The sequence below is a fragment of the Capsella rubella genome, unplaced genomic scaffold, assembly GCF_000375325.1.
Source record: "Capsella rubella cultivar Monte Gargano unplaced genomic scaffold, Caprub1_0 scaffold_4, whole genome shotgun sequence".
In the NCBI taxonomy this organism is placed as follows: Eukaryota; Viridiplantae; Streptophyta; class Magnoliopsida; order Brassicales; family Brassicaceae; genus Capsella; species Capsella rubella.
The window spans coordinates 5,679,212-5,740,159 of record NW_006238920.1 but is presented as its reverse complement, the minus strand read 5'-3'; the positions used below and the strand labels follow the sequence as shown (position 1 = coordinate 5,740,159).

The window sequence follows — 60,948 nt, the reverse complement described above, 5'->3', positions numbered from 1 at the left end:
TGGAGCTACTAACAGAACCCACAACCAAACTATACATGCAGCATACAAACGCATAAAGGAACAAGAACGACGATAGAATCCGGAAACGGATCAACACAAACCCCAGCTAGACAGGCGATTCCAACTGCTACCTCCAACACACAACATTATCACTGGAAACAAACCAAGAAATCCCCAATCGAAGGTCACTAAAATTCAGACGACACTACTCACCAAATCCCAGCTACCGGCGAAGAAGAACGACTAGAAGAACGAGCTTACCAGAGGAGGAGACAACAAGAACCCAAGGCAACAAAATTCAGGAAAAACCACCTCGGCGACCCAACCAGAGCTGGATCTAATCAAGGGTAGAAGAACCATGTCTGGCACCGTCAAGGGAGGAAGAACAAAGCAAAGAACGCCGAGTCAACCTCACCTCACCGTGAAGACCAGTCTACTTCGCTAAGCAAACTTTGCTTTTCATCAAACAACCGAAAATAGTTGAAGCAAATACCAAATTCCAACAAGAGAAAGAAGATCAGCAAAGGTCCTCCCTCTCACAGTCACGGCGAAGAGCACCGCTAACTAGAGAGGGCGAACAGAGGTCTCTAGAGTTGAGCGGCGGCTAGGGCAATCTCTTCGAGAGAGAACAAAGGAGAGAGAGGTGAGGAACGTCTAATTGAAAAGAAATCTTTGCTATTTTTTTTAAGCGTAATGTAAATTATATTCAAAAGAAAAGAGTTACGGTGTGTTATAACAAGTGCTACGAATATTCGAAATTGTTGAGCTTTAACTTAAAATTTCAGGAAAAGACCAAAAGACTTCATGGACTTGTTCTTGTTTGCAGCCTTCTTTGGAATCCTGCATCATATATGTGATCTTTCATCCTTCGTATCATTTTGCATTGGTTTCGAACTTGTTGATCGATCCTCCGAATCAAATTGCCATATCATGGTTTGTGAATTGTCGGGCCGCCGGTATTAAAGATTCGATTCTTTTTATTAACCCTACCATGTGGAAGCATTTGTTTTCCAAACATTAAAAATGAAATTAAGGTGAGAAAATGAATTTCTTTTTTAGTAATTGACACATAAACTTTGCTGTTTATTCAAAACCAAAATACAAAAATCGTTTTCGAAAAACTAATTCGTTTACATTATATTAGAACAAGATATATAGTAGAGTTGAAACAAATGTGATTATATCTAAAATACCCTTAACCATCAGTGTTGGAAATGCCTTAGACATCAGTGTTGGAAATGCCTTTAGACATTAGTGTTGTCCCTAATTCCTAATCAATCGTCAAAAGATCAAACTGAGATGGTGGTATCCCCTACAACGATTTTAAAACATCCTCTAACTCCCCAATAACCTGAATTTTCACAACCGAAACCTCTCCAACAGACGTTAGCATAACAATTATCTCTCGATAGGCCTCATAACCTTTCTTAATCATCTTCTCTGCATGCATGGCCGAGATAACGAGACTCCCTGAAGTCCGTCGCACTCCCAGATAAACCAACCTCCCTTCTGGTCGCTCAAAAGAAATTCTCCATCAGTTAAAATCCAGATAGCTCTATATCGATCCAGCCAATCCATGCCCAGAATGAAATCGTACATCTCCATAGGGTTAATAACAAGTTTATGGCATAGACTCCCTAGACATATGAAAAATCCACACCCCTAAATCACCCAAGAACCGCTAGCAACTTGCCTTCCGCAACCATAACGGCTCGCAACTACTCAATGGGATCCTCATAGATATTGTTGCTCTCAGCATCACTTCAGGATGATGAAGGAAAATCAACTTTTAGATGTTTTCTCAAGATGCAATATATCGACTGTACCAACAATACGCAGCAAGCCTAACATGCTTCTAATCCAAGGTTCCTAAACAATAAATAAAGCATTAAACAACACTCAACGACTCTAGATCATTGTCATCGTCGTTGCCAAGATTCCACGATCATACTTTATATTTACGTGCACTACAACGAAAAGAGATGCGTGAGTATTATCACAAATACTTAGTAAGACAATTCAACCATCTATTGGACTATACAAACAACCGATAAGACAAGTTCAAACAACAATCACAAGCACAAGAAGCAAGCTAGGCAACAAAGGAATACAATTTGAGCCTACATCATGCTGGTATCGGTCGACACAACCATTCGACATCACCAACGTGTTTTGGTGGCTAACATCACCTTCACCTGGTCTCAAACGACACCCATCGCATACGTACGCGATCAAACTCCTGGTGTCGAACAAAATCTACTTGGTGTTGATCAACACCGACACCCTCAGAGTACATCTTTCGATCTCTCTTCGACGGATCCACCAACTCTAGGCGATTTCCGCACAACCTCAAGCACAACCAAGAAAGGCCATCAACCACTCACAACACACATAAAGCAAAGCAATCAATCACAATCACATAAACTCACTAAAACACACATCTAATCGCTTAAATAACCATGATCATGCACTCACCTCTTATTTGGATTGATAAGAATAAAAGAAACAACAAAAACACAAGAATACAGTAGCTTCTACACACCAACAGCCACAGATCTCAGCCTCTCCTTGCTTGCAATACCAGAATACACCCCTTTCTACACCTTTGACTCTTACATAAGCCTCTCCGTTGCACTTTGGATCAAACTTAAGTCAACATAACTGACTTGATCCAAAGTGCAAAGGAGAGGCTTGTGTAGGAGTCAAAGACGCAGATAGTTGCGGTTACACTTTTTTCCTTTTGTAATTATTATTAAATGGTATTAACCGCAACTATCCGCATTTAATGTACATTAGACTATGTGAAACAGAACTGAAATATGCCGAACCGAACCGAAATTCGAGGAGCCGACACCAAACCATAATTGACTTAAAACCAAATGAATCTTATACTCATCATCTAAAAGTATCTAAAGCCACATAGTACCAAACCAAAACCGAATCAAAAACAGAACGGATATCTAAAATATTTGAAATACAATATTAAACCTAAAATATATTAGCTAAAAGGGGGAATTTCAAAAAATACCCCATTTTCAAACTTTATCAAAAACCCACTAAAAATGTTGAAATTTATCCAAATATGTGTGTAAGCTTATAAATATATACACAAATTACCTTTATATGTGTATAAAACTTTATATACCTTTCATAAATAGCGTAAAAATAAATTATAAAAATCTTATAAAAACCTTATAAAAACCGTATAAAACCTTTTAAAAACCTTTTAAAAACCTTATAAAACTTATAAAACGATTTAAAACTATTTAAAACATTTTAAAATATTTGTATCGAATCTCCCAGTAGTAGTTCTTATATAGAAGTACCTTATAAAATATATAAAACTTTATAATTTTTTATATTTAAAAAGGGGTATTTTTGAAAATAGATAGATAAAAGGGGTATTTTTAAAAAGGGTACACCAAAAGGGGTATTTCTCAAAAATTCTCTAGTTAAAATTTAGACCAAAAAACCAAAAATCCAAAATACCTAAATTATACTCGAATTGAAACCGAACAAGAAAGTATCCAAAATTACTCGATAAACACAAAAAATATCCAAAAATACCTGAAATATCACACAATATCCAAACTTTTTGGTTATAACCAAAACCAAAAATTACCCAAAAATAATTTTTGTTTTAGATTGGTTTCTTGTTCAAGAACCAAAATCAAACTAAAACCAAAAAGAACCAAACCGAAATTCCAAAAATCAAAAACAAGTGGGATAATAATCTCAAAAATCCGACTGATTCCATACCAAAACTACCGAACTAAAACTGAACCAAACCGAACCGAACCGAACGCCAGGACAGTACATTACCGATAAAAAGATTGAGAGACTGAGGCTTTATAACTCTAGACCCCTTCCGTCTTTAAACATGTTACCAACAAGAAAAGTTACGAACAAAGAGACAATTCCTTACCGCCAAACCCATTAATACAAAACAAGAGGCATATCTCACAGATATGAGTATTATGAATATTATAGGCTTCTCAAAATCAAGAAGAAGCTCGATTCTTCTCGAAAAATTCATTAAATGCAGAGACAATCTCTCAAAACCATCACCAAGACTCTGGCCAGATGATCCCAAACCTCGTACCACAAATCTCGACGACGTGGTTGATATTAATCATCATCCAATACTCCAAAAGCTTGAATCTTTAAGATCTGTGAATGAATTTGATCAAGTTTATCCTCAGATTCTAGTCTCTGGACTACTTCAGAACTCTCTTGTTTCAGGACGAGTGATTAAAAAGCTCTGTACTTGTTTCGGTTCGGTTTCAACAGCTGTTTTAGTTTTTGATTCTGTCATTGAACCTGATGCGTTTCTTGGTAACACTATTTTGAGATGTTTCGTTGATTTAAAACAACCCTTTGGTGCGTTGAGGTTTTACTACGACAAAATTGTTGGTAGATCTGTGTTGTGTAATCATTATACGTTTCCGTTAATGGTAAAGGTGTGTGAGGAAGCTGGGTTGGTGAAAGATGCGGAAAAGGTTCATGCTTTGGTTTTGAAGTACGGGTTTGGTTTGGATTTGTTTGTTAGGAACTCGTTGATTCATATGTACTTGGTTTGTGGACGAGTTTGTGATGCGGAGAAGGTGTTTGATGGTGGGTTTATGGTTGATTTGGTTAGTTGGAATTTGATGATTGATGGGTATGTGAAGAATGGGAGAATGGATTTTGCACGTGAGGTGTTCGATGAAATGCCTGAAAGAGATGTTTTTAGTTGGAACACTATGCTTTGTGGTTATGTGAGGGTTAAGGATATGGAAGAGGCGCGGTGTTTGTTTGAGAATATGCCTGCTCCGGATGCTGTTTCTTGGAACTGTATGATTGACGGTTACGCGGCAGTGGGAGATGTTAAAATGGCGAGGGAGTTTTTCGATAGAATGCCACGAAGAAATGTTGTTTCTTGGAATACTGTATTGGCTCTCTATGTTAGGATGAAGGATTATACAGAATGTATAAGACTTTATGAAGTAATGATTGATAAAGGAGATGGTTTGAAGCCGAACAAAGCGTCTATTATGAGCGTATTGACGGCTTGTGGATATTTAGGCCGGATTGAGTTAGGTAAGCAGATCCATTCATATGTAAGAAGCAGTAAGATTAGACCTGATATGCTTCTCTCAACTGCTCTACTTACAATGTATGCTAAATGTGGTGAAATGGATATGGCTAGAGAGGTCTTTGATGGGATGAAAGAGAGAAGCATTGTTTCGTGGAACTCTATGATCATTGGATATGGCACGCAAGGGAATGGAGAAAAAGCTATAGAGATGCTTATCGATTTGGAAAAGCATGGAAACGTGTTCCCAAACGGTGCTACTCTAGTTTGTGTTTTGTCTGCCTGTGCGAATGCAGGGATGGTTCTAGAAGGTTGGTGGGCCTATGATCGGCTAACCCGAATCTATAACGTTGAGCCTAAACTAGAGCACCATGGCTGCTTGGTTACTCTCCTCGGCCAAGCAGGTTTGACTAAAAACTCAGAAGAACTTAAAGAAAACTCCACGTTTGTTCTCTCTTCTCGTTGGACACTCTCGAATCCTAACATTGGTGAAATCTTGGCGAAACGGCTCATGAGATTGCAGCCAAATGACATAGCGCCATATGTGTTACTATCATATATATACGCTGTTGATGGAAAGTGGGAAGAAGTGGAGAAAGTGAGGAAGATGATCGATGAGAAAAAGCTATGTATAGCAGCAAGTAACTCAACTTGCATGACCAGTGTTATATACTCTATGTTGTGTGAGATAGGCTCTGAACTGAAGATTATGAAGTAAGGCCGATGGTAATGTTTTATTTTCAGAGTTCAAGTCGCATTGATAAGCTTGTATCATACCACTTCAAAATGGTCAATTCCATTATTGATTTGTATAGAATCCAAGTTCCATAAGAACATACACACATTAGAAGAGAGTAGAATTATATGCTGCATCACGTTACCTAGTTTAAGTTATGTAATGCTTAGAATAAAGAAAACATCATGAACAATAATATAAAGACTAAGGAGTTAAAAGCTACTCCGTGATCTTTACAAGTGGCACCACCATTTTTCTTATCTTTCTCTGAGTCTGACCCTGCAGTTGATGAATCTTCACTTCCGGCTGGAGAGATCGTCGGAAACCCAAAAACTATTAACCACAAGTAAAGGACAGTTATTTTATAAATACATAATACAATTTTCAAAATTTATTAAATAACAATCAATTCCAAAGACTTTTATAAATACATATTAAATTATTTTCTTTGGTTAATTCTGTGATAATTTCAGTAATTTTAGTTAGATTAGGGTAATTTGGTTAATACGATTCCTCGGTTAACTTGGTTATTAACAAAAACTGGTTTATTTTGTAAAACCGGTATAATTCAATTATTAAAAAAAATCTGTTAAAGATGACCAAAAAAAAAATCTGTTAACCGAGAACCAAACCAACTAACCGAACTAACTTTCACAGAGGCCTCGAATGACTTCAGATTTTGAACTAGTTTTTAGTTTTTGATTTTGCAGAAACTAGTTAGTAAGCCATTCATGATTTTAATAAAAATAGATTTTCTACAAAGTAGGAAAACCAGAATTTTAGAGATTTTGCTTATTTAGTCATAGAAACGAAAAACCAAATTTTATGGATTCCAAAAAACTTTACGTGAGATTTTTATTAAAAACATTTTCATCCCAAAAAAAAACAAAAAATTAACTTTTTAAATACCTTAAAAACGTTTTTTGATAAATACGTATATTTAAAATATAAAAACTAAACAAATTACCCATTTTGTAAAATTAAAATCTATACCAAAAATCAGAAACTAAAAAAATCAAAAACCAAAAACTAAAAATCATTTAGAAATTGCAAAACATTCATGGCCAGATTGTCGATCGTTTGATTGACTAATAACCGAAACCAAAAAAAAAATCTCGGTTCGGTTTATTATCCAAGCTATCTACTTTTACAGTTTCATTCTTTTATTGTAGAGAGTTATATTATTTTATTTTGTTCGGAAAAAAAAAACGAAAAGTAAATTATTTTTTGTTACTTTATTTAGAGATATTTCCTTTTATATATAGTTAGAGTTAAATTAAAGCAATGTCACTGATCGATCATAATTACTAATAAAGTGAATTTAGTGAGAAGTCCCCGCTAAACCGTTAGATTGGATTTGATCGAATCGAACGGTCGTAATTACATAGAAAAAGTAGGTATACGGAATGAGTTAACGTACCAGAACACAAACTAGGAGCTTTCACACCGCAGATTGTTGTGAGTTGTTCAGCTCTTTGCTTATCAAGCTTAACACCAAAACGCGGCGAAGCACCACCGCCGAGAAGATTACAAACACACTCCGGCGAGCTTTGAACCATACCAGCAAGCTCAGGGCAACAAGAAGGTTCAGGTTTGATCTCATTACTTCCCATTTTAACGTACGAGAAGCAGTCAGATACGTTTAGCATAGATACTAAACAGTTCGCCGGAGATGAAGGTCCATCGGCGGCGGTGGGTTCTGGTGCTGGTGGAGTTTGACCGGAGCAGAGAGTGACGAGGAGGAGGAGGAGGAAGACGGCGGTGGTAGTGTTGGCGGTGAGCATCTGGTGGGATGTGATTGGATCTGAGATTTTTTCGAATTGGGAATTAATTGAAGTGAAGTTGAAAGTGTAAAGTGAAGTTAAGAGTGTCTTTATTTATGTTCTGTCTTTGTCTCTTTGTAAATGGAGTGTATATAAAATATTAACTTCAATGGTTAGAAGTTAAACAGTTAAATCCAAAATAGGTTATGTTAATCGAAATCAAGTTAAACCATACGATTTTAACATAAACCGAAAACCTCAAAAAATAGTGGTGTTGATCGACATCTTCTTGGTATGGATAGATATCTAACTTATTTTGGATTTGGATGTTATACTTTATGTGAACATTATTTTATTGTCAACCGAAACAAAAGTGAAATAAATAGTTATAGGTTATTGAATCTCTTATATAAAAAAGACGGGAAAACGATTTATTTCCCCCTAGAACTAACGTATCAATCCAGATATAACCCAAACTTTGACTCCGATGTAGATATAAAATATTCTAGAAATATAGTCTTATTAAAAAAATTTTATCTACATATAATATGAACAATTTACCATTCGTTACGCTTGATTTAGAATTCTTTGCACCTACAAAATATTTCAAAACTGAATCATAATGAGCTCATAAATATGTTTAGCGATAAAATAACTAAAATAATTTGTACCTTAATCACTCATTTTCATAACTGGGACATCACAATCTTGAGGAAAAGAAATAAATTCTTCATTTTCTCCCATATGAGCACTTCGACACCTTCTTGGCTCTCCCTAGAGGAGAGTATATTTCCGACAGTGTCATAGTTTTATTGTTTTTTTGTCGACAAAAAAAAAAAAATCTTCAAAGTCAACCATTATAAAACCTTTATGACTTTATAACCTCACACCAGGTATGAACCTCTCCATATGAGTGCCACACATCATTACATACACACAATTGTGAAATTTTTACTTAAAAAAAAATTGATGTCATTTTGTGAAACGTTCAATTGCCCTACATTCTTTTCATCTTCTACGGTTTGCCAAAACCAAACCGCATAAACCAAGAAACAAAAATCATACTGAAAAGACCTAATAAAGAAATAATTCGCCAATTAATGATCTCATACTCACTAACTAGCATACCAGAACAAGTTGGACCAAATAAAACTAACTAACTAGATTAAATCAATTAAACCAGATTGAGTCAACTAAACCTTAAAAATAAGCGGAAGAACAATCAGATATACCAATTCAATAAACCAAAGTCAAAGAACCAACAATTATCCAAAGATAGCATAATCATCCTAACATGCTTCTAAATTCCAAAGCCTAACAAACTAACAATGTCTTAGAACAATCGCAACATCCAGTGAGTGCCTAGATCATTCTTCTCTCTTCGCCCTAATTCGACAGTCACACTTTGCTTTTACCTACATCATAAACAAAAGATGCATAAGTATTGTCAGAAATACTTAGAGAGACACTCATCCCATCAACTGGGCTATACAAACAAGCGGTATCAATCACAATCAGGTAAATCAAACAACACAATGTCAAACAATAGCAAACTCAACTGATGCTGAGGACTGGTGTCGATCGATTCCTTCCTGGTGTCGGTCGACACTTGCACCCGAACCTCCGAAATGACGAGTAGTTTATCGACACCCACCATTAGTGTCGATTGTCACTCGCGGCCATTCTCACGACACATTTCACTGGTGTCGATCGACACCCACCACTGATGTTGATTAATCACCGATGCTCTGGGATCGCTCCAGTCGCTTTTCCTTGTTGGATCTCCACTGTTAAGCACTCTAGAGACGATGAAGACTCTCCAAAGGGTTGTACAAAGACATCAAGACATATAAACAATCACACAAGCAAAAGAATCAATCAAAGAATCTTGAAATCACCCAAAAAATGATCAAACCGCTAAGAGAAGCCATAGTCATGCACTCACCTCTTGTTTGGAAAGAACAGTGAAGAAAAAAAGAAGAATAGAGGAAGAATAAGATCCTCCTAACACTAACAGTAACAAATCTTTTCTTAAATAGGCTAGATCCCTCAAGAAAAATCACGCAAACTCTCTAGCCAAAAGACTCACATAGACTTTCAAGAACTTCTAGGAACTTTTCCCTCTTCAGGAAAAAGACAAAAGCGGCTGGTAAATACACTAGGGGTCGAGTTTTTCCTTTTAAAACGAGCCCTAGGGTTCAACCGACCTAAACCCAATCAATTCCGTAGTCAAAAACAAACCAATCAAACCGAAAACTAATAGTGTCGAGCGACACCCTTCACTGGTGTCAATCGACACCCTTACCAGACTGGTTCATGGATTTTACACATACATAACAGCCTGAAATTTTATGTTGTCAAGCGACATCCACCATTGTCCATTGGTGTCGATCGAGACCCATACCAAAATCCCAAATTTGTTTCACAAGTGTTACAATTAGTGGTGGGCAAAATACCCGTACCCGAAACCCGAACCCGACCCAATGTAAACAATTTGGGTTGGGTATATTTCATACCAAATATCCGGTTGGATGTTTATAATAAATAAATTGGGTACCCGAACCCGATCGGGTATATCCGAACACCCAAATAAATACCCGTAACCATCCAAGGTTATATAATCTTCGTTAGGATCTTTGTACAATATCGACTCTTGCCTTTCTTCTAAGGCAATTTGCTTAGTTTAGTGACTATATGATATGATTCTAACTTTGAATTTGGTGTTATTTGATGTTTCAGGAACTCAAGAACTTATCGGTTTTATGAACTTGTTGTTTTTGTGTTTGGATTTTTTTTTTTTTATTAATTCAATTTAGTTTGGTAATGTTAGCTTATTTTATATTGATGATTACAATCAGTTTATTTTAGCTTGGTACTTTTGTTACAATCATTTTTAACGACTTTAAATTGATTTCAATTTTTTATTTTCAGTTCGGATTGATTTCGGGTTTTTTACCTTTGGTTCGGATTTAAAAATTACAAATCCTATCGAACTCGAAAAATATTTTGAGGTTTTGGGTATAACCCGAAAACACCCAAACCCGATGGATGTTTACCCGAACCCGACCCAAAATTTAAATACACCCGATTAGGTGTTATTTTTCTATACCTGAAGACCCGAAAAACCCGAAAACCCGAAAACCCGACCCGAACCCGAATAGGTACCCGAACGCCCACCCCTAACTAACAATTATCCTTCAAATGAGAATGCTACCCTCATACTTTTCATCTTGCTATAACACCGCTTATTTAATTTACCTTTTTCTATCTATTTTTCTAAAATACTTAGAATATGCATCACATTTTATCATAAGTCTTAAATATAGTTTGAATTCATAACTTTCACATGATCAAACCTTAAATTCTTTTGAAGGTAAAAAATTGTCCATTTTCCATCATGAGAGGTAATTCCATCATGAGATGCAAATGCATTTCCGGTGTATATTAACATATTTAATAACGTAATTGCTTTACATTTTGGTTTAGGGACCACAATCACATGTTGATTATGAAATTATCCTTGTTCAACAATTTTCGGTTGGTAACAACAATGTATAATGTAAAGTAATTGTCTGCTTTTGTGTTTTGAAATTACAACTTTATTTTTTGTTACGTTCATCCTTAAATATATATTTTTGAATACTTAAAATACTTCTCGAACACAACAAATATATAATTTAATCAACTTTTATTTCTTCTGCATTTGATATAGTTTGGTCAATACATATACTAGACTCATAAATCATCAAAGGCCACAATTTCCACCTGGTCCTCCAAAACTAAAGGATACTCCAGTGCGCTTGGAATATCCCCAATACGATACTCTATAACATTGGTAAGAATCGGCGTAACGTCTTGTTTTCTTGTCTTCAATATCAATAATATCATAGTTTGAATTCATAACTCTAACAAACAAAAAATGTGAACTTTTTTGAAAGTCAAAAACTGGAAAATGACCATTTCCCATTGGAGGACTAATTCCATCGGGGGATGTAAATGTATTTCCTCCAAAGCGTATCAAAGTAGCTCCTTCTTTTAAATGTGTAAATAACTCTTTGGGCCAATATCCAACTACTTCATCAAATACTTTTAATGCCCAATTTCCGGAGAAGCCATCCTAATAAATATTAAAACATTAATGTTTATAACATGATAAAATGAAAAAAATGATATTTCATAAATTAAATCAAATGCTTTTAATCCAATTTTGAGTATTAAAAGATAATAATTAAAGAGAAAATATTTATGAATTTAAAAAGATAATATATGAAAATAAATCAAAAAGATAATAAAATATAACAATATAAATAAAAAATTAACAAAATAAATTTATAAACCTCCCGCGCGGAGCGCGGATCAACTGCTAGTTGTATATAAAGTAGAGAAATTTTAACCTGGAAAACTTTAGGTTGAACATAAACACTTCTTTTACCACCATAAATAGAGGATGTACCAAATGTTGTTCCGAGGTAAAGATCTCGACTAACAAGTACAAAGCCAGGACATTTTGTATCATAGCATCCAGTTTTTTTATAGCCATCTGTCTAATAAATCAAAATATAAAATAAAATGTAAACATTTATGCAAGAAAAATGGTAAAAGCAAACCACTGGTGTGACTTTAGTTATGTTTATAAGAAAATACAGAAACATATTTAAGAAAATAATTCATTTACTCACAGTCCAATATATTGTAAATCGCGCTAAACTATCACCATATAATCTTGGATGCACCTGTACAAAATTCAAAATTGATGAAAAAATTTATTTAAAAAATAAACTTACTCAAACTTTGGTTCTCCAAAATCTGATTATGAATTTACTAACACTAGATCAAAATAACTTAGTTATATTTTTTTATTTGTGAATAATTATTTTACTGTTTAAACGATCTTTTACTTGCTAATAAATATATTTATATACTTTTATTGCATAAATGTATTATATTTATATTTTCAGTTATATTTCCTGTGATAAATAGTATGACCTTGTATAAAGAAAACATTTTCTTTTATAAGTTTAATAACAACTTACCGTCCAACCAACTTGTATGCTATTGAGTTCACCGCGAGGTCCATTCTCTAACCAAATTTGACTTTTGCTGTATTGGTTATTTTGTACATTTACATCATGAATACTTATATCAGCTTCTGCTCCTCGATAGATAGTCCCATCCAATGCGGTCTCAATTGTTGCAAACTGTATATAACCATATATAAAGAAGTTGCTAGTTTTAATAAATTGTGTATATATTTTAATCACAACACTAGAAAGAAGAAGAAAAAAATGTGTGCAAATAATCATTATTTGTGCTATTAATAAGATGAAATGTTATTATACAAGATGATATAAATATTTTAATAAAAACATGATAGGAGAAAAAGATTTACATGTTGGCCAGGATACTCGATCGTGTCGAGATGAAAAACGCTCTCAGTTCCATTTCTTTGCTTTAAAATTGGTACCATTCCTTTTGGACAACTTTGATTATTCATTTTATATTTATCTTTTCTTCTATGGCGTTCATTTGAAATGAAACTTTCCTACAACATAACACACAAATAACAAGATTAAGTTGAAAAAATTAAATTATAACATGAAATATGTTGTTCAATATTAAGTTACTTTCCATTGATTAAGGACATTGTAAGTCACATTTATTCATATATGATTGAAAAAATTTAACTGTCAAACCTGAATTTTGTGGTGTTTCAACATTGGATGTTGGAAAGCCGGTTGTTTGTATATATCAACACAATCAAAATCCTAGAAAATCGACTAAATTTTTACTTTCTGTAAATTGAAAATATTATTTTTTAAGAATGGACAAACAAGATAAATGTTATAGAATCTTACATCCATGATTCCATCGGCCCCCAACGTTAGAAGCAGAGAACAAGAAAGAATGAGCACTAGATGATGTAAATCCATTGTTAAATTTTTATATTTCTCTCTGTATTTCTTGTTATATGTACTAATTTGAGTCAATGACTAATAAATTTGTTGTTACTCATAACACCTCACCTCTTTTTAACTTACCAAAAGTGTCATATACAGAAAATAAGTATTCAAAGAAAAATATTGTTTGGTCAACAATAACAGATTTGTTGCTAATCATACCACTTTTACCTTTTATAAATGAGTGATTGACAGAATAACATACTTTGCTGAAGATTGTTTGCCAAAAACACACTTAGAAGGTTTGGTATACTTTCCCACTTACTTTTGGGGTAGGTGTCATTTAGGTTGACAAAAATGCCCCTTGCTTGTGTTTGAAAGAAGGATTTGGTTCAACAAATTATAACAGTTGGATGTCAAGTAATTGTATTGAAAAGTGTGGTTGAGATTGAAAACAATATTTTATTAACTTTGGTGTTTTTAGGTTTTTGGTGTTTCGGTTTGGGCTGAAATATTACATTTAGTTGTGTGCTATAAATAGTTTTGAAAATTGTGTGGCTGAGATGTTTTGGGGGAAAAGAATCCAATGGATAAAATAAATTTGCATAAATTATTAATTTTTATGTAATCGATTTCTCTTCTTCTGTCGTTTCTTTCTTCTTGTTTTACTCTTTTTTTTTGTTCTCATCTTAGAGTGTCATTTTATATATTTGTTAACAAAAATTAACTCTTTATTTTTATATAATAAGTTATGATTATATTTTCCTTACATTTTAAGACGCATATTGCTATAGTTTAGGTAAATTTTTATATTATACACTATCCATATGTAGTTAAACATTTATTCATTGATACATGGATGGTCAATTGGACTATAATTTATAGATATTTACTAGGTTTAATCATATAAAAACATATCAAAACCTATTTAATCAAAAAATTTGTGTTTAGATAAATAAGTCATAAACCTTAAACTTTCTACGTTAAACTTTAAAGTCTAGTCCCTAAATCCTATATCCTAAACCCTAAATCATATACCCTAAAATCTAAACCCTAAACCAAAACCCAAAACTCTAACCATAAATACTAAACTCTAAACATAAAACATGAATCTCAAACCTTAATCCTTATCCAATTTAATTTAACTCTAAAACCAAAAGCATAAACTATACACTACATTCTAACTTCCAGATATTTTAACGAACATTCAAGCATATCTACACTAATGTAATCACATGGATATATATGTTAAGCTATAAATGAATAGTTTATAATATTTTATTTCATCTAATATATATCAATATGCATATTAAAATGTAAAGAAAAAATAATCATAATTTATTATGTGTAATTAAATATATTATTTTTAATACCTATCTTAAATGATAATAACAAAAGAAAAAAAAAGGGTGAGAGAGAGGGTGATGACATAAATAAAATTAGTTTTACTTTTCTAATAACAATGCAAAAAAAGAAAGCGTTAAAGAATGAGAAGGGAAGTAAAGAAGAAGATTGATTGAAGTTAGAGGAGTGTTTTGTCATTTCAAGTGGTAAAAGTATAGAGATAGTAGAAAGTAGGTTTTTGTGTAATGAAATGTTGAGAAAGTAGGTTATAGTGCAATTGTTTCTTTATAAATTTACCAAAGGTGTCAAACGAAAAAATTAAATTTTTTTAAAACAATAGATTTGTAATGCTCTGACCGTCATCAATCTAGTGGACCCCACTTTCACCCCAGCACATAGGCCCACCTTTCTTAATAGGCCTCACGTCTTCTCATTAAGCCCATGAGCTCATTAATATTCGACGGCATGTTTGCTATGTTCGGGAAAGACTTGTGTACATACCCTTTAAACTACCATATGATATTTTCCTGTGTTTTGGCCTTACTCACACAATTCCGAGAACCTTTGACTACTCCAACTTAAACACGCTTAACTGTGGAGTTCTCTCAAGATCATTGACCACGAAGATAAAAGCACTTTGGTGACATAAGTGACCAAATTAATTCATTTAAACCTCTCCACAAATTAGGGTCTCACATTATCAGGACAACCAGCCCAGTCATTATTCGTAGATACCATTATTAATAAGAATATATTGATTTAAAATATAAAAAGGTGGAAGGCCCATTATTCAAAGCAGCCCAAATTATCACCACAAGTACACAAATATTGCTGGAAATGACTTTAGCTGACATGCTCCTGCTTTTTTGCTTAGTTTAACAAACTACATATGCTATAAACCTATATATTTCTATCACTTTTACAAAGAAAGTCTAAACTAAAGTATTATATATCATGCAAAAAAAATAAAACATGTGTTAAAGTTTCTAAACATTTATAAAAAGATTTTGTGCAAATAAACCCTCCAAGTCACTGTTTCTGAACATTTATAAAAAAGTTTTACCGTTTTTAAACCCTAAAATACAAGTCAACCCTGGAAAATTAAAATAAATACTCAATTTATAGCCCGTTTTTACTAAATTTATAAAGAATGTTCTTTCCTTTAATATAATATCTCTAAAATTAATAAAAAATTATTGGATAAATATGAAAAAGAAAATCATATAGAATAAAGAAGATTTTGTCAATACTTAAAACTATAGTTCTCTTTTCATATTTGTTTGACTTTATTTTTATTTTTTAATTATCATATAACACATAAATTTAAGGGAGACAATTTATTTCTCCTGAGAACTAACATATCAATCTAGATAGAGCTCGGACTTTTACCCCGATGTAGATATCCCCGAATAAAAAGTTCGAATCCTATTTCCCCACCAAAATAAAAGTTTGAAACCTACTTCCCCCGAAACTAAAGTTCAAGATCTTATTATCCCCAGCTCTTGGTTTCCATTGGTTTATTGTTTACTTAACAAAACAAAACTTGTTTTAACTCGATTAAGTTTCAAAATTCTCAAAATTCCCATTAGATTTCATCTCCAAATCCCCATATTCCTTACTTTGGATTAAACAATTGTGATGATTTCTGACAGAAATTTTACGATTTTCGAAGCTTAATCGGGTTTAGGTTCTTCATTAGATGGTTAAATAAATAGTAAACCAAGAAAAACCCAGAATTAGGGAGAATTAGATCTCGAATTTTGGTTTCTGGAGAATTATGTTTAGAACTTTTATTTCGGGAAGAAATAGGATTCAAACTTTTCTTTCGGGGATATCTACATCAAGGTCAAAATTTGGGCTCTATTTGGATTGATACGCTAGTTCTTAGGGGGAAATAGATATAGGGGGAAACAGATCGTTTTCCCCATAAATTTAATAAAAGATTTATTTTGTTCTGCATAGTTTGTGATATAGATTTTTAAACGCGTACATATAACATTCAATTAATATAAAACATGTGTGTTTAACTTCTTAAATCGGCCAAAATGTTTAGTGAAGGAATCATAGTCTTATAATAACACGGACGGGTTATATGACGGGACGGGTTAATTAATCTCAGACTTCCATATGAGTAAACTACGACCTCTCTTAGATATACGGTTTATGCCGGACATGTACGAAGTTGGACTAATTTTTTATTTTACTATTTTTTAACAACACTAATATAGAGCATATATGATCATATGTGATATAATAAGGATTAATATTATGCAATATTAAATCAACTCTAACAAAATTTATAAATTTAAAAGATATGAATTCTAAAAAACCTAGTAATTTTGAAATGTATAAACGAATGTTAAGAAAAAAAATACGTTAACTTAACATATATGAAGACTGAGATATCCCTATATTAGTAAAGAGAAGTACAAAAACACTTCTTGGATAGGGTTTTGATAACAAATTAATCCGAAATTTCGAAATTGGATTTTACTAGATGGTTAGTCGGAGTAGAGTGGATATATCCGGATATAATTAAAAAAGTCTTAAAAAGGCCTTATCAACGCCTCTTATAACAAGAACAAACGAGAAGCCTATTGTTTGGGAACAAATTGTGTGTTTATCAATATTATCCTGTAATTTACGTGAAAGATATGCGCATGTTACAATATTGGCAAAAAGATCGATTAGTTTACAATATATTCAAATATTCTCCTCTTACCTTAATACGTTTTTTTTTTCTATTTCTAATTCTCCAATAAATTGTTACGACTTAGAATCACAATCATATAATATCTAACCTAAACATTACACGTTTACCACATCTAAATATAATAGCTTCTTCTATAGGAAGAATCATACCTCTACCATTTTCTTCAACTGTCGCATCATGCTTAATTTCTAAAGAATGGCTTCCAATTCTTCACTCCCAGTATTGGCTTCCAGTTATGCAATTTCAGACTTGGATTCAATCAAACCATTCAAAACCAGTGGGAGAGTGCAAGTCAAAATTTTCCATACTTGGAAGCAATAAACCAAATATGCAGCAGAGACTCTAAATGATTCTAACTGATTCATCTGTAAGGTTTAAAAAAATTTCCATTAGCAATATTAAAGTAACCTTCTAATAACCCTGTCGATCTTGATTCTTTTGTAGGGAACCTTGATTCATGCCACTATTAGAAATGTTATATATGTGGCCATTCAAATCATGAACTTTTCGTTAACTTAGTTTTTTTAAACATCATCTTTCGTTGACCAAGCCGAAATGAACATCATATCCTTAAATCTGTTAACAGAGCAGCTAGCCATCGTTAATCATATTTGTTTGTGAGAAACAACGTCGTTTAATGCTAAAACGATATCTCAAAATCGTGATCTAACGCCATAATCCAGAAATCAAATCCCTAATTTTTCACTTTGTTTTAGCCTTAAACGATATTATCTTTTACTAATAGAGGTGGATTAGTAATGGCAAAATGTTTGTTAGTTGTTTTGTAACAAATTTTTGGAAATGATGTTCATTTTGGCTTAGTCAAAGAAAGATGATGTTTTAAACTAAGTCTACGAAAAGTTTATGTTTTGAATGGCCATATAGAAAGTTTGTGATTTAAATGGCCAAAATTTGAAAGTTCGTGAGTTAAATAACATTTTTTCCGAATCTTAAAATACATTTGTATCACTTAGTAAATTAAACCACGTTAAAAATAGTCAGAAATCTTTCCCCCGCGCTGTAACGCGGATCCTAATATCTATATTAATATTTTTGAAGTACCTTTTGGATTCTACACTTTTAGTTATACTAATTTAAATTTTTATTTGCAAGTTAATCCCTAACATATTGCCAAAAAAAAAAATCCCTAAAATATCTTTTTTTTTTTTAATTTTGTCAATCGATGAGTATCTTTTATGGTAAGATTTATTTACAGAATAATCACATTAATTATCTGGTTTTAACAATTAACCATAGAATGCTAATAATCAAATTATGTGAAATTAATTTCCTAGTAAAAATGGTTAAAATAATTTTGAATTCTGAATTGTAATTGGAAATTCTAGATAATATTTTCACCCTCATAAACACAATAACATCTTATTAATATTAGCATAACATATTAGTTAATTACCCAAGAAAAATTAATGATTTAATTGGTGACTGAAAATAAAGTTGGTATATGGTTTAATTCGAGTTTTAACAACTTTAGAATATTATGAACATTTATTAATAAGAAACAAAAAAATACTTTGACAAGGACAAGTGGGCTAGTGGTTCTCACCTCTGTTGCCTTCTCACCAGATCCGGGTTCGAGTCCGGGCCTTCTCAAAGAGAGACATATAATTTGTAATGATGACAAAAAAAAAATATCACACATACCTACACGGGTTTGGATTAGTATTAGTATTAGTATTAGTGCTACAAAAGTATTTCATCATTTTATTATTTTGTTAACACAATCGATGAAATTGGTTAAATAATAATCATCACAGTATATTGCGAGTAAAATCCTAAAATTACAATAATCGAAATACAATTATACAATATTGAACCCTAAATAATATAAAAAAAAATTTCAAGTTATAAATATTTTAGTTTTGAAAAAATAGTCCCACGGTATACCGCATGTTAAAATCTAGTAAAAATAAATAATTAGGGGCACTTTCAATTTTCAAAATTTTGTTTACAATTTTTTTTTTTGATTAGTGGCAGACTGAGATGGGCCTCTAAGGCCAGCTTGGATTTCACACTAGTAAGGGGCGTAGCAGAAAAGGCTTTGGACTGTTATAGTTTTGAATAAACCGTCGATTTCCCGAAATAGGGTTCCGATCATCTTCTCCAAATGGCCGATGTGACTCTTCCTCCGTCTGATTCCGTCGATAACAGCCTCCCTGAGAAATCGATCTCTTCTTCACCACCTCCTCCACCGCCTTCTTCTTCTCTTCCGCAGCCGGAGCAAGAACAGGAACAGGAACAGCCTCCGCAACGCCGTGAGAGAGATTCACGTGAGCGACGTGACGACAGAGACCTCGAACGCCGTGACCGTGACCGTTCGCCTCTCCCACCGCCTCGTAGGGATGACAAGAGACGTCCTAGTTTGAGTCCTCCGCCACCGTATAGAGATAGACGCTACTCTCCTCCTCCCCAGCGTCGTTCGCCTCCTCATAAACGTTATCGGAGGGACGATAATGGCTTTGATTCTCGCCGTGGTGGTAACCGTGGTGGCTATGGGCCTCCGGATAGAAGGTAATCTTTATTTCCTCTGCTCAGTGAAATTTTCGGATCTTCTTTGCTGTACTACATTGCTCATACTTCAATCTGAATTATATCAAATTCAAAGTCATATGGGAACTGTGTTATGCTACAAGGATATAAGTTGCATTGTTGCTTAGCTGAGTATAGAAATGTGCATCACTTATAGTTCTATTGTATCAGTGATTGTTATATCCTAATGTTTACTCAATTCTTCATTTGCATGTTAGATTTGGATATGACTATGGTGGAGGATATGACCGTGAAATGGGTGGGAGGCCTAATTATGGCGATGAAAGGCCTCATGGGCGCTCCATGGGTCGCTTTCAGGGTGAGAGATCTCTTTCTAATATATTTTTAAGTTGAGGGAACCTGTATTACACGTTTGCACTTGTGAGACATGTTTAAGAGGACTATCATTGGGTGTTCCTAATAATTGGGACTTTTGGTTCATCTGATTAGTATGATTCATAGTCATAACTTTGTATTTTTTTCTCTATATGCTGTGTATTGGAGACAGTTTGAGTAGTAATTCACAATTCTATTGGTCAACTGGCTATCTATTTTAGAAGAGAGATATCAGTATCGACCTTTTAGTGTGTATTACTTTTGGCAGACTGGGAGGGAGGACGTGGAGGTTATGGTGATGCTCCCAACAGTGGAAATACTCAAAGGTTAAGGTCCCTAAATATTTGCTCATTTTTCCTCTGTTGTCATAGGTTTGTTCTCTTTGTCCAATGGTGTGCTTACTTTTGGCAGTGGATATTTAGTCTAGAAAATGTATACGAGGAGTTATGAAATGTCTATCTCCTGTTCTTACATGCGTTCTTCCTTGTAGCTCATGAAAGCTTGAGTTAAGGTTTGAGAGACACTATTGATCACTACTAGAAAATCATTTCTGAAACATGTGATGTTAAAGTCATCGTCTCTATTCTGTTATTCCTGTTGAGTACAAGATAATGCCAATATTTGGTGCAAGTGTAAAACTTTTATCTCTTTTACGTTTAAGAATGTGGCACACAACTAGTGCTGGTTGTAGAATCCCTTCTGTTGCATTTAATAATAATTACTGTTGTAATTCCTTAATCCAGGGATGGATTGATGTCATACAAACAATTTATCCAGGAGTTGGAAGATGATATCTTGCCATCAGAAGCAGAACGGAGGTATCGTTATAACTGCAACTTAGTCTTGGTGCTTAATCAGTTGTCGTCTAGAGCTGCTGGGGTAATTACTTTTGTCCTGATGCAGATATCAAGAATATAAGTCAGAGTATATTACAACACAAAAACGCGTCTTTTTTAACGCTCACAAAGAGGAAGATTGGTGAAGTCCACTATCTGTTTACATCTCTTACACCATTTTGGGATATTCTGCAAGCTAATTATTAACATGCTAATGCATTTTATGCATCCAGGTTGAAGAACAAGTATCATCCAACAAACTTACTCTCTGTCATAGAAGGGTGAGTTCATGAGCATTTCCCTCAGTATGATTGCTGTTATATTGATACTATATACTGATTTCTTTTACTTGTACTTCAAAAAAATGTCACTGACTGTTTATATTTCTTTCTTATTTTCAGGAGAAATGAACTTGCACGGAAGGTGGCGAAGGATTTCTTACTTGATTTACAGAGCGGGGCTATAGATTTGTAAGATCACTTCATTGGCCATTACTATAGTCACAAGTCACCATTCTGTCATCTCTTAAAGTTCAGTTTCCCTCGATCTGTTCCAGAGGTCCTGCAGTGACAGCAGTGGATAAATCCAGCAGGGCCAGTGAGCCAAATTCTGAGGATGAAGCAGCTGGAGGTGGCAAAAGAAAAAGACATGGTAGGTGGGAAGGTAAAGAGACTGAACTTCTTTCAGCGGCACCACAAGCCCCCAGTTTCACTTCTGATCCAAAGAGAATCCTAACTGACATTGAACAAGCACAAGCACTTGTGCGTAAGCTAGACTCTGAGAAACGAATTGAGGAAAACCTTTTATCAGGTTCAGAAACTGAAAAATCAGGTAGAGAAAAGTTACACAGTGGTTCGACCGGTCCAGTTATAATCATTAGGGGGTTGACATCTGTGAAAGGGCTCGAGGGTGTTGAATTGCTCGACACACTTGTCACATATCTCTGGCGTGTTCATGGTGTGGACTATTACGGAAAGGTTGAAACAACTGAAGCTAAGGGTTTGCGGCATGTGAGAGCTGAAGGTAAAAGTTCTGATGCAAAAGGAGATGAGAATGAAAGTAAATTTGACTCACATTGGCAAGAGAGGTTGAAAGGTCAAGATCCCTTGGAAGTGATGGCTGCGAAAGAGAAGATAGATGCTGCTGCTACTGAAGCTTTAGATCCACATGTCCGAAAAATTAGAGATGAGAAGTATGGTTGGAAATATGGTTGTGGAGCGAAGGGCTGCACGAAGCTGTTTCATGCTGCTGAATTTGTGTACAAGCATCTCAAGCTGAAACACACTGAGCTTGTCACAGAGCTGACTATCAAAGTGCGGGAAGAACTGTATTTTCAGAACTATATGAAGTATGTATGGTTTCTCTCTTGGACTCCTCTACTGTCATATATGGTGAGATCCTAATGATAAAATCATGTGCCATTTGCAGTGATCCTAATGCTCCAGGAGGACAACCAGCCATGCAGCAATCTGGCCCGGTACAAGAATTTTTTTATTATATCACTTAAAGGAATGTTAAATAGTCTGTACTAGTTTTGGGTTTTGCATGTATTAAGCTTTGTTTTGAGTTTTACTTACATGTGTGATATATACTTTTGACAGAGGGATAGACCTATGAGACGTAAACCAAGCATGGAGAACAGATTGAGGGATGATCGTGGTGGACGCAGAGAGCGTGATGGACGTGCTAATGGAGATGACAGAAATGATCGGTCGGAGGATCAAGTGAGAGGCGAAGGTGATGGTCCTGATGGTGGAAATCCTGGGGACGTTGGGTACGATGCATTTGGTGGACAAGGTGGTGTTCATGTTCCTCCCTTCTCATCGGATATAAACCCACCACCAATGCTGATGCCTGTTCCTGGTGCCGGGTAGGTTTTTAAGAAAAGACTACACTACTCTCTCTCTCTCTCTCTCTCTCTCATGTTCCTGTCTTCATATTAAAGAGTTGAGATATCTAAATATTGATTTTGTGGGCAGGCCACTTGGACCATTTGTACCAGCACCACCTGAGTTTGCAATGCAGATGTTCCCAAGTGGACCAAATCCTACTTTCGAAGGTAGCGGCAGAGGTGGACCTGCCCCTTTTCTTTTGTCTCCGGCCTTTAGACAAGATCCTAGACGGTTACGCAGGTAACATGTTTCATTTCTACATGCTCTGAGCAAATCATAACACATTGCTTTCAGTTTCATCATACGAACAACAAGAGTGCAGTGTCATTAAGAAACTAATATATGAGAAAATGGTGCAGCTACCAAGACCTAGATGCTCCAGAAGAAGAGGTAACCGTTATTGATTACAGGAGCTTATAGACAAGAGACGGCGACTAGAGATATGCTGAGTCTACGCCCACCCACGCGGCCGGGTTGGGTCAAAAGGCGAGCCAGCAGGTTCAGCCACTTTGGTGATGTATTGAGTTCTTTGCTCCTAATTTTACCACTCACTGAAAAGCGTAACACACGCACTCTATATAAAATGGTGAAGTTACGTTGGACATTATATAAGATCTATATAAAAATGAATATGTGCATGAACAAATTTAAAAATACGTTCTTACGTTTAAGCCATTAGAAGAACAAATATAATAATTGTTTAACAAAAAAAAAAAAGAACAAATATAATGTAGAAATTATATAAATATTGACGTTTTGTATTTGTTTGTTTTGTGGGTTAATAGAGCTAGAGACTGCGTATTAAAATCAAGAGATGTCTTGTGTTTGTTGTATAGGCTCGATTCAGTCTCTATATTTTGTCAACTTCAAAACCGAAACCTCGATGAATGGTCCATATAATCGGACCTTAGTTTACAACCAAAACTAGTCAATTTAAAAGTTAGGTAATCTATATACTACACTATTTTATTATTTAAAATTAAATTAAAATTAAAAATATTATTATAACTTATAAGAAAATAATTTCCAAATCTCTTTTTTGAAAAAATAAGAGACATTATTATCATTTGGAAAGAGATTTTATTTGTTTTGAAGTATCAAATAAACGTGTGTATATATATCTTAAAATTCGCTATTAAACGTTAATTATAAAAATCTAGTAATGTCAAACTGGCAATCACCAAAACATTTGAAAGCTATTTGGACCTAATCACCATTATTCATAATATTTCTAAAATATTAAAAAAAATCTTAATTTAGAAATTATCTTCTAAAACATGATTATTTCTTAACTTTCAATTTAGCAATTTAGCAATTATTATTCATGATTATTTATTAGATTATTCATGTTAAAAATCATTCTTAATTTAGCAATTATTCTTGATTATTTAATTCTTAATTGCTAAAAATTTTAATTTAGCAATTATTCATAATGTTATTTCTTAACTTTCCATTTTTCAAAAAATTATTCTCAGACTATGAAAACTAATTAATTATTATTTAATTTTTACTGCAATCATCATAATTGCGGAAGATCAAGACTATGCGATGCTTGTGCCTAGTACACAAGTTAAGCTGAAATTAATTATTATTTAATATGATGGTAAAGTTCTTTCAAATTAACATCAATCTAAAATATGATGTTAACTAAAAATATAGTCATTTGTTAATAAGTTCATATAAACAACGCAAATAAACATAAAGAATTTAAATAAATTATAGTATCGTTGAGGAAAACATTAAAAATCTTTCAAATACGAATTATAAAAAACTACATATTTACAAAAAAAAAAAAGAGAATTTGTTAGAAATACCCCTTTTCACTAACCATTTTTAAAAAATACCCCCTTTATTGGCCATTTTTAATTCTACCCTCATTTATATTTTTATTCCCGTTTTATCCTCGAAAAGCTAATTGATTTGTCATGTGTTTGTAGCCGTCACAATAGAGGATGGTCATCTTCACCTTCGTTCTCAGCTCTGGGGCCATGGCGGCCATGGTAAGGAGTCGTATATTCAAGCTTCGCCGTCGTCGTCATGCTTCTATGTTCTCTCCTTCTCTGTTGTTCTTTTGTCTCCGATCTTGTCGCTGCCGGCGTCAATTCAAGAGGAGATCTCAACGTCGTTGTCGTTCTTCGACTTCAGACCTTTGTCGTGGCTGAAATCAGAGGTTTACGAGGCAGATCTCTCTCTCTCTCTCTCTCTCTCAGATTCTAGTCTTCTCCTTCTTGAACATGGTTTCTCAGATTTGAAGAGACAAAATCATAATTTGAAATTAGCATTGCTGTTCAAAATGGAGATAACTTTACAACTCTTTGCTCACTTTCCTAGTATTGGGGTTTTTGAATTTGGCAAAAACTAGATTTTGATGAATTGGTTACAAATTATGTATTGATGTCTGCAATTTTTGTATTTAGATGATTAGAGGATGGTATTTTAATAGGAATTGTTGGATATGAATATGAAATAGATGGTGAAGATGTTTGTTTCTTGTGTGTGTAGGATGAGTGAATTTGATATCTATAGATTTGGTGTTGTTATGTTGGTTTTGTTGTCTAGAAGAGCTGCTATGTTTAATGGACTATATGAGACTCATAGATCATGTATTTGAGGTAATGAACTAGATGAGACCAGTTTTGGTCTCTCTCTCCTAGCTTTGGTTAATTTTTTCTTTAATTGCAGGTGTTGCTACATGTGCATCGTACCCTCTTGACTGCAAAAACTGAAGCTTTGAATCAAGCGATGTCGCAGGATTAGCTATAACTATAATCACTCGTGGATCAGTCCTAACGATGCTGGAGATTTGAGAATCTTTGAACCCATAACTTCTAAGAAACTTGAGAACAGAAGGTGCAGCTTATCACCAAGCTAATGGAGGTTAGTCTGAAACAAATGCGCAAACCTCTTTTCTGTCACATTTTGGGTCAGTTTGAATGATTAGGTTAACTGGTCTAGTTGTTGTTCTGTTTTTTCTGGTTCTGTATTGTCGATTTTGTTTGGCCGTGATATTATTGATTGTAACAGGTAAGAGCTGCAGCCTGCAGTCACGAGTGATGAAAAATGTAGCAATCTCTCATTTCATCTACTTCTCCTTCTCTTCATCAAAGAGAGTGGTTCCCTCATTTCTTCTAGTCTCTGCAGTCTTTGTATAATTCTAAAAGTACTGAAACAAGCAAGAAGTATGAAGGACAAGTTTGAGAAGTACTGGGATGAATTGATCAATATAAATCCAGTTGATAGAAACAGTTGAGCGACAGAGTTTAGGATCAGCTTATGATGTTTTGTCATGGTAGAAGCATAATAGTCTGAACTATGTTTAGGAACCTTATAAAATATGTTTTTTTAGACATACCGTTTATGCAAATTGTTGTTTGTTAACGAGAAGCATATATTCATCAATATATGGATTTTGCTACTTTTTAAAACCTTTATAAAAGTCTTATAAACTCTTTATAAAAGCCTTATAAAACGTTATAAAAGCCTTATAAAATCTTTAAAAAACCTTCTAAAACCTTATAAAAGCCTTGTAAGACTTTTTAAATAGTTTTAAAGCCTCAATATCCATTTAAACACCTTTTAAATACTTTTGAAAATTTTTTAAAACCTTATAAAAGCCTTATAAAATATTTATAAAAGCCTTTTAAAATCTTAGTAAACCTTTTTAATAGTTTTTAAAACCTTAATACATTTAAACACCTTATAAAACCTTGTAAAAACCTTTTAAATATGCTGTAAAACATTTTAAATATATTGTAAAACCTTTTCAAAACCTTTTAAATAAGTTTCAAAATCTTTTAAAACCCTTTAACAAAACCTTATAAAAGCCTTATAAAATATTTATAAAAGCCTTGTAAAAGCTTATAAAAGTCTTGTAATACTTTTTACATAGTTTTAATTTAAAACCTTAATATCCATTTAAACACCTTATAAAATTTTGTAAAACCTTTTAAATACTTTACAAATTTTTGTAAAACCTTTTAAATACTTTACAAATTTTTTTAAAAACCTTATAAAAGCCTTAGAAGATATTTATAAAACCCTTGTAAAATCTTATAAAATATTTATAAAAGCCTTGTAAAATCTTATAAAAGCTTTGTAAAAGTTTTAAAAGAACCTTAATATATTTAAACACCTTATAAAACCTTTAAAAAACCTTTTAAATACGTTGTAAAACCTTTTAAAAACCTTATAAAATATTTATAAAAACCTTGTAAAACCTTATAAATTTTATATAAAAGCCTTGTAAAACCTTATAAAAGTCTTGTAAAACTTTTTAAACTTTTAAAATCTTAATATATATATATATATATATATTAAAACACCTTATAAAATCTTTGAAATGTTTTGGAAAGGTTTTAAAAATGTTTTAAAAGGTTTTATAAAGTTGTGACGATAATGCAAGGTTCTTATGCACAACTATTTTGTAACCATTTAAATTACATATGAAAGAAGACTTTGTTTGACAAAACAAAAGAAGACAACTCCATCACTGGCTAAAAATATACAAGAAATAACTAAAATATACAAAAAATAACTATGTAGTATCGTTGATCTCTACAACATGAACAATATAATATACATATTTACTACATAAGCATGTATTATTTTCTAGAAAGTCAACATCTTCTCCGAATTAAAGCTCACCACTGTCCTCGACCATGAGATCAGATTTGGTCATCTTCTCCGCAAGGCTTTCCTGTTTTTCCATTTTTGGTTTGTTGATAGGCGCAGGCATGAATCTCATGTAGTAGAATGGTTCTGGGCCAGTGACACAACTCCCGCTTGTACTCATTGAGTCTTCTTCGCTTGTACTCATGGACTTGTTGGTGTCATCCTAAGGAAGATCTGCCGTGAAATGAAAGGCTGATTTTTTTTTCCATGGTTGTTCTGGGGTCGATGGTCTTTGTTTTTGCTTGTTCAGTTTCCGTCTGCAAAATCACATATGTGGGAATGACAGAGACCGAGACCGAGAGAGCCTAGCTCAATTGTATAAATAAAACCAGACAAGGAAGGGAGACTCACATGATGAGGTGGTGTTGTGTACAACCTCTGCTCTAAAGTCTTGGCATCCCATATTATGGACTGCACGATATTGTGATCCAAACCATTAACATTGATTGACAATGAACAAGTACGAACTGAAGCATATGAAACCACATTACATCTCTTCATAAAACTCAACCGTAAAATCTAGAGAAGATTCAGCTTCATCACAAATCTCTCAATCTTCAACCAAATGACCAGAACAAATACTTCACACAGTCGAAACCCAACCACAAAACAACCTAAGACTACAATAAAGCTAAACATTACCGACAAAAAATTGAGAAAACTTACAAACACGCCGACGTCAAGAACGTAAACAATAAAACAAGGAAGGAATGGAAAAATCACCTTTCTCATCTCAGTTCACAAGGTACATACATTTATGGAGAGGGCGTTGAGCAGCGACGAACAACGAGATCGCATCAATGGTGAAATACGAACGGGATGTTACTGAAGAACCGAAGACAACGAGATCGACGACGGCTGATCGACGATTTAACACGGCGATGAGAGACGAGAACACGGCATTGAAGACGAGATCGCCGGTGATGAAAACGAAATCGCCATTAGAGATAGGAGAGAGAGATCGGAGAAGAGAGAATGAATTTTTCTAGGTTAAAAGAATTAAGGGCAGTATTGTCTTTTTCCATCAAAACAAGGGTATCTTAAAAATGTTCTTCATATCGGGGCATTTCTAAAAAAAAGTGATCTCCAAAAGGGGTATTTTTAAAATTGTCCCTAAAAAAAATTATTATATTACGAATTATATTAAACTTTTGTTATCTTTAATTTAAGTTAAAATATGATTTTCAAAAATATTTTATTCACCCTTATGATTTATACAATGAATTGCTCAATGGCATAATACATTCATATATAAATTAAAAATTAAACAAATATAACATATTATAAAATTAAAATCATGAATAAAAATATTTATTTATTTAACTCAAAATCTATTTTATTTGTAAAATGTAAATCCTAATTCTCTTTTACGAACCCAAACTGATAAATAACTTTGTTTAATTGTAAAACCTAAATCTCACACCTCTTTTATCAACCCAAATCGATAAATAATCTCGTTCAATTTTTTTACTTTTTAATCTATCAAAAATACCCTTTTTCAGTACCACTTTTTAAAAATACCCCTACTTCAAAGTTTATCAAAAAACCACTAAAAAGGTTAAAATTTATGGGAAACTATAATGCAGGGGTGCAGATAAAAAAAAAGTTCAATATCCATCCTCAATAATTTGTTATTTAACTCTTCTTTTTGCATACGTTTTTGTCCCTAGGTCTATGGTATCTAAGAGAAAATAGAATGCAGGGGTTCTGTCCCTAGGTCTAGGTCTATGGTATCTAAGGAAAACTATATTTACATACTTGTATAAAATATTTATACTACCAGTTTATATAAATACTCAATTTAACGGATAATATGTAATTTACGCGATAACATATTATTTAACATGTTTAAAAAAAAATTATCGAATGCTTTTAATCACTGATGAACAGTGTTATCAAATTCATGAAAATATATATATCGGTTTGAGTTTATAAAACAGTGGTTAGGCTTTAGATTTTATAAAAAAACAAAAATGTATTTTTATTTGTGTTTATAAAATAGTGGTTGGGGTTTAGATTTTGTAATAAAACGACATTATATTTTGGTTTGGGTTGACAAAATAGTTGTAAGGGTTTAGTTTTTGTAAATTAAACGAAATTATATTTTGGTTTGGGTTGACAAAATAGTGGTTAGGGTTTAGATTTTATATTAAAATCAAATTATATTTCAGTTTGGGTTGACAAAATAGTGATTAGGGTTTAGATTTTGTAATTAAACAAAATTATATTTTGCTCTGGGTTGATAAAATAGTGGCTAGGGTTTAGAGTTTATAATTAGTCGAAATTATATTTTGGTTTGGGTTGATAAAATAGTGGTTAGGGTTAGATTTTGTAATTAAACGAAATTATATTTTGCTTTGGGTTGATAAAATAGTGGTTAGGGTTTAGAGTTTATAATTAGTCGAAATGATATTTTCGTTTGGGTTGATAAAATAGTGGTTAGGGTTAGATTTTGTAATTAAACGAAATTATATTTTGCTTTGGGTTGATAAAATAGTGGTTAGGGTTTAGAGTTTATAATTAGTCGAAATGATATTTTCGTTTGAGTTGATAAAATAGTGGTTATGTTATTACTAATCAACATATAACCCATTCGTTATCCGATAACATCCACACATGATAATATCCGATAACATCCACACATGATGCTTCGTTATCACCATATTTTTGATAACAACCTAGTCATCTGATAACAATCCGGTAACAATCTATATATGCAATCTAGTTATCCGATAACAATATATATACTGCATTATCATTTCGTTGACATAAATCACTTTTTCCCAAGTTAGTGCAGAGAATTGCACCGAAAATAAACATTAAATGCTCTAAGAACCAAAAAAAGATAATTATTATTATTTTAAATTGATATAAGGACACCTACGTAACTTCTCCCCTCTCTCATTGAAAAAACTAATTTTTAACTTATCAACTCTTTCTTTTTAGTTTTTGGTTTATTTGGGCACTTATTTTTAACAAGCCCAAAATTTATCCAAAATATGTGTGTAAACATATAAATATACACACAAATTACATTTATATATGTATAAATTTTTATATATCTTTCATAAATATCTATTTTATCTAAATATTAACAAAATTAGAATCGACACGTGTGAACATCTTATCTTTATAATTGACACATGTCACGATCTTAATAATGGCTGACCTTGAAAACCAAAGTTTATATAATCAAATTGCATGATCATTCATCGGCGACATTTATACAAGTATGAATATGTTACACATTCTTTTTTTTTTCTTTTTTTTTTACACATTCTACTTTTGGTATTAAGCATCAATTTCAAAATTTTCTCAATTTCCTTTTTTCTTAATATCTACGTAATTAAGTAATTATACTCATGGATACATGTATAACTACAGTCTACAGTATAACGTATAAACCAGTGAAAACATGCAATTTCGTTATACTGAAGATATATTTTTCTTTTTGTATATATTTTTCTTTATATGTCAGGTCTAATAACAATTTATTTTATTTTATATTGCTTTTTTGGATAAAAATTCTAAAATAAATAAATAATAAAGTAAAAATCTCATAAAATCACCAATCATTAATAATAAGTTAAACATCCTAAAAAAACACAAAAAAAAATATATGATCCTGGCTTAATGGTTGAGTGTTTGCTAATAGTACGCAAAAGTCATGAGTTCGACCAATTGTAAACACCGTTAGTAGTTTTTAATTTTAATGAAACGACGTAATTTTGAAAAATAACAAACCAACGTCTTTTTCGTTAAAAAAGAAACTCTAACAGAAACTTAACCGTATTAACGACATGTCCGAATAGTCAAATCCATGAAACTTCACCATTTTATCTGAAAGTCAAATTTTTCTTTGCTCCAAATTAAAAAATTCGTGTTCTTCTCAACATATTTCCCAAATCTAAATGCCACCAAATTTTGTTAAATACAATATTGTAATTTTATTCATTTTATTTTTATATTTTGTTTGTTTTTATGCTCCCCGGACGTCGTTTCTCAGGTGTTAGGGTTTGTTTTTATTTTACCTTTCCCGTCAAAAACGACGTCGTTGGAGTTTCAATGTCTTCTTCTTCTTCCTCTCAAACGAAGCACAAGCTCCGAGTTTAGTTTTCAATCCTCCGGTCGAATCTGAACAAAGCAGCTTCTCAATTTTCCCAAATTGTTGTAACCCTTCTTCCAATTTCACGACTTTGATTCTTCCAGGTTCGTCGCAACACTCACGTAAGCTGCTCCTTCCCTTATGTCTTTGCTTTCTCCTCTTTCTGGGTTTCTCTGTATCACAATCGGAGAGTGATGATAGATGCAGAGTCCTCCTTCTCTATATGTAGTCGATGTTGGAAAAATTAAGTCTTTTAAAGATTTACAAACACTAATGGTACTTTTTGTTTGATGCAGTGTTGTAGACTTGTGAAGATGAGAATGTGAAATTGGAACTTATTTAGGAAGTGCTTAGTTAGTGAGTGAGACTATGGATATTCATTTGGTTGAAGAGGGTTTGTCAATGGGGAATCATGGGATGGGAGATGATGTAGATGCTGAACCTAGTGATTGTAGTGGAACGAATAACATCGAGAATTCGTTGGGAGTTCAAGATGAGATTGGTATTGCAGAGCCATGTGTTGGTATGGAGTTTAGTTCAGAGAAAGAAGCTAAATCTTTCTATGACGAGTATTCGAGGCAGCTTGGTTTTACTTCCAAGTCACTTCCGAGAACTGATGGGTCTGTTAGTGTTCGGGAGTTCGTATGTAGTAGCAAAAGGTCTAAGAGAAGGCTTGCGGAGAGCTGTGATGCAATGGTTAGGATAGAAATGAGAGGTCAGGAGAAATGGGTTGTGACGAAGTTTGTTAAAGAGCATACTCATGGATTGGCTAGTCCTAATACGCTTCATTGTCTTCGGCCTCGTAGGCATTTTGCTAATTCGGAAAAATCTAGTTATCAAGAAGGGGTAAATGTGCCTAGTGGTATGATGTATGTTTCTATGGATGGAAATCGCGTTCCCTTAGAATCTAATAGCAGAAGTTCTAGAAGTGCGTCTAAGGATTCAAATAGAGGCGTAGGAACAGTAAATTATGGATCTATGGCTACAAACACAAAGAGAACAATTGGACGGGATGCACATAATCTGTTGGAGTATTTTAAGAGGATGCAGGCAGAGAATCCTGGCTTTTTCTATGCAATTCAGCTTGATGAAGATAATCAGATGACAAATGTATTTTGGGCTGATTCAAGATCTAGGTTTGCTTATTCTCATTTTGGTGACACAGTCACCTTAGATACAAGATACAGGTGCAATCAGTTTCGGGTTCCTTTTGCTCCGTTTACTGGGGTAAATCATCATGGTCAGACTATCATATTTGGCTGTGCACTGATTTTGGACGAGTCTGATACTTCATTTATCTGGCTATTTAAGACTTTTCTAACAGCAATGAGAGAACAACCCCCCGTCTCTTTGGTAACTGATCAAGATAGAGCCATACAGATTGCTGTTGCTCAGGTATTTCCAGGTGCTCGTCACTGTATAAATAAGTGGGATGTGCTAAGAGAAGGTCAGGAAAAGCTGGCTCATGTGTGTCTTGCGTATCCCAGTTTTCAGGTGGAGCTATATAATTGTATCAATTTCACTGAAACGATTGAGGAGTTTGAATCGTCCTGGACTTCCATCATTGAAAAGTATGACCTAGGAAGACATGAATGGCTTAATTCTTTATATAATGCTCGAGCTCAGTGGGTACCTGTTTATTTCCGGGATTCTTTTTTTGCTGCAGTATTTCCTAGCCAAGGTTATTCGGGTTCCTTTTTTGATGGATATGTGAATCAGCAGACAACCCTTCCGATGTTCTTTAGGCTGTACGAAAGGGCTATGGAGAGCTGGTTTGAGCTGGAGGGTGAAGCAGATCTTGACACTGTCAACACTCCTCCAGTCTTGAAGACGCCATCACCCATGGAGAATCAGGCTGCAAATCTTTTCACAAGGAAGATTTTTGAAAAGTTCCAGGAAGAGTTGGTTGAAACATTTGCTCACACTGCAAATAGAATAGAAGATGATGGTACTACCAGCACATTTAGGGTTGCAAAATTTGAAAATGACAACAAAGCTTATATAGTAACGTTTTGCTACCCTGAAATGAGAGCAAACTGTAGCTGTCAAATGTTTGAGCACTGTGGAATACTCTGCCGACATGTTTTGACAGTGTTTACTGTAACAAATATACTTACTTTGCCACCACACTATATTTTGAGACGGTGGACAAGAAATGCCAAGAGCATGGTAGAGTTGGATGAGCATATCAATGAGAATGGGCATGATAGCATGATACACCGCTATAATCATTTATGTCGTGAGGCCATCAAGTACGCTGAGGAAGGGGCAGTTACAGCTGAAGCTTATAATGTTGCTTTAGGGGCACTTAGAGAAGGTGGGAAGAAGGTTTCAGTTGTCAGAAAAAATATAGCTAGAGCTGTACCTCCTAGCGCACATGGTGGTGGTAACAAGACCTCGCTATCAGCTGCTGACACAACCCCTTTGTTGTGGCCGCGCCAGGATGAAATGATACGCAGATTTAACCTTAACGATGGTGGGGCCAGAGCTCAATCTGTTGCTGATCTGAATCTACCGCGTATGGCACCAGTGTCGCTTCACCGAGACGATGGTGCTCCTGAGAATATGGTACCCAGAGTGAACCTTTCACAGACTTACTTTCAGCTTATTGGTGTTGGGTGGTAATTTGACTTGCTTTGTCTTACAGGTAGCTCTTCCTTGTCTTAAGTCAATGACTTGGGTGATGGAGAGTAAAAATACAATGCCGGGTGGTAGAGTTGCTGTTATCAATTTAAAGGTGTGCATTTCATAAACCAGTTACTTTTTTCTGTATAGTGTTTGCTGTAAATTTTGCTGAAAGTTGGTCTGATGGGATGATTCATCTAAAAGAGATTAGAATAGATATTTCTAAGCATACTGATGCCGAAAATTTGAACAATTGACAATAACCTTTGTGGCAAAATGTTGCTGCTTCCTGCAAAAATGTAGTTGACCGGTTTAGTGAGGATTCTTTTTCATGATGTTTTCAGTTGCACGATTACAGAAAGTTTCCTTCAGCGGATATGGAGGTCAAATTTCAGCTTTCTAGCGTCACACTTGAACCCATGCTAAGGTCCATGGCTTACATTAGCGAGCAACTCTCGTCTCCAGCCAATAGAGTAGCTGTCATCAATTTGAAGGTATGTTTTTTACACGCTAGGCTTGTAGCTTCTCATGTAGTCTCTTTTTGACGAGAAAAAAGTCTTTATGATTTATTGATTGTCTTTGGTTTGTTCTGACATAGATGCCAGATACCATCAGTGCAGGAAAATTCTGTGTTGTTTGACTTGTTTGTCTCCACATTAGTTGCAGAATATGGATTTTCTTTCATTGCTGCTGTACTTTTTGCATTATTCAGACCAGCGTCACTACTTGAATACTGAAATTTCAATTCTGCCTATGTACCAAAGGTTCTTTTGAAACCCACTTGGATTTAGTCTGAAAATAATTGGAGAAGTTTGTTTCACCACTTCATAGGAATCATTTCCATGAGAGGAACTAAATAAGCTGCAGTACCGTCTTCTTCCATGATGCATTATTTTATAGGAGAACCACTTATAAAATAGCAGAAAGATTTGCTCATTTTACATGTGGCTCTCTCTGGTCTTTACCGCGGTCAATGTCTTACTCCATATTAGTGACTCTTAATTGAAACTACAAAGTGTTAACTGTGTGAAAACATTATGTTGTCCTTACCCCAGCTTCAAGATACTGAGACAACAACAGGAGAATCAGAGGTCAAATTTCAAGTGTCCCGTGATACGCTAGGTGCCATGTTGAGATCAATGGCCTATATCCGTGAGCAGCTTTCTATCGTTGTAGGCGCTCTCCCTTTCAATTCTTTTTTTCTTTTCCTCTATATAGTTTCTGAATTATATTAGTTGGTCTGCTATAACTGTTCTTGAACTAGTACCTGGTTTGTGTACCGCCTTATTAATTATCTAAATGGTATCTTGCATTTGCAGGGAGAGTTACAGACAGAACCTCAAGCAAAGAAGCAACGCAAGTAATGTCCACAGAGCAACCACCAGATAAGAAAAAACTTCAGGAACATGCTTGTTAATCTCATTAGGGCTCGTCTGTATTATCTATGTGATTGATGTTAGAAATATGATACAATGTCTCATGTGTAATATATGTATAAGTGTCGTGTCCCTCTCTTAGCAAGTGTGTAGAAGTTCGCATTGAGCCATGCCTTGAAGTGTATATATCCCTTTTTATACATTGAACTCGTGATTCCAGCCATGCTTGAGCAGTTACGCAATAAACCAGCTTTGAAGAAAGCATAGACTACGTTTGACAAACAATATAGATGAAACGCACTGATTACTGAATACAAGAAATTCTCATGCACATTCATTTATGTGATCGTCCAAACAGAGTTAGTAAGCACATGAAAAGCAATAAGGAAATATATGGGGTGCGTGTTTTTTACGCTTTAGTGAGGTGAAAATTGGGAGGAACAAAAATAAATACATCACAATAGGATTCATGTAAATGCCACAATCTGCTATTACTGATTTCATTTAACCGAATGGGTAAAACTTAGCATCGGCTCTAGCTAGCTCTCCCTATCTAGCACTCTCTTGTCTACAAGCTCCTGTAATCGATAACAGTCACCTCTTCCTCTGGAGCATCTAGGTCTTGGTAGCTGCACCATTTTTTTCATTAATTTGTTTATTAAGAGACAACGCACTCTTGTTCTTATGATTGAATCATGTTTTGCTGTAAAGATGAAAGTATAGAGTGAGCCGCGTTACCTGCGTAGCCGTCTAGGGTCCTGTCGGAAGGCCGGAGATAAGAGAAAAGGAGCTGGTCCACCTCTGCCGCTACCTTCAAAAGGAGGGTTTGGTCCACTTGGGTCCCTGAACATCTGCATTGCAACTTCAGGTGGTGCTGGTACAAACGGTCCCAGTGGCCTGCCCATATCATCATTTAGCGCAGTTAGAATCACTGAATAGATACAGTAACCATTTTACACTGGAAACAAGATCATGGTGGAGTGAATAATCTTTAACTTACCCGGCACCGGGAACAGGCATCAGCATTGGTGGTGGGTTTATATCCGATAAGAAGGGAGGAACATGAACACCCCCTTGTCCACCAAATGCATCGTACCCAACTTCCCCAGGATTTCCACCATCAGGACCATCACCTTCACCTCTCTGTCGATCATCGGACCGATCATTTCTGTCATTTCCATTGGCACGTCCATCACGCTCTCTACGTCCACCTCGGTCATCCCTCAGTCTGTTCTCCATACCTGGTTTACGTCTCATAGGTCTATCTCTCTGTCAAAATTTTATTTTACCCCCGTAAGTAAACCTCAAAACAAAGCTAAACCAGTAAAAACCCAAAGATACAGACTACTAAACATTCCATTAGCAATAGAAACGGATCATGTACCGGACCAGATTGCTGGGTAGCTGGTTGTCCTCCTGGTGCATTAGGATCACTGCACATAGCACATAAAAAAATTTCACTACGAACCTGACAGAAACGACAGTAGAGGAAATCAAACAAAAAAATCTTACATACTTCATATAGTTCTGAAAATACAGTTCTTCCCGAACTTTTGTAGTCAGCTCAGTAACAAGCTCAGTGTGTTTCAGCTTGAGATGTTTGTACACAAATTCAGCAGCATGAAACAGCTTCGTGCAGCCCTTGGCTCCACAACCATATTTCCAACCATACTTCTCATCTCTAATCTTTCGGACATGTGGATCTAAAGCTTCAGTAGCAGCAGCATCTATCTTCTCTTTCGCTGCCATCACTTCCAAGGGATCTTGACCTTTCAACCTCTCCTGCCAATGTGAGTCAAATTTACTCTCACTCTCATCTCCTTTTGCATCAGAACCTTTACCTTCAGCTCTCACATGCCGCAAACCCTTAGCTTCATTTGTTTCAACCAGTCCGTAATAGTCCACACCATGAACACGCCAGAGATATGTGACAAGTGTGTCAAGCAATTCAACACCCTCAAGGCCTTTCACAGACGTCAACCCCCTAATGATTATAACTGGACCGGTCGAACCACTGTGTAATTTATCTCTACCTGATTTTTCAGTTTCTGAACCTGATAAAAGGTTTTCCTCAATTCGTTTCTCAGAGTCTAGCTTACGCACAAGTGCTTGCGCTTGTTCAATGTCAGTTAGGATTCTCTTTGGATCAGAAGTGAAACTTGGTGCTTTCGGTGCAGCTGAAAAGTCAGCCTCGTTAGCCCTATCATGTCTTTTTCTCTTACCACCAGCTGCTTCATCATCGGAATTTTGCTCAGTGGCCTGGCCAGATTTATTCAATGCTGTCACTGCAGGACCTCTGGAACGGATCAAGGGAAACTGAGCTTTAGAGATGACAGAATGGTGATCAGGATCATAAATGTGGTGTACATGCAAAGGAATTTAGCTTACAAATCCAGTGCCCCGCCCTGCAAATCAAGTAAGAAATCCTTCGCTACCTTCCGTGCAAGGTCATTCCTCCTGAAAAGAAAAACCACAAATGTATATAATACATATTTTTCAATGTATACTATTATTAAAACACCTTCCAGGCACTAAAAACGAAGTGAACTGCTGCAAATGGCTCTTGAACTAACCTTTCTATGACAGAGAGTAAGTTGGTTGGATGATACTTATTTTTCAACCTGGACGTGTAACATAGATACACATGTTAATAGTTTAGCTTGCAAAATATACCCGAAGAATGTAATAGATTGAAATTGATAGTGGAAATCACCATTCTTCCTCTTTGTGGGTGTTAAAAAAGGCACGCTTTTGTGTTGTGATATACTCTGACTTGTATTCTTGATATCTGCATCAGGAATAAAGCTTTACACCTGCAGCTTTACAATACAACTGTTTAACCAACAAGAACAAGTTGCAGATATAACAACACCTGCGTTCAGCTTCAGATGGCAATATATCATCTTCCAACTCCTGGATAAATTGCTTGTATGACATCAAGCCATCCCTGGATAAACGAAATACAACGGTATGTATTGTTAAATGCAACAACAAGGGAGTCTACAAACAGCAGTAGTTGTGAGCCATTATCTTAAACATTAAAAAGATCAGATTTTAACAATTGGGACCAAAAATAATGGCGTTATCTAGTATTGGATAGACTCAACATCAGTACATCACATTGTTGAGAAATTATTTTAATTAATTGTGTCTGATCAATAGTGTCTCTCAAACAATTACTCTAACTTTCCAGGAGCTATAAGAAAGCAAGCATGTATGTCTCATCGAAGAAAGAACATTCTAAAAGGGTCAAAGAACCTTTGAGTATTTCCACTGTTGGAAGCATCACCATAACCTCCACGTCCTCCCTCCCAGTCTGCCAAAAGAAATACACATTAAAAAGGTAGATAACAATATCTCTCTCTTAAAACAGATTGCTTGTTTACAAATAGAATTGTGAATAAGTTAACTCAAACTGTATCCAATCCACAGCATATAGAGAGAAAGATATGAAGCTATGACTATGAACTGTGCTAGTCAAATGAACCAGAAATCTTCAAAAGAACTACTAATGACAGTCATCTTAAACAAGTCTCAGAAGTGCAAAAGTGGTAAAACAGGTTCCCTTAAAAATATCTAAGGAAGAGATGTCTCACCCTGAAAACGACCCATAAAGCGGCCATGAGGCCTTTCATCGCCATAGTTAGGCCTCCCACCCATTTCACGGTCATATCCTCCACCATAGTCATATCCAAATCTAACATGCAAAGGAAGAATTGAGTAAACATTAGGATACAACAATCAGTGATACAAGAGGATAATGAACTATAAGTGATGCACTTTTCTATTCTCAGCTAAGCAACATTACAACTTATATTATCCTTGTAGCAAAACACAGTTCCCATATGACTTTGAATTATAGTTCAATCGGTAACAAATTAACTTCGATGCAATTCCAAATGAAGTGTGAGCAATGTGTCACAGCAAAGAAGATCCAGGGATAAGAGATAAAGATTACCTTCTATCGGGAGGGCCATAGCCACCACGAGGACTGCCACGGCGAGCATCATAGCCATTATCATCCCTCCGATAACGCTTATGAGGAGGAGAGCGGCGCATGGGAGGAGAGTGCCGTCTATCTCTGTACGGTGGCGGAGGACTCATGCTAGGTCGTCTCTTGTAATCCCTACGAGGCGGTGGGAGAGGCGAACGGTCACGGTCACGGCGATTAGGCGGACGTTCGAGGTCTTTGTCGTCACGACGCTCTCGTGAATCTCTCTCCCGGCGTTGTGGAGGCTGCTGCTGTTCATGTTCCTGCTCTTGTTGCGGCAGAGAGGAAGAAGGCGGTGGTGGAGGTGGTGAGGAAGAGGTCGATTTCTCAGGGAGGCGGTTATCGACGGAATCAGACGGAGGAAGAGTCACATCGGCCATTACGATCGGAACCCTAAATCGGAGAATCTACGATTCACTCAAAGCTTCTCTCTCTCTTCCTTTACGAGGTCTGCTGCTGTTACAGTGTTATTCAATTTGGCCTTACTCAAAGGCCCATCTTCGTCTTCATGAAAATTAAGGGTTTTTACTTTTTTAAATTAATTTACCAATATTTTCTCACCGGGCCGGCCGGTTCGACCGGTTAATCCATGACATGAACATTTGTAAGTTTAATTCTACTAACCGATAATCTAAAAACCAATAACACTCGCCATTAACTCGTAACCTGGTGAATTGGTTTAACCGGCTAGGTTACAGTTTACTGAAAATTATTTGAATTTTGGGACTAAAGTACTGTATAGAGTTTTAGTTATTTTTGGAAGATATAATTTTTTATTTTTATTAAACGACACACAATCTCGATTAGAATTAGTTGTTGTGAATTCATGTTCTTTTGGTTTTATTTAGATTTCTTTTAATTTACTTTATATTATTGTTAATTTTTATATTTTATTAAATTTGATATGATTATTTATATATGTATAAAACTGTATAATCTAAATAAATTCAATGATAAATTTTAATTGATTTCTTGATTTAATTTTTGTTACACCCTTGTTATTCTTCCAATTGTTTTTGCAAATTTTATCAACCATTTCGAAGAAAGTTCTTCAAACAGTTCCACAAATTCAGCCAATAAGAATTTAAATGGCTACAGTAGTTGAGGCAGACAAATCTGTTTGTAAACTGGACCATTTATATCTACTATAAATTATAATTCATAGTAATACGAGAGAATTATGTATAGAAGACATATTATGTAAACCAACTACATAACATTTTTACATAGAAATAAATTTAGTTCAAGAAAATTTCTTATTAGTCGTAACTCAACATTATTAAGAACCTTAGGGGAAAAAATGGTTTAGGGCTTTTTACTAGAACTTATGTTTTGGATTTTTCATCAAATATATACTAAATTTTTTAAATATTTTGGACTTTAATTTATATCCCAAAATAAATTGGGGGCCTTATTTTAAATATTCTTTTTTTTAAAAGACATTTTTGTAAGATTTTCTTAAACAAATGTTGATGAACCTTAGGTCTAAATGTGTTTACTTTATTCATTTGGGCTAACCTTGTGTTTAGACTTGATTACTATTCATCCAAAATTAGAGTGATCTAGTTTACTAAAAGCACTTTCATCGGAAACTCTAGTTTAGAAATACATACTTAAACTAATATTAAAAAGATGAAAATATAGAAAATAAATCGATAAAAAAATTAAGAAACGGTTCTTCAAAAACCTTTTAGTCTCTAGTTTATATATTCTCATAACATGCGTCATCATATAATTAATTAATATTATGGGAATAGAATATTTGTATTTCTCACGTGTATAAGAAGACCAATCGCCTAACATATAGATGGGCAAACTATGCATCTACTCTATCTTTTGATTTTCATCGGTTTGAGGTGGATTCTAGTAATGTTGTTTTACTTTTGACGGAGGATACTCGTGGAACTGTTTTCACGCCATGCTTGTATTTGTTTTATGATTAAGTTTTTGAAGGGGGTTTTTTTCTCTCTTTCCATAACAAGAAAAATAAAAACATAACTAATTAATAATTTTCAATAAAATAAATTTAAAATAAATAATAATAATAATAATATATTGGAAACTTTGAACGTCTCTTACCGATGAAGATGTTTTAATGCTATAGTCCACTTTATCCATATACAAAATATGTAATTCAAAACATAAATGTCAAATAGACTTTTTTTATTTTAAGAAACAAAAAACTATTTCTATTCCCCAAATGTGAGTTTTAAAAATAATCTAATGGATTCTCTTTCTCTTATACCATTTTATATATTAATAAAATGTGAGTTGACATTATAACAAAACTGTTTTATAAAGTCATTGACTAAAAACCATAGATTAAGGATGTTAGTTACTTGGTTATATTAAACTAATTAGCAAAAAAAAAAACACAAAGACATGTTAAAGAAAAGTGTAAGAAAAAGTGACCAAGAGAGAATAACAAGGGTAAGAAGAAAAAAGTTACCGTTTTTGTACTCATCCGTCAAAGTCGATCTTTACAAGCAAGCAAATGCTTTATTGCATGTTGTTGTATTTTGTTGTTAGTCAGTCACACACACACACACAAACGCCTTTTTCTCCTCCCGCATAAGATTCCTCATCTCTCTCTCTCTGCCCATCTGATTCGCTGCTGACTCACACACCTCTCTCTCTCTTCACCTCCTGTAGCAAGAAGCAGAGACGTTTCGTTTTGTTTTTTGTTTGATCCTCTCCTCTCCTCTCGCGTGACTCCAAAGCTCCTATCTTTGATTCACCGACTCTTAGGTATCGTTGTTTCTTCATCTGGGTTTGTTCTGTTTGTGTGAGGAAGCTACTAGATTGGGGTTTTTTTTAGGTTTTGTTATACTGTAGTGGTTCAATTTCAATTGGGTTTCTTTACCTTTCTATAAAAATCTCTCCTTTATTAGTGGGTTTGTCAAATTACTTCACTTTTCAAGTTTTGATTTTGGATTACTCTGAGAAAAAAATCCTTTTTTTGGTTTAATTAGTTTGGTATTTGTCTATGGTATGACTTTGTGTATGTTTCTTGCTCGCCCTAGTTTTGGATTAGCATAAAAGTTGCCTTTTTGTGTCTGATTCTGGTTGTTTCTCACAAAACTGCAACTTGGTTTTGTGAAAGTTTTACTCTTTTGGATAACGGGTTTGCTTGAGGAAATTGTAACATTGGAATAGGTTTACTAGGTTAAGGGAAGTGGTCAGATTGCGTTTTGCTTTTAAAGTGGAAATTTTGTTCTGTATTTGATGCTTTTAAGTTGTTTTTTTGTTTGGTATGTATGATGAAGCTGAGAACTTTTTGATTGTGTTTGTGTTGGGAGTAACATAAGCTTGTTCCTTTTGTTTTCTTAGTATTCATCTGTTAGTGGTGTTTCTTCTCTGTGTTCATTTGTATTCATCTGTTAGTGGTGTTTTTTTTGGTAGTCCTCTTTCACTAAATCTAGTCCACTTGATAACTTTTCAAGTTCTTATGCTCTATGAAGCGGTTTTGTGTTTGTTGTGGTAGTTTGTGTTAGAGTTCTCAGTTCAAGATCACTAAAACAATATAACCCAGAACAGGATAACTAGAAAAGAACACGAAAACATAGAATACATTTTCCTTGGTATGAGCTAATAAATTCTCAAAAATCCTATTTCCTAGTATGGATCTCACAAATAGGTCATCCTTCCTACCTATAAGAAACTCCAAAATCACATAATAGAAAAATTCCAAATGGTCATTCCTCAGAGTTTGGAAGTTTTCTTTTTTAGATTTGAAACTATTCAAGTATTTCTGTCAATTTTATGTTATTTCTTGGTCTAATTGGTGTAAGATTACATTTCTGCATGTTGTAAATCTAATTCTGTAACTCTTTTTTTGCATGTAAGATTGGACAATGGGTGCATCAACATCCAGAATAGATGAAGATAAAGCCTTACAGTTATGTCGGGAACGAAAAAAATTTGTCCAACAAGCACTCGATGGAAGATGTTTGTTAGCTGCTGCTCACGTTTCATACGTTCAGTCTCTTAAGAGTACCGGAACTGCCCTCAGAAAATTTGCTGAGACTGAAGTTCCAGTTGAGTCTTCCTTGTTTACGTCCACTAGTGCAACACCAGAACAACCTCTTGCCTTAATCGAGAAATCAGTTTCTCATCCGTCATACTCTCCTCCACCTGCTTCACATTCGCATTCCCATCATGACACGTATTCACCTCCTTCGTCTCCTCCTAGTAACAGTCCGTTCCAGGTCAATCATATGAAATTCAGAGGGTTTTCTTCAAAAAAGGTGGAAGAGAAACCTCCGGTTTCTATTGTTGCCACTGTAACCTCATCTAGTCTTCCACAAAGCAGGTCTATGGAAAAGCTGGAATCAACCTCATTCGAAGAACCTTCGTCCATGCCACCTGAAGCACCTTGGGATTATTTTGGTCTTTCTCATCCAATTGACAACCAGCTTTCTTCGTCTCATGCTGGGAATGGTCATGTGTCAAGATCCGTGAAGGGAGAGGATGAAACTCCAGAGGTGGAGGATGATGGTGAGAATTTTTCTTTTCAAGAAAGGGAAGCGTCCAGAGATTCGGACGATGATGAGTTTGATGAACCAACAAGTGATACACTAGTAAGAAGTTTTGAAAACTTCAATAGAGTGCGCCGCGATCACAGTGCTTTGCCTCAAAGAGAGGGAGTTGAAAGCGAGTTCTCGGACGCTGAGAAAAGTAAAACTCCTGAGTTATCACCACCAGTCACGCCTTTAACAGCCACTCCAGTGAACAAAACACCACACAAGGGAGATCACACCGAGAACAAGCTTCCTCCCAGGGACTTCTTGTCAAGCATGAAAGAGATAGAGTTGCTTTTCGTTAAAGCTTCAGAGACTGGTAAAGAGGTTCCTAGAATGCTTGAAGCCAATAAATTGCATTTCCGTCCAATAGTTCCATCAAATAAGGGTAATAATTTTCATCTCTTGAAGACTTACGTGTATATATATGCATCCTCAAATTCCACCTTAGTTAATCTAATGTATCTCTGCATCTAGATTGCTTTGTGATTTATATTTGAAAAAAAATCACATATTCTTTTGGCAGGTGGCTCCGGTGCCTCATCACTGTTCAAAACCTGTCTCTCTTGTGGGGAAGATCCCCAAGATGTACCAGAAGGTAATTAAACTTCTTTACATTTTAGGTCAACTGTTGCAAATTATATGGATTGTTTACATGCAAAGTTTTTGTGCAGAGCCTGCTCAGAACTCGGTGAAATACTTGACCTGGCATAGGACTGACTCTTCACGATCCTCATCTTCTCGGAATCCTCTTGGAGGAATGAATTCTGATGATGTGGAAGAGCTCAATAGCAATCTCTTTGAAAACATTTGCATGATTGCTGGAAGCCATGCCTCAACGCTAGACAGACTGTATGCATGGGAGCGGAAGCTCTATGATGAAGTTAAGGTACTTTTATAGGGCCTTTAAATAGATTTTATAAAATCAATATTTTGCAGTTGATTTATTTTCTTCACTTTTATCGGTTTCAGGGGAGTCAGACTGTGCGAAGAGAGTATGACGAGAAGTGCAGAATTTTGAGAGAACTTGAATCAGAAGGCAAAGGCTCACAAAGAATAGACAAGACACGTGCAGTTGTGAAAGACCTTTACTCCAGAATCAGAGTGGCGATTCATAGGATCGACTCCATATCACGACGGATTGAAGAACTCCGTGACAAAGAGCTCCAGCCTCAACTTGAGGAACTTATTGAAGGGTATGTGTTAAGCCACTGTCTTCGGTATACTCAATTCTTTTGATTTCATTTGACCTGAACCATTATATTTATTATTTCGTGGATGTGATTAGATTGAGTCGTATGTGGGAAGTGATGTTCGAATGCCACAAGGCTCAGTTTCAGTTAATCAAAGCGTGTTACAGAGGCGGAAACATTAAACTCAACATGCAGTCTGAGTTGCACAGACAAGTAATATCTCACCTTGAAGATGAAATCCGCGTGTTGGCCTCAAGCTTCACTAAGTGGATCACAGGCCAGAAATCGTATATTAAAGCGATAAACGAGTGGCTGGTGAAATGTGTCGCCTTAACACAACCATCCTCTAAACGAAAAAGGCGTGCACCACCTCCGCCACTGAGAAACTATGGGCCTCCCATTTATGCAACATGTGGAATCTGGCTAGAAAAACTCGAAGAATTACCAACCAAAGAGGTTTCAAGCTCCATCAAAGCACTTGCATCTGATGTCGCCAGGTTCTTGCCACGACAGGAAAAGAATCGCACCAAGAAACATCGGTCGGGTGAGAACAAAAACGATCTGACAGCTCACATGTTGCAAGATGAGACTGTGGAGGATTGTGGTCCGGGATTTGATCGGTTTAGGACAAGCTTGGAAGGGTTTGTTGGACAACTCAACCAGTTTTCAGAATCATCAGTGAAAATGTATGAGGAACTTAAGAAAGGAATCCAAGGAGCCAAGAACAACTACGAGCAGTTAAAGGCTTATACACAAGGAAAATGATTTTTTTGGTTTCTTGGAAAATGAAATTTTGTCAGGTTACAAAATTTTGGAGGAAAGGTTTGGCATTTGTAAATGCAAAAGGGATAATATAAGAACATTTCTTCAAGCATGAAATATTGATAAGATGATTGTGATAGTGTTTTTCGTTTGTCCAATCACTAAACATATAATAAATCTAGTCAATATCATAGATTGAATCTTCAATATCTTTCTTATGGTCTTAATGTGTTCTGCAGCAATGCTTTTTATTAGGAACTAGATTTTAACCCGCGGGCGGGACGATATTCCTAAAATGTAATTTTTTTTATTAATTTTGTTTGGTATATAAGAGTGTACAATTATATTTTGATTGTTAATTCTATGATTTAACCCCTAAAATATTATATGATAATTTATTCTTTATATAATCGTAATTTGATCAAAGTAATTAAATAAGTATAATATTTAAAATAATGAAATGATATTGACATAATATTCGTTTACATAGTATAATTTCATATTAAAATATTTTGTGAGTTATACTATAGTAGACCACCCGTAAAAATATCTATAATCATAATTATATAAATTATAATCCGTTCCATCATATAACCCGTGCTATACAATTATCAATAATACTTTAGTACATCTATTTTTGTATCGTTTGAGTAATATACATCCGTTTCTAAAAATTCAAATTATAACATATGCAAAAAAATTATATTTTTATTATACATATGTTTATGTAATAATATAAATTTAAAAACAAATAAAATCATATAAAAATGTTGGAGAGATATTTGATTTATTAGGGAGAGATTTTAGGAAATTTATTAAATGTAATAAATATTGATTTCTAGTTTTGCAATTTTATTATGATTTAATTATAAAATTTATCTTAAACTTTTTCTATTTAATCAAATGGTAAGGAGCTAATTATGAAAATATCACCAAATAAAAGGGTAGAACACAAAAGGTACTTCAAAAATGTTAATATAGATTTGTATTAAGAATCATTTAGGTTAAACTTATAAAAATATTGCAAGTTTATATTATTTACTTTTGATTTGTTTTACTAACGACATTATATTAAAACCAAAGTCTAAATTTATCCCGTCATTTAATTACATTGTCATAGCTTAAACAAAAACAAAAAAAAAATTAAAAATTAACCACCAAAATCACCTAGATCCCTAAACCTTATAAAGATACTAGATTATGTATAAACCTTATAAAGATACTAGATTATGTATCACGTGCACAAAAATTGATTTGAAACTTTTATGCATCCGAATCTTTGAGTATAAATATACTTATTTGTTTTTAAAAATACATAATTATTTGAATATAATATAATTTATACAAGTTATGTGCATTATCTTTCCAGATTTTAGTATAAATATTTCAGACTTCCACCACAGTTTCTCTAATCATTTTCTATAAATTTGCTCGCCATTTTTATTTAACTCTTTTTCATCTTCTATTGACTCATATATTATATATAAGAATGTGAAATTGTTCGTATATATTTCCTCTTTAGCCTTTACAATCTTTCAATACTCATTTTTATATAAGTTGTATGATTTTCTTGTTTAAATAAACGTTAAAAACCTAGAGTGGAGTTTGTTTCGTTAGCCATGTAAACATGTTTTCATTGCAAGGGTATTAACTGCGCTTTCAATATGACATGTTTGAGTTGTCTTTTTCTAAGATACACCTACTTGGAAATGTTTTCATCAAACGGCTTATTTGTATAGTTAAAACAAAATATTTTTCTCCTTTTCTTTTGTACTTGAGAATTCATACATATACTCAATTATGTTGTCACTCTCACCACATGTTGTATTTTATGGGCAAATTTTCACACAATTTCATCTATTGTGTAATTTAAGATATATTTTAAAATTTTGAATCATAACATATACATGAAACAAATATAGTTTTATTGTTTATTAAGCATATGAATAATATGATGAATCAACATTTTAAAGAAATTATATCAAATTCAACAAAAGGTGAAATATAAAATATAATGACTTAAATTTAATTAATATGGTATTATTAGATGTATAATCTTCCTTGATTGGTAGCTTTGGGGTTTTTTTTTAGAAATATATAAACAATTAGTGGTTCCATCCATTCTTGGATTGGATTTCATTTGGTTATGATATTGATTTAAGAGAATTCACAAGTTAACTACAGTTTAGTATAAATATGTTGTTCCTAACAACTATAAACATACCATTTTGAGAAGGAGCACATGGGTTAGTGATTCTCACCTTTCTTGTCTTTTCACTAAATCCGGGTTCGAGTCCGGTTTCTCTAAAAGAGAAGCGTATAATTTATAATAACGTCAAAAAAACATATTCTGATGATAATGCCTGTTTTATAAACTAATCTCTTTTGACTCTTTCCATAGTTAGGAATTCTTCGTGTTATCATCTACTCCTTTTGAAATTTTCTGAACCATACAAAAGAGAAGTTTTCAACTTTACATAAAACTAATATCAAATTTAGAATTTTTCCTCATTTTTAAAAAATATATATCCCGTCCATTCACAAATTCACATCATTATGTTTTCTCCAAAAATATAAAACATACAAAGAAAATAACAAGTCAAATAACCAAAAAAAAAAATCCTAAAAATCCAAAAAAAAAACAAAAAACAAAGAACAACTTCATCATCAGTTCATCACCATCACCAAAGATCAAAGTCATGACTGCATTTTCTCGACACAATCCTCGACGGAGCCGTTAACTTATCAACCGTTAAATCACAGTTAACTTTAACGATCATAGTCCAAGTCTTAACAGAACCAACCTTAATCTTAACAGGAGCTTTAATCTTCAACCTAAACGGCAACGTTTTGTTACTCACCTCTTTACGCATCTCTTTCCTCATACCACTAGTCAACTGTATCTTACTCCCACTTAACCCCAACTTAACCACCGTTACATTCTTCTCCGCCTGATAAAACTCCGGCAAAACACCGTTACATAAATCAACATCTTTGTAATAAACGTCGACGGAACTCCCTTTCCCGTAATAGTAAACCCCGATTTTCCCGTTACCGTTACGCGATCTAACGGTAACGTTAAACCGGGGCGAAATCGGGGAAGTGGAGTTTAAGTTGATCCCAGAGACGGCAAACCCTTCTACATAGTATTTAGGTGCTTCGGGACGGTAGATTAGGTAAAGTACGGCTAATGAGAGTCCTGCGAGGACAATCAAGGCGAAGACGAGGGCGATGAACGAGCAGATGCAGCATCTGCATCTGCTGCGGTTCGGTTTTTTACGGGAGAGGTATTGGAGGCGGTGTGCGTTTTCCGGTGGTGGGATACGGTAGATTTGATCTTTAGGGACTTGGATTACGTATGTTGATGGTGGTGGTGCTGGTTTTCTTGGAAACTCTCCGGAGCTGAAGTTGCCGGAGAATTGTCCGCTTTCCGGTGGTGAATCGGCGGGGTAGACTCTTTCAGCCATTTTGATTTGATGAGAGAGTGACTGAGAAAAAAAAAAAAGATTTGAAAAATTTGAGAGAGATTGAGAAACAGAGAAGAGGAATAAATATGTATACAGAGAAGAGAAGTGTTTAAATGTGAATTAAAGTGAAAAATAATTATGAATGCTTTGAAAAATTAATATAAAAGGTGACGATAACGCGTTATTGAGAAAAAAAAGATTGCACGCGGCAAAATGAAAATCTACTGGTTATTAATATTTTTATTAATGTTTATTTAATATTATTAAATAAATTTGGCAGTAAATCAAGACGTGATTAGTGTTGAATTTGTCTAAAAAAGACAAGAACAAGTATATGTAATAAATTTAATGAATTAGTGATTTTTTTTTTGTATCAGGAGTTAATGAAGTTATTGTATCAAATTATAAAAATGAGGAGTTATTATATAAAATTACAAAAATGAGGGGTTTATAATGTTTTATTTTTGTTTTTATAATGTTTTTATATGAAAGAAGAAAATATTATGTAACTTGGCCATACTAATATGGAATAAAATATAGAATTTTATATGGTTTTGCAGGCTAAATCTATTTTTTTTAATTTAATGTGATTATTAAGATTATTATAATATTTTATAAGGTTTTTAAAACATCTTATGAAATATGAAAAAATGAAAGTATAAATTAGAAGAATATGTTAAATCATCTTTTACGATTTTTGATAACCATAAAATATCATAGCAAAATCTATAATAATTTTCTAAAACATGAGAAAATCAAATAGTTTTATTATTTTAAAACTCTCTGGGTAATTAATTAACCTAAGATAAAAATTGCAGTGAAAAAATACTGGAACATTAGTCATCTCAATTATTGTATTTGACTTAATTATGGTTAATATAAGGTTGAAAAATTTAGTAGTTTATATGGAAAACAATAAATTAATTAGTCCGTTAGAGTAAATTCAAAAAAATAAACTGATTAAATCTTAGATCTACACTTGTTCTTGCATTTCTATGGTTCAAATTTTGTAGATCTACTCTTGAATCATGTTTTTTGTGTTGATTTTAGGTTCTAGAGAAGCAAACGCGGTTTGTGTTGTGTAACCGCGAGAGTCCAACACAAGTGGTGTAAGAGAGTACTTATTCAAATGATTTAACCAAAAAAAAAATTGACCAAAACTACCAAATCATTTATGAAACATTTTCTTTCAACAACATGCATTTAATATCAAAGCAGGGATTTGTGATACTCATCCGCTGTCTTTTCTGGTGCGCTTGTGCCATGGCTTTTTTATTAGGGACTGGATTGTCCGTATCTCGCATGTGTATAGGGAAGCTAACCGTCTTGCGGACGGGTTAGTTAACTATGCGTTTTCTTTGCCTTTAGGTTTTTACTATTTGAATTGTATTCCGCCGAATGTGGCGTCGATTTTAAATGAGGATATTGTTGGTCCACCTCAGCCAAGAAACGTTTATGTATAATTTTATTTTTAATTTTAATAAAACATAGGGAGGGCACTAACTCCCGTCAGTTCACCAAAAAAAAAATTCAGATAATAATTAGTTGGTTATATGTTATATGTCCTATTTCCTAATAATTTTTGTTAACTTTTTTTTTATATTTATTTTTGTTAATTTTTGTGTATCATTTATTTATTTATCGTATATGTACAGTATAAATGAGTAAATTATTTTGCATTTACTCGAACTACCAAATTGTTTTGGTACATTAGTATATGGGATATTTGTTCAGTCTGAGTTTCTAATTTTATCAACTATTAATAAGTCAAGTTTTCTATAAATATCATATATTTATTTTACAACACTAATTACACCATATGGCCAATAATTCTTATTGTGTTGAAATTTACAATGATAACACAAAAATATCAAAATATAGATAAAATGTAGTAAAGGTAATATATACTCACTCTGTTTCATTTTAAGTGATGTTTTAGTTTTAAAAAGTTGTTTTGTTCTAAATGATGTTTTCAACTTTCTATGCAAATATCTATATTAACATTTTTGAAGTACCTTTAGTGTTCTACCCTTTTATTTTGTGATATTTTCATAATTAACCCCTTGCCATTTGATTAAATAGAAAAAGTTTAAGATAAATTTTATAATTAAATCATAATAAAATTGCAAAACTAGAAATCAATATTTATTAAATTTAATAAATTTCCTAAAATCTCTCCCTAACAAATCAAATATTTCTCCAACATTTTTATATGATCTTATTTGTTTTTAAATTTATATTATTACATAAACATATGTATAATAAAAATATATATATATATTTTTTGGCATATGTTGCAATTTTAATTTTTAGATACGGATGTATATTACTCAAACGAACAAAAATAAATGTACTAAAGTATTATTGATAATTGTGTAGCACGGATCATGTGATGGAACAAGTTATAATTTAGATAATTATGATTATAGTTTTTTACGGGTGGTCTACTATAGTATAACTCACAAAATATTTTAATATGAAATTATACTATGTAAAAGAATATTATGTCAATATCATTTTATTATTTTAAATATTATACTTATTTAATTAATTTGATCAAATTACGATTATATAAAAAATAAATTATCATATAATATTATACGGATTAAATCATAGAATTAACAATCAAATATAGTTGTACACTCTTATATACCAAACAAAATTAATAAAAAAAATACATTTTAGGAATATCGTCTCGCGGTGTACCGCGGGTTAGAATCTAGTTTAATGTATTTAATTAATTTTTACCAATCATATTATACACCATATTTTTCGTTGGTTAAATTTATTGTATTTAATAGAATTTTTATGGAAAAGAGAAAAATTATATGTTTTCTTAATTTGTGTGTAACAACCTTAAACATCATTTAAAATAAAACCAAATAAGTATATCAATTTTTTATAATACCAATCAAAAATTCAATAAAAAATTATAATTATCTGAATGAATGGCCTTATATTAAATGAAATGTGTTTTCCTAAGAAATTCAACTTTGAAAATGAAAATTTGATATCCCATATACTATGTATATTGATCTCCAAAATTATATGTTAATCGTATTGAAGTCTAAATTTATTTTTTGGATTTAGTTCTATACTTTAGTTAAACTTGTCTAAGTAAAACACAAGGGACATATAAATTCATCTATTTAAAAAAATATTCAGTAATACCGTTATATATATATATATATATATGTTTAAAATTATAGTTAAATCATACAATTTTTTTTTAACTTCCTAAAGTTTTAAATGTTAGGTTAAGAACCTTTATAGACCAAAATATTGTATACACTTTAATTATGATTCTGGTAGTAATTGTAGTCGTATTAATCAACTAATACCTTAAGATAAACACATTTCATACTAATGTATGTATTGTCAGGAGAATTATGCAAATCCAGATACAAAATATTTTTTTAAACCACAAGATTCATATATGCACATCCACACAAATACATCATTACTTTTTAATAATTCAAGACTGCCATATTGTGGAGTGCACGTTAGGCGGCAATATACACAGCAACATCTTTTATTTATATAGTTTATAATTTAAATTATTTAATTTATACTTCAATTAACTAAGCAAAAAATATTCTATCTTATTTATTAAAAAAATAGTAATACAATATTTTTGATATATTTATAAGTTGAACTCTTAAAATTATTAAACAGCAAAAAAGTTATATGCTTCCAAAAACCTATGATACTGATATATTTTGAAGATATGTATACAATAAATTCAAATGATACCAATCAATTTTCGAAGATTTTATGATTATCATTTAATCAAAGTTCAACCTGATTTTGTGTAATAGAAATGGTCAATACTTCTTTGGTTTCTGATTTACCATTGCTTCGAAAAAAATAAAAATAATAACAGTGGTTCAACCTAATTGTGTGTAAAATAAAATGGCACCAAACCAACTAAAAGAAACAATAAATATAGAATGTTATCTACCTATATACGTACAATGGTTAATCAATCTTATACAACAAACTTTCTCATAAATAAGTTTCTCATATTGAGTAAAAAAAAACTACTTTTTGGGGTTAAATTTTGAAGAACATCACACGCGATTTTGTATGATCGTCGATGAATAAGCACGAATCGATCATTATAACTTATCCTAATTTTCAATTCTTATGAGTTATATGATCTTTCATATAACACATGAATTTTGATAATGTGGACAAAACAAAAATAATTTTTCAACATTTATCATCATATGAGTAGAAGATATTGCACATACCTTGAAAATAAATGAGTTGTGAAGATTTGTCTTCCCTCTCACAAGTCACAATGATGCTGAGGTCTCTCGCAGAGAAAAAAATGAAAGGAGAAGAGACGAATAATGCCGGACTTGACCCTTTCGTTTCTAATACTGTATTCAATAAATATGAATGCATGAATTTTTCAATTAATATATTTGATTGTGTTACCAAAAAAATTATAAAATAATGAGAGTTCATGCTTACCATTTAAGCAGGTTGGTAAGTGCATTTGAGTTGACCAATTCGTAGAACATTAATAAATAAATACTTCAATCCAAAAAAGGTTTACATTGTATGATTAAAGAGGTTCTATGGGATAACTGTATCAATGGGCCTGTGGATTTGGGGCTAAACAATTTGGTAACAGAGCTTATCCCTTACAAATGATTAATTAGTTTTGATTTTGTTTTCTTAGAAATACTATATCTTCAAAGGGTTGAATTTGGAGCACAATGCTTCCCACTAGATTACAACACTATTGGCTAGGCCTGGGCAACCCGGATCCGAAAATCCGATTCGAACTCGAAGCCGAAATCTAGAAATATCCGAACGGGTTCTATATCTCTAAACCCGAAAATCCGTACCCGAACCCGAATTGAACCGAAACGCGAACGGATATCCGAATACAACCATAATATAAATATATAATAATCATAATTTATTATTAATAATTATATATATATATATATTATAATATATATATATATATATTTGTAATAATCTAATATCAAAATGATACAGTTTTTGTATTTTTGGATTGTTTTAAAGTTAAAAAACCTTTTTAAAAAATAAATTTAGGTCAAAAATTATATAGGTGTTGAAACTTTTTAGTAGTTTGGACATATTTGGATATTCAAATTATGAATTTTGAGAATTTCTGGTAATCCGAACCCAAACCCGAAATCTAGAAATATTTGAACGGGTACTATATCTCTAAACCCGAAGACCCGAAAATCCGAAATACCTTACCCAAACCCAAACCCTAGGCCTACTACTGGCAATTTTGCTTATGTGTTCCAATTTCCGGTTACTAGTTGAATGGTATTAAAAAATATATTTTACGAGTAAAATCGTGATATCTTTGAGTACATTTTAATGATCCAGTTCTAGTCTATTTATATTTAATTCAATTATGCACATTAGGAAAAATTCTAATTCCCTATGAAATTTTTGTAAGCCTATTAAAATTCATTGGAGATAAAAATTACAGTTCTAATTTCATATTTTTCAAATTTTAGTTATTATTTTTTCTTTATCAGAAGTTATTGCAACCATTTAACTGAACTATGACTATTATCGGAAAAATATACTTGTTTATACTATGGTCATTTTATTTCATTTTTTTTAGATAGTTATATATATTTACGAATAACAATTGTGTTTCTCTAACATTGAAATATTATAATTTTATGCATTTCTTCAAATTTAAGATAATTACCAAGTTTTAATTTATTTATGTTTCACTAAGATATTGAAGACTTCATTTTAGTTAGTTTGATAAAATGTTTCTTATGAAAAACTTTCATTATTTTAAGATTTTATAAGGTTTTTAAAAGGTTTACACAGTTTTTATAAGTTTTTATATGATTTTTAAAAGGTATTTATAAGGTTCTTATGAAATATATCTATATATAAATTTACACACATGTAGAGATAATTTGTGTCTATAAATATAAGCTTATACATATTTTTTTGTTAAATTTCAATTTTTGTTGTGACTTTTTGATAAAATTAGAAAGAGGGGTATTTTTAAAAAGTGGTATTGGAAAAGGGGTATTTTTAAAATTCCCCCTAAAAATTATATAAACATTTAACAAATTAAGTTTTTTGGAAAAGTACTCAAAGTGTGGGTAAAATTTATATATATTTTTAAATATATGAATTTATTATCACAATAATTTAACACATAAACACAATAAAATAATAATAATAATTTTTCATGATAACCTATTGTTAATAGAAAAAATATTGGTGTTAAAAATATATATATATATATATATATATATATTATTAGTTAGTAAATAAAGATTAAATTAATTAGAGAAGTTAAAAAATGGGTTGCGTGATAGAGCCGTTATCACACAACAGTTAGAAAGCAATCTGATAAATACAGAAACTTCAAAATCATTCTTCATTCTTCCCCAATTTCACATTCGTCACAGAGGAAACAACGCTTACTTCAAAAATCATAACTTTTCTTGAGAGAGAGAGAGAGATAGAGAGATCGTACTAGAAACAGAGACTTCAGGTGGTGGTGGTTCGCCGTCAAAATTCACCGTTTCTTTTCTCCTGTAAGGTAAGTCTTTCGTAAAGCTTTGATTTTTATTTATGGGTTCCCAAATCGATCGTTAATAATTAGGAATCTTTATTGAATTGCTCTTCATTTTAGGGCTCTTCGTTTTTTTAGGATCAAAACATGACGAGTTTCATTATTGAATAAAGAACGAAAGAGAGAGAGAGATAGAGAGAGATCGTACCAGAAACAGAGTCTTCCGGTGATAAAGAACGAGAGAGATGATAGCAGAAGCAGAAACAGAGTCTTCCGGTGGTTATGGAGTTACGTCCGCTGTCAAATCTCAACGTTGCTTCTCCTCTACGGTAAGTCTTTGATTTTGCTTCATGGGTTCTGAAATCGTTCGCCAATAATTAGAACATGATCTTTGTATTAGGGTTCTTTAATAGATGATTTTTATAGGATCAGAACATGAACTTTAGATCTTAGACAAGCTTTGGTTGTGTTGTGAATAAATAACGAGAGAGAGAGAGAGATAGTGGCAGAAACAGAGTTTCCTAGTGGTGGTGTTTCGCCGTCAAATAGTTTTAGGCTCTTCGTTTTAGGGTTCTTTGAAAGATGTTTTTATAGGATCAGAACATGATCTTCAGATCTCTTAAGGCCTAGACAAGCTTTGTTCTGGCTCTCGTGTTGTTTTACAAGCATAAGGTAAGTTATGCATGATCGTCAAGTTCAAGTTCGATACAAAGGAAACAATGATACACACTTACTTCAAAAGCCATAACTTTTCTTTGATTGTGAATACAGAACACGAGAGAGAGAGAGTAGTACCAGAAACAGAGTTTACCTGGTGGTGGTGGTTCTGGAGTTAATCCCCCGTCAAATCTCAACGTTGCTTCTCCTCTACGGTAAGTCTTTCGTAAAGCTTTGGTTTTTTTTTTGATATGGGTTCTGAAATCGATCGTTAATAAATAGGAATCTGATACATTGGCTCTTTGTATTAGGGTTTTTTAAAAGATGTTTTTCATAGGATCAGAACATGATCGTTAGATCTCTTAAGGCATAGACACACTTGATAATAGGTTACGCATGATCGGCTCAATCCATAGCTCTGTTTTGTTGTCAGGTCTTGTGTTTAGACATTCTATACTAAAGATCGAATCTATTTGCATAATCAAACAACTTTGATTTTTCCCAAATCGATCGTCGTATTAGCGTTGGTTGATATGCTCTTTGTATTAGGGTTTTATAGGATCAGAACATAATCTTTAGATCTTAGACAAGCCTTGGTTGTGTTGTATGAATTAATAGTTTGGTTCAATCTTTAGTATTAAGAGGTTACGCATGATAGGGTAAGAGGTTCATAGCTCTGTTTTGTTGTCAGGTCTTGTTTCAGACATTTTAATACTAAAGATTGAATCTTTTTGCACAATCAAAGAACTTAAGTGTCTTGATGATCTTGGTCCATTAATGTGTGAAGCAACAGCTATAGTGTTGCAAAATTGCTTCCACCTTCTCAGAATCACTTCTGTTTTACAAACAATGATCACTTCTGATCTAATGTCTCTGTCTGACTAAACAAGATAGAGCAGAGGAAGGTGGTTTTGTTGGGTTTCTTGGAGAGTGTAGCCTTATAACCCTTTCTCTAGATCTTATCTACTATGCCCTCTCCAGTCTAGCTCCTACATGACTTTCTTCTTAGTTCATAGTTTCTGTTTTGAAACCCTCTCTTCATAAGATCTATAAGGTGTTAAGAAGATAACTTTATAGAATCCAAACATGATTCTTGGATCTGTTAAAGCTTAGACGAGTCTTTGGTGGTTCAATTATGTTTGCGTGTTGTAGGAAATATGGTTTGCTTGCTGTCCGAGACTTTAAAGCTGATCTTGATTTGCTTTGTCCGTAGTTAATATATGTTTTGTTTTGTTAACATGTCTTGTCTTCACTGCATGTTGAGTGAGTTTAAGCCTTCTAGATTTTGCTGTATCTACGCTAAGTCAAATGAGTATCTTTACTTAAGACTTACAAGTTACAACAATGATATATACGTTAATCCTATTGTCTCCAAACTAGTTGGACAATTGTATTTAGATTTACAGTTTCATTTTATACTAAAAGGGATTCATGGAACAAAATGAATCCAAGAAGGCATTTTTACAGCGACATTCACAAAGAAAGCTCTTTAGTTTGTCCTCTTGAGAACAATTCTTGAGAGCTCCTGATAGACCAACTTCATGTCCGGCCTCTCTGGTGCCGGTGAGATACAGCTCAGAGCAACCTGTAAGACATCAGTAAGAACTCCAGAGGCACTCCTTGAACTCTGCGACTCAATAATGGACGGATCAAAACACTGAGCCGCACGGTTTTGTCCCACAAGCAGTAGAACCCATTCCGTGAGTTCAACAACCCCTGGATCACTGCAAACTATATCTCCTGACACTTTTCCTGTTAGAAGCTCTAACAAAATGACCCCAAAGGAATACACATCGCTTTTCAGAGAAGGGTATGGTTTACTCAAGCTGGCAAACTCTGGAGGGCAGTAGCCGAGAGCGGTTGCGTTCAAGACTTGCTCTGATGTGGCTTCTGGTGTGATTAACCGGTGAAGACTGTAATCTGTTAGGTAGGCAGTGAGTTCAGGAGGTTTCAGGAGAACATTGGTTGATTTTAGATTCCCGTGTGGAATTGCTTCCTCGTTGTGCAGGTAACTTAGACAACTGGCTATGTCAAGAGTAACTTTAAGACGGTTTTCCAGCAACAATGGTGGGAGGTTTAGCAGTCCAGCCTCTGCAGACAACAGAGAATGAGTGAATCATCTTTGCCATGTATAGTCTCATGTTGGAGAATTCATGTTTTTAAGTGAAAAACCAATCAAAGTTTTACTACAAACTGATATGCAAGTATTTACCTTGGAGATAGAAAGCTAAACAGGGTGCATCCATGTATCTTGATATGATGAGTTTCTCGTGTTCTTTCGGTCCCCAGTAATAAGCCTGAAGAGAAACGAGATTTGGGTGCTTGATGTTCCCAAGTTTCTTTATCTCCCTTGCAAATTCCTTTTTACCTTTGGCAGTCCCTTCTCTTAACCATTTGACTGCTAATACATAACCAGAATTGAGTACTGCTCTGTACAGAGTTCCATGGCAGCTCCTTCCGATAGCTTCAGCCGGAGCACAAGACAGTTCTTCTGCTGTAAGCTTAAGAGAACTGTCGAAAATATACAGGTTCCCATCCAGTTTAACAGAAGTTTGTTGAGACCTAGGATTTGGTGAATTCTGAATATTTGATAGCGATGAAGTTGCTGAGGACACCAGGGAAACTTTGGATGACAAGCTTTCATCTTTTTGTGTTGATTCAGGGTGAAGCTCCTCGGTATGTTCTTTTAGAAATGATGAAGAATTCTCAGAGTCAGTATATTGGGAGAAACGTGAAGAAACCGGTAGCTTGGCCTTGATTGAGGGCGTAGAAGTAGTAGAAGACGAACATTCATTTTCATGTACACTGTTCTTTTCTGCAATCACAATGGAAGTAGAAGGTTCATTTTTTGGAATAATGCTCTTTTCTCCAGTCACATCCGATTTCTCTTCATCATGTTGCTTTCTCAACATAAAATGAACCATTGCACAAACAAGAGCAAGTAGAGCAGCACCCACGGCCAAACCTATTATCAGGGCTGCCTTTACCGAAGACTTCATATGATACCCATGCTTCCGTAAGGTTATATTTGCTTTATCTTTTGGTGTTTCTGAAGAAATGGGGACATTCAGTAAGGCATTCCCTGGATGAAACGCTGAATCTGGAAACCGTCCAAGATTCTCTGGCACATTTCCAGAGAGATTATTGGCAGAGACAATGAATACCTGTAGGCTGTCTGGGAGGCCATTAGGGATCTCCCCTTCAAAATTGTTATAAGAAAGGTCAAGAGAAACCAAATTGCGGAAACGAGTTAGTTCCTCTGAGAGAACTCCACCTAAGGAATTATGTGATAGACCAATATTAGTCAAGCTCAGGTTTCCCGCAGTACTTGCATCCTGAAGAGGAAGTGAACCAGAGAAATTATTGTACGACAGGTTGAGATCCATCAACTTTGCAGATACGAACAGATTACTCGGTAGAAAACCGCTAAGCTGGTTGTGACTGAGATCAATCTCTTTCAGTTCAGGATACGTTCCTAAAATAAATGGTAGTACACCCCGCAACAAATTGTTAGCAACCTCGAGTGAAGTCAGCCTCAAGAATTGAGAAGTTTGACCAGGTAGTGTTCCAGTGAGTGAGTTTGAACTCAAGCGAATAATTTCTACAGAATCCCCCCAATTCTGTATCCTTGACAAGTTTCCTGAAATCTTATTGTTACTCAGATCAATAATGGCACAATGCCCTACTTTTAGGGGTAAGGATCCTGATAGTCTATTTGAAGACAAATTGAGTTTCTCTAGTGTTGAAGAGGTTATACTTCCGACAGGACCTGCAACAAATATCCCCAGTTAGCTTAATGTAAACATATACAAAAGATGATTTGCAAAGAAAGTCTTGAAAATGATAACCAAAAGGGTATGAATATTCATAGAGATTGTACCTTCAAGTTGATTGAGGCT

General features: G+C 33.8%; 8 protein-coding genes, 2 long non-coding RNA genes and 1 pseudogene across 13 annotated transcripts in view; 5 read left to right on the top strand and 6 right to left on the bottom strand.

Moving 5' to 3' along the window:
* Positions 1 to 3,968: 3,968 nt before the first annotated feature.
* On the top strand, positions 3,969 to 5,792 carry LOC17887566 (pentatricopeptide repeat-containing protein At3g29230). The gene has a single exon (XM_006295942.1). It carries the CDS (start codon positions 3,969 to 3,971, stop codon positions 5,790 to 5,792), a length of 1,824 nt encoding a protein of 607 aa, XP_006296004.1.
* A 56-nt stretch (positions 5,793 to 5,848) lies between these two features.
* On the bottom strand, positions 5,849 to 7,757 carry LOC17887914 (xylogen-like protein 11). Its single transcript, XM_023785272.1, has 2 exons — positions 7,231 to 7,757; positions 5,849 to 6,143 (listed from the first exon to the last, which is right to left on the bottom strand). Exons 1-2 carry the CDS (start codon positions 7,592 to 7,594, stop codon positions 5,977 to 5,979), a joined length of 531 nt encoding a protein of 176 aa, XP_023641040.1. The 5' UTR covers positions 7,595 to 7,757; the 3' UTR covers positions 5,849 to 5,976.
* A 3,561-nt stretch (positions 7,758 to 11,318) lies between these two features.
* Positions 11,319 to 13,503, bottom strand: LOC111831075 (annotated as a pseudogene).
* Positions 13,504 to 19,526: 6,023 nt separating this feature from the next.
* On the top strand, positions 19,527 to 23,792 carry LOC17890506 (serrate RNA effector molecule). The gene is made up of 12 exons (XM_006293392.2): positions 19,527 to 20,056; positions 20,293 to 20,393; positions 20,679 to 20,736; positions 21,154 to 21,228; positions 21,314 to 21,388; positions 21,480 to 21,527; positions 21,648 to 21,716; positions 21,803 to 22,594; positions 22,675 to 22,723; positions 22,848 to 23,116; positions 23,226 to 23,378; positions 23,498 to 23,792. Exons 1-12 carry the CDS (start codon positions 19,653 to 19,655, stop codon positions 23,556 to 23,558), a joined length of 2,154 nt encoding a protein of 717 aa, XP_006293454.1. The 5' UTR covers positions 19,527 to 19,652; the 3' UTR covers positions 23,559 to 23,792.
* A 1,532-nt stretch (positions 23,793 to 25,324) lies between these two features.
* On the top strand, positions 25,325 to 26,565 carry LOC17889086. Its single transcript, XR_002834429.1, has 2 exons — positions 25,325 to 26,015; positions 26,163 to 26,565. It is a non-coding gene; the product is annotated as an uncharacterized LOC17889086 (long non-coding RNA).
* A 966-nt stretch (positions 26,566 to 27,531) lies between these two features.
* LOC17890082 lies at positions 27,532 to 28,787 on the bottom strand. The gene is made up of 3 exons (XR_002834428.1): positions 28,533 to 28,787; positions 28,161 to 28,220; positions 27,532 to 28,066 (listed from the first exon to the last, which is right to left on the bottom strand). It is a non-coding gene; the product is annotated as an uncharacterized LOC17890082 (long non-coding RNA).
* Positions 28,788 to 31,850: 3,063 nt separating this feature from the next.
* LOC17887913 (protein FAR1-RELATED SEQUENCE 3) lies at positions 31,851 to 36,134 on the top strand. 2 transcript variants are annotated; one of them, XM_006293600.2, is made up of 6 exons: positions 31,933 to 32,036; positions 32,211 to 34,482; positions 34,562 to 34,651; positions 34,884 to 35,033; positions 35,595 to 35,711; positions 35,859 to 36,134. In XM_006293600.2, the coding sequence occupies exons 2-6, from the start codon at positions 32,284 to 32,286 to the stop codon at positions 35,901 to 35,903; spliced, it is 2,601 nt and encodes an 866-aa protein (XP_006293662.1). In that variant the 5' UTR covers positions 31,933 to 32,036; positions 32,211 to 32,283; the 3' UTR covers positions 35,904 to 36,134. The 2 variants fall into 2 exon arrangements, with proteins under 2 accessions (XP_023640823.1, XP_006293662.1); XM_023785055.1 differs by lacking the exons at positions 35,595 to 35,711; positions 35,859 to 36,134 and having other exon boundaries at positions 31,851 to 32,036; positions 34,898 to 35,027.
* A 145-nt stretch (positions 36,135 to 36,279) lies between these two features.
* LOC17887950 (serrate RNA effector molecule) lies at positions 36,280 to 40,360 on the bottom strand. The gene is made up of 12 exons (XM_006293391.2): positions 39,874 to 40,360; positions 39,512 to 39,612; positions 39,174 to 39,231; positions 38,788 to 38,862; positions 38,629 to 38,703; positions 38,489 to 38,536; positions 38,304 to 38,372; positions 37,432 to 38,211; positions 37,300 to 37,348; positions 36,916 to 37,184; positions 36,654 to 36,812; positions 36,280 to 36,544 (listed from the first exon to the last, which is right to left on the bottom strand). Exons 1-12 carry the CDS (start codon positions 40,284 to 40,286, stop codon positions 36,484 to 36,486), a joined length of 2,157 nt encoding a protein of 718 aa, XP_006293453.1. The 5' UTR covers positions 40,287 to 40,360; the 3' UTR covers positions 36,280 to 36,483.
* A 2,093-nt stretch (positions 40,361 to 42,453) lies between these two features.
* On the top strand, positions 42,454 to 46,588 carry LOC17887802 (nitrate regulatory gene2 protein). 2 transcript variants are annotated; one of them, XM_006293684.2, is made up of 6 exons: positions 42,454 to 42,654; positions 43,753 to 44,814; positions 44,953 to 45,024; positions 45,101 to 45,315; positions 45,399 to 45,622; positions 45,715 to 46,588. In XM_006293684.2, the coding sequence occupies exons 2-6, from the start codon at positions 43,761 to 43,763 to the stop codon at positions 46,382 to 46,384; spliced, it is 2,235 nt and encodes a 744-aa protein (XP_006293746.1). In that variant the 5' UTR covers positions 42,454 to 42,654; positions 43,753 to 43,760; the 3' UTR covers positions 46,385 to 46,588. The 2 variants fall into 2 exon arrangements, with proteins under 2 accessions (XP_006293746.1, XP_023640824.1); XM_023785056.1 differs by lacking the exon at positions 42,454 to 42,654 and having other exon boundaries at positions 42,685 to 44,814.
* A 2,287-nt stretch (positions 46,589 to 48,875) lies between these two features.
* LOC17889805 (NDR1/HIN1-like protein 13) lies at positions 48,876 to 49,947 on the bottom strand. The gene has a single exon (XM_006294760.2). The coding sequence runs from the start codon at positions 49,846 to 49,848 to the stop codon at positions 49,063 to 49,065; it is 786 nt and encodes a 261-aa protein (XP_006294822.1). The 5' UTR covers positions 49,849 to 49,947; the 3' UTR covers positions 48,876 to 49,062.
* An 8,402-nt stretch (positions 49,948 to 58,349) lies between these two features.
* LOC17887776 (probable inactive receptor kinase At5g10020) overlaps positions 58,350 to 60,948 on the bottom strand; it is a 3,853-nt gene continuing 1,254 nt past the window's right edge. Inside the window, exons 1-4 of one of the 2 annotated variants that reach the window (XM_023784472.1) lie at positions 60,930 to 60,948; positions 59,418 to 60,818; positions 59,262 to 59,346; positions 58,990 to 59,140 (exon numbers count right to left, since the gene is read on the bottom strand). The exon at positions 60,930 to 60,948 is cut by the window's right edge and continues 1,254 nt beyond it. In XM_023784472.1, the coding sequence (XP_023640240.1) occupies positions 59,092 to 59,140; positions 59,262 to 59,346; positions 59,418 to 60,818; positions 60,930 to 60,948 (1,554 nt within the window). In that variant the 3' untranslated portion in view covers positions 58,990 to 59,091. Of the gene's footprint in view, positions 59,141 to 59,261; positions 60,819 to 60,929 lie in introns of both variants that reach the window. The other variant, XM_006293549.2, reaches the window with a different exon arrangement.

What these genes read in the sequence shown, in the direction of transcription:
- LOC17887566 (XM_006295942.1), top strand. Translation starts at nt 3,969, where the DNA reads ATGAGTATTATGAATATTATAGGCTTCTCAAAATCAAGAAGAAGCTCG.
- LOC17887914 (XM_023785272.1), bottom strand. Translation starts at nt 7,594, where the DNA reads ATGCTCACCGCCAACACTACCACCGCCGTCTTCCTCCTCCTCCTCCTC. An exon ending in AGCTCCTAGTTTGTGTTCTG is followed by an intron (nt 6,144 to 7,230) that starts GTACGTTAACTC and finishes TGTGGTTAATAG; the next exon opens with TTTTTGGGTTTCCGACGATC.
- LOC17890506 (XM_006293392.2), top strand. Translation starts at nt 19,653, where the DNA reads ATGGCCGATGTGACTCTTCCTCCGTCTGATTCCGTCGATAACAGCCTC. An exon ending in CCATCAGAAGCAGAACGGAG is followed by an intron (nt 21,229 to 21,313) that starts GTATCGTTATAA and finishes GTCCTGATGCAG; the next exon opens with ATATCAAGAATATAAGTCAG. An exon ending in ATGCCTGTTCCTGGTGCCGG is followed by an intron (nt 23,117 to 23,225) that starts GTAGGTTTTTAA and finishes TTTTGTGGGCAG; the next exon opens with GCCACTTGGACCATTTGTAC.
- LOC17887913 (XM_006293600.2), top strand. Translation starts at nt 32,284, where the DNA reads ATGGATATTCATTTGGTTGAAGAGGGTTTGTCAATGGGGAATCATGGG. An exon ending in TTGCTGTTATCAATTTAAAG is followed by an intron (nt 34,652 to 34,883) that starts GTGTGCATTTCA and finishes TGATGTTTTCAG; the next exon opens with TTGCACGATTACAGAAAGTT. An exon ending in TAGCTGTCATCAATTTGAAG is followed by an intron (nt 35,034 to 35,594) that starts GTATGTTTTTTA and finishes TCCTTACCCCAG; the next exon opens with CTTCAAGATACTGAGACAAC.
- LOC17887950 (XM_006293391.2), bottom strand. Translation starts at nt 40,286, where the DNA reads ATGGCCGATGTGACTCTTCCTCCGTCTGATTCCGTCGATAACCGCCTC. An exon ending in TATGGCCCTCCCGATAGAAG is followed by an intron (nt 39,613 to 39,873) that starts GTAATCTTTATC and finishes TTTGCATGTTAG; the next exon opens with ATTTGGATATGACTATGGTG. An exon ending in CAGGGCGGGGCACTGGATTT is followed by an intron (nt 38,212 to 38,303) that starts GTAAGCTAAATT and finishes GATCCGTTCCAG; the next exon opens with AGGTCCTGCAGTGACAGCAT.
- LOC17887802 (XM_006293684.2), top strand. Translation starts at nt 43,761, where the DNA reads ATGGGTGCATCAACATCCAGAATAGATGAAGATAAAGCCTTACAGTTA. An exon ending in AATAGTTCCATCAAATAAGG is followed by an intron (nt 44,815 to 44,952) that starts GTAATAATTTTC and finishes TTCTTTTGGCAG; the next exon opens with GTGGCTCCGGTGCCTCATCA. An exon ending in AGCTCTATGATGAAGTTAAG is followed by an intron (nt 45,316 to 45,398) that starts GTACTTTTATAG and finishes TATCGGTTTCAG; the next exon opens with GGGAGTCAGACTGTGCGAAG.
- LOC17889805 (XM_006294760.2), bottom strand. Translation starts at nt 49,848, where the DNA reads ATGGCTGAAAGAGTCTACCCCGCCGATTCACCACCGGAAAGCGGACAA.